This window comes from Mytilus galloprovincialis, chromosome 8, assembly GCF_965363235.1.
Source record: "Mytilus galloprovincialis chromosome 8, xbMytGall1.hap1.1, whole genome shotgun sequence".
Lineage (NCBI taxonomy): Eukaryota > Metazoa > Mollusca > Bivalvia > Mytilida > Mytilidae > Mytilus > Mytilus galloprovincialis.
This window is the reverse complement of record NC_134845.1, coordinates 84,547,682-84,619,770: the sequence shown is the minus strand read 5'-3', so window position 1 is coordinate 84,619,770 and position 72,089 is coordinate 84,547,682. Positions and strand designations below refer to the sequence as shown.

General features: G+C 33.4%; 1 protein-coding gene and 1 long non-coding RNA gene across 5 annotated transcripts; both read left to right on the top strand.

The window, feature by feature from the left end:
* The first annotated feature begins 19,949 nt into the window (after nt 1–19,949).
* On the top strand, nt 19,950–25,652 carry LOC143043609 (uncharacterized). Its single transcript, XR_012968499.1, has 3 exons — nt 19,950–20,077; nt 21,884–22,330; nt 24,066–25,652. It is a non-coding gene; the product is annotated as an uncharacterized LOC143043609 (long non-coding RNA).
* Nucleotides 25,653–41,740: 16,088 nt separating this feature from the next.
* On the top strand, nt 41,741–49,247 carry LOC143043608 (galactosylceramide sulfotransferase-like). Of its 4 annotated transcripts, none has more exons than XM_076215836.1 (3): nt 41,741–41,816; nt 45,625–45,692; nt 47,626–49,247. In XM_076215836.1, exons 1-3 carry the CDS (start codon nt 41,781–41,783, stop codon nt 49,037–49,039), a joined length of 1,518 nt encoding a protein of 505 aa, XP_076071951.1. In that variant the 5' UTR covers nt 41,741–41,780; the 3' UTR covers nt 49,040–49,247. The 4 variants fall into 4 exon arrangements, with proteins under 4 accessions (XP_076071951.1, XP_076071954.1, XP_076071953.1 ...); XM_076215839.1 differs by having other exon boundaries at nt 41,768–41,797; XM_076215838.1 differs by having other exon boundaries at nt 41,812–41,878.
* Nucleotides 49,248–72,089: the final 22,842 nt, after the last annotated feature.

The window sequence follows — 72,089 nt, the reverse complement described above, 5'->3', positions numbered from 1 at the left end:
CTGTATATTGGCAGTGTAAAAGCTCGTATTTATCTCTAACTGTATGACGTCTTACACTAAATCTTATGGATGTTTGTTTGGAACTGATTGGTTTTTAAGTCTTAGATGCTAGATTTTTATTAGTTGTTATTGGCTTTGAACTATTTGTCAGTAGTTGCGAGTAATGTCAGATCTGTACTGAGTGTCGTTTTGATGTGGGGATGTATAATTACCCTGCCACGTCCACTCTGTGTTTTTGTTATTTGGTGTACTATGTGGCCCAAGACCACAATTAATGATCCCGCTTTTCGTTGTCCACGAATATAGTTCCCTTTAATTATAGTGTATTTTGTCTTTATTTTTTTCTTTCCCTTTCACATTCATTTCTTAGCTTTTCTTGGGTGGAAATGAAAGAAGAGAGCTGAAATAAACTTTTGGATGTTTTATTCTAACTGATTTTAATAAGGAAAGAGTGATTAGGCCAGGTGCAAAAAGGTAATATTTACACTTTTCGGAACATCTCTTGACTTGCCTATAGGGGTATGGATGTGTATTGGCAAATTTGTATGATGTAAAGATGCAATTTTTCTGAAAATTGCATATATTTTTGGACTTGTACTGTACATTACACACACAAAAAAATAGACAAAAAGAATAGGCAAAATTTTTTTAATGCGACAAAACGTTATAAAGAAATGATAGAAGAATTAATTGTGGTCTCGGGCCATGTATCTTTTTAATGAGTTAATCCCTTTCAAACTAATTTTATAGTTTGTTTATACATTGTACTGTTAAACCACTGTCAAGGTTATGGGGACGGGTTTGTCACCCGCTAACACTTTGACCCCACCGCATGTTGTATTTGCCTTTCCGAAGTCAGTAGTCTGTAATTCAATGTAAATCGGTTGTTGTTGTACATTATATTTGTTTTCGTTCATTACTTTGTACATAAATCAGGCTGTTAATTTTTTTTTTTTTTTTTTTTTTTTTCATTTGAATTGTTTTACGTTTGTCATTGTGGATCCTTTTATATCGGACTGTAAGGTATGCGTTTTCTCATGGTTAAAGACCGTACGATAACCTATCGTTGTTAATTTCTGTGTCATTTTGGTCTCTCTACAGTTGTTTTTTTTTTTTTTCATTGTCAGTTGGTCTCTTGTGGAGACTTTTCTCATTAGCAATCATACCAAATCTTCCTATTTTCATATTAACAACAAAGGTGAAAATTTACAAAGACGAAAGGAAAGATACAAAAGGACATGTGATAGAAATATGTAGGGATATTTTTTCTTCATTTGTCTCCTTCCCATGTTCAACATGTTTTTTGTTTTGTCAGAGACAGAAAACATTTATTTTAGTTTTTCGACGCATTCAGTCAAATTATTTATTTCTTTCAAAATTTAACACAATTAATATTGGGAAAATCTGGATTTAGAATAATTGTTAAGTTCTTTGCTCGACCACAATATTCCCCCTGTTCTCCGCTTTTTAAAGTTAAATGGTAATTGATGACGATCTTTAAAACACTCCATCCAACTAATTCTTTTTGTGTTCAAAACACATTTAAGGTCACCAGACCTTACACAATCATAAAGTCGTAAGTCATAGTTGCTTGTCAAGATCATAAACAAGCAACAGAAAACGGAATAATATCACACATGTTCTCTGTGAAATAACAAAGCCATGATCAGGATTGAACACATTATTGAATCTGGGATTTGTTTCTTGAATAAATGTACTAAAAAATGTATGTAGGTGACAACAACTGCCATATTAGTGAAATTTACGTACATGTACCTTAATATTACATAACCCATAGAGTTTTAGCTTCCATAGTCATCGCAAAACAGTTAGTTTTTACCTACAGCCATTCTATTTTTAAAAAAGAGTGACAAAAGATACCAAAGGGACAGTCAAACGCAGAAATCTAAATGTCGGCGACTCATTATTATTATTTTTCACATAACAACGTATTGACAACACCTATTGTTGTATGGCGTCAGAAAAGAGAAATAACGTTTTGTGAATACTATCAACAAATTACAACAACATATATTGAATTATTAAGCATCGACGAATTTGCACCCTGATATAGACAAGATAGACAAAAGAAACATTATTTTTATAAATAATTAAAGCCAGGGAGTTTATCAATATACCATTAATCTTGTGTATTTTACGAAAGAGAAAAACACGGGAGAAGGTCAGAATAATGATAGAAAAAAAAGACAACTAAAGTACAAAATAAACGAAACGTGTGCCGAAAAACAAAGTTTTTAATTACACTAAACTCAAATATACTCTTGAAAGTAGCTTTCGCAATTGAAATGTATTTTTATTATTAAAAAAATAATACAAGTGATATCTCAGCTGCTCATACCTACCACAAGTACTGACTGACTAATGTGACCCCTCGCAGTCTCGTTCTCTCACTAACAGTGTCGCCCTCTAACTAACACATATAATCACACAATCTTAGTTTTACTCACACTTCTTCGCTCCCTCCATTGCTTACACATACACACACTGTCTTACGCCATCTACTCCGTCAGGGCTGTTAATGCCACAGTCCATTGGGGAGGACACAGTCCATTAGAGGACACCAGTGTCTACTCTACCAATGTCTTGGAGAGACACATACATTCACTAACCTTCATTAAATATTTAAACAACGTTTAACTAAAAATTAAGTAGTCAATTATATGACTATATCAAGTATTTATATTGAAGTATTTATATATTTTATATTTGGCAAATTAAATTGAAATAAAAAACCATAATTATTGGTTTCCATTTTTCTTCTCTTTGTTTACTACTCTTTTACCTTTTTGTGTAGCTAGCTCTATATGTTTTCTGTATAATTAACAAATATTAATCGCGAGGAAAGGGGTAGCTATCTGCTTTCTTTATATATTTCATTGTGATCAATAACATTACAATATACATGTCTATTAGGTTTATAAACAAGTTTATACTAGTTCTGTTTGAGCAGTCAAAATGCGTTGACCGTATATTTCTATGTCATATACAGTCAATGACCCGATATCACTTTTCCTCATGAATATTTAAATAGAAATTGCCGAAATTGTAATTAATTATTCATACGACCTATTCAACCTGTTCTCGTTTGCAAGGCATACAACGACTCAAACTTATTTCTTTTGGAATTTAAAAAAAAACACAATTCGCTTGTTAATATGTTTTAGTTTGCAAACTATAATAAATCATTACGTTTTATGCTAAAAGTCTTATTGTTGATATTTTAGTCCATTCTCAAACAAATTTGTTCACCATAGATTGCAGATTTCTACATGTAATGCACATTTTTAGATTCCAGTATAAATTAAAAGACAATAATAGTGCATTTGCATTGATGTGCTGGTGGTCTGTACCACAGGATTGTGTATGCGTCTAGTGTGGTTAGGGCCATAGGCTCTCTATCACCACTGGCTAGCCTGCATTGCAGGTGAAAAGAAAGCCGAGTGCGTAAGTCTTTCTGCCATTGCATAGCCTCTACACTATTCAAGACTTCTACAATGCCTCCTCGCGACAGCACATGGTAACTAGGATCTAGCATCCTAGGCATTATTGTAGAGGATCTCGGAGCAGCAAGGGCCCTAGAGATGCAGTGTGTAGGCCCATCGGCGTGTGGACACGCCCTTGCACTCATCAACCTTGTCCCAACTATGGGTAAATAGTACCACTACCTTGTGGTTAGTTTGGGAAAACCAAAGGCTATGGGAGCAGACCCAGAAAGAAAAGCCGGGAAGATTGAACTCGTCAGCCATGGCAGGCAATCGTCTATGGGAAGGAAAACCTAGACAACAAAACTCCATCCTACAGGTAGTAGGTTTCTCGTATGGCTAATCACCAGGCAGAGTAAAAAGAAGCTGATTACGGAAACCCAGGGCCTTAAATGCCGACCGGCATGAAGAGGATAGGTGAGGTGAATAGTGCATTGACTTGACATATCAACGATATAAGGATTCGGCCCGAAACGGTGAAAAAGCTAAACAGAGCCTCGTATTTCCCTGTTTCTAAGCCTCATCCTTATATCGTTGATATGTCAAGTCAATGCATTATTATTGTCTATTTATTGGTTATCAGTGAAGCGTTAAAATATAAACATTACCTTAGATTCTAATATGACGTGCTGCTTTTGCTTTGTGAACAAACCCATGCTCTAATTCCAATAAAATGTGTTTGCACATGCGTATATTGACTTATTCAGAATAATGAATTTATCAAATTATCATGCACTTAATATATTTCCTTAAGTATAAAACACTGACTTTCAAACTCTTGAATAGTGCACATGATGTTACTAATTCATTTCTTACGACTGTAATGTGTTGCATTCCGAAATTGACATTTTTGACCTAGATACGACATGCTTGCTGTTCAAACTCCTCCCTCTGAAAAATCAGTGCCATTTATGCATTTTTGAAAGTTCAAACAGGGTCAGAAACGATGTATTTGTTTCAATTTTTGTAGCGTTTAGAAAACAACAACAAACGCCACACAACGTTTACATTTTTTTTTTTTTTTTTTTTTTTGTTAGAAAGAAATACACTCTTAAATTTTATTAAGTATGATTTCATTTAATTTATTATGATATTTGCATTTTCCTGAATACCACTTCACCATTGATTACACCAGTCTGTATATTTTGAGACAAACTGCCCGGTCGAAGGTATTACACGTCAGATCAGTCTACATAAATGTTAGCGGTTTTAGTGGTTATTGATAAATATGAAAATGTCTTTAATTAATAATCAAATTTCCTTAATATTTCATTCATTATATTTTATTTAGCATCTGAAGGATTCACTTAGATTCTGTTGTACCCTCGATGTTGTATCTATTTCATTCATTTATCGTATTTGGCACTTTGCTTTAAAAAAAAGTCGCAGTATTTCTTATGATACATACAGATAAGATAGGATATATCACAGTGCAATGTATGATACAAATACGCAGGGGTACAGGGGCAGGAGAAAGGGAAGGGGTTCCAATCATATATTTTATCCAAATGGATTGATTGTCTAAAAAAGTGGGATTCCAACCACTAAACCTCCCTCCCCCAGATCTAGATATGAATGATGGAAATGAGTGGGAGGTAGGTTGGAGGGAATGGAGAGTCGGACGGGAACCAGGTGACGAGGGTAGTGAAAAAAGGATAATTTATGCCTAACCAAAAAAACAGGCATGGAGAAGGGAAGTGGGAGTCATCCCATGTTCAAACCCTAAGTTAAAGGGGTCACTGTATAAATTTAAAAAATCTTTTTTTAGATTTCCTGCAATTATTTTACCTCGATCAGACTAACAGTTTCGTTGAAAAGTAGCACTTTATAACTCTTAACTAAACATCAGACAAACTTAAAAAAATAATGGCTCAAGATTTCCGCTTTATCTTTTTATACTACTCTGTTTTAGACGGAACGAATTATGGTATACCGTTGTCTGACCATCTGTCTGTCGTTTTAAATCTCTGATTTCGTTACGATACATAATAACAGATTCAAGCTAGTGAACGATAAGCCAGCGAACAATAAGGTATCAAGCCAGCGAACAATAAGAAATACGCGCCAAACTGAGCATGCCTAAACACTGAAGACTTGCATTAACCTTAAACCTTCTTTGAAATCTATCAATCGACACTCGCTTTCAGGAGGAAGATGAAATGCTATTTATTCTCTCAAATACAAACTTGATTAGTTATTCATTTATCTAAAACATTTTTGTTGACAGCCGGGTATCTCTTATATTATTTTAAAAGTTCCCTTTAGCTAATCCCTTCTCTTTTAAGTGGTATTTTCTTAAAGATGGGTTTGCAGTCTCTATAATAATGAAACAATTAATATACATAGTTCATACTTTATACAATTAAATTATCAAGCTTAATTGATTTGTTTTAAAATAAAATAAAACAGATTGGTCAAGGAACGTCAAATGAATTGTGTTGTCATATAATTTATTAAGTTGAAGTAAAAGCTTATAAAACACGCAACTCACTATTAACTGCTTTTTTATTTTTTTAATTCAAAATTATGTCAAGAAAACCGGTAAATCTTTTAAAATTTTTCGATAGGAATAGGTATTTTTGTAATGGTGACACACAAATAGAACGAGATATGAATTGATTTAAAGCTTTTGGTTAATCTTAAGCCTAAGGTTGCCTGGTCCAACAGGCCCAGGTTGGTCAGGTTACGGAAATTGAAATCCAAAGTTGGGATAGGGTGAACCCAACACCTCCCAACTTTCATTCATAAAAAAGTCCCTACGGCAAAGCCTTTGTCCACACTAGGTACAATTGCTAGGCAGTTATCTAAGTTTGTCTGGACCCAAAGACTCAGGTGGGTAAAGTTACGATTTTTTTTTAATTGAAGCATAAAGTTGAGGTAGAGTGACCCAACCACCTCCAAACTTCAATTCATGAAAAAAATCCCTATGGCAAAGCTTTTGTCCATACTAGGTACAAATGATAGGCAATTGCCTAAGGTTGCCTTGATCCAAGAAACTAGGTGGGTAAAGTTACGATTGTTTTTAGGTCCAAAGTTTGGGTAGAGTGACCAAATCATTACCCTTCTTTAACTCATAAAAAATTCACAACGACCCAGCTTTTAATCACATTAGGTACAAATGATAGGCAACTGGTTAAGATAGCTTGGACCCACAGACCCATGTGGAAAAGGTTAAGGATTTTTTTTAAGTCTAAAGATCGGGTAGGGTTACCCTAACATTCCCTTCTCAAATTCATAAAAATTCCCTTAGGCAAAGCTTTTGTCCACGCTTAGTAAAAATGATAGTCAATTGGTTAAGGTGACCTGGACCCACAGACTCAGGTGGATAAGTTGACGGAATATTTTTGATTGAGGTCCAAAGTTGAGATAGGGTGACCCTAATATCCCCCTTCTATAATTTATCAAAAATTCCCTACTATACGCACGTTTACGGGACGTATTATGGTATACATGTACCATTGACCGTCTGTCCGTTCATCGTCAACATGTGGGACATCAACTCAAAAAACACTTACTTAACCAATATGAATAAAAACTTTGGTGAATTGTTTATATCATTTGAAGTGAGGTCCCTTTCGTTTTTTGGTTTTTTTTTATGAATTTCAGGTTTAAGGTTTCCGAGATTTTGGGTTTTATTTATTCAAAAGATTTTCCAGTTTTACAACAACTACTCAAGAACTTTTTCGCTAATTTGCAAGAAATTTTGTTGAATTGTTTATATCCATTGACACAAGCTCCCTTTCGATATTTATAAATTTTAGATTTTAGGAACGACATCAAAAAATCGATGTAGGATAAAAAAAAAAAAAAAAAAAAACTTAAATCATATAGTTTGGGGGTGGGGGGACAAAATTGCTGCAAGTTTTGTTAATCTAAAATCGATTTTATATATATCCCTATAGGCCAATACATTTTTCCCAAATTAAGTTAAGGGGGGGGGGGGTGTTGGGGTCCGTGAAAAAACTATGTGAATTAAGTTTTTTATCCTTCATTGAACTTTTGATGTCGTCCCTTCCGAGTTACACAGGTTTTTTTCATAATAAAGGGGGGTTTCCCGCTTTTATGACAATAACTAAAAAATGCGTTCAGTAGTTCTCGTGAAACTTTGATGAATTGTTTATATCTGTTGATGTAAGCTCCGTCTGACTTTTGAAAATTATAGATAGTACATTTCTGAGGTCTGGGGTTTTATTCATTAACACAGTTTTTGGACAATAACTCAAAAATGCTTTCAGCAGTTCTCATGAAACTTTGGTGAATTATGTATAGCTATTGATAGTAAATTGCTATGCAAATGCATTCTTTGTGAAATCAAAATTTGACACACAACTCACAATTGCACATGATCTGCTGTAAGCTGGTCACAACTGTCAGCACAATCAATTGTTAAAATAGCATTCATTGGATGTAAGCCTTTAAAGGGAAGATTAAAGCAATTTATTAACACATAAACCAAACATTTTTTTGTACAGAAGCCAAATATCGAAAAGCACAAATTAACCAAACAATGCCTGTGCTACTAGCACTTTAACGTTTTATAAGACTTTAAAATCATAGACAAAATGTGCTGTCTACTATTGAATCCTGAGTTTAAATGATCATTCGCTTATTTATATTTAATTACTGATAATATAAGCAAGTATGTTTTTTCTAAATCCTTTTGTCCGTCAGTCCTTTTCATATCTAAAAGACTTTTTATTAGTTTGTAGGAGTTTTGGGCATATGTATTGGTATCTGACATAATTCGTATATTATTGTTACTTAGAACAATAATAAACATTAATAGAAACAGCTGCGAAAAGCTTATACTAACGATAACATGAAAATTCTTGAGGCCCCTCATGGGGGGGTCCTAGTAATCACATAATCACCATTTTTTTGCCAATATAATCACATAATCATTAAATATTTGCTTATCTTTAGTAATCAAATAATCATAAACTAAAAATACAGTCCTAGGTAATCAAATAATCATGAAATATTTGGCTTAATAATCAAATAATCATTAAAAAAAACGGCCAAGTAATCACATAATCAAAAACCCCATGAGGGCCCTCATTCTTATAAAGTAAACAATTTTCAGTGGACAAACCCAAATAAAGTCAAAGGAACATACATAGAACTACACGAATACTACATGCTTGCAAGTCCTTGGACACCAACTCGCATATTAGAATAAAATCAAGCAGAAAGGGTCCGTGTAACACTTATCAATTCAAAGTTTTAAAAAGTTTTGAAGTTTTGGATTTTTGGAATTTTGATCAAAGTTTTAAAATATCAAAATTTCAAATTGTGTAAAAGTTTTGAAATTTTGAAATTTTAACCAAATTATTAAAACATTAAAATTCTAAATATTGTTTTTAAATTTGATAGTTTAGGATTTTGATCAAACTTCTAAAATATTAAACCTTACGTGCAATTTTGATTATTTCACTTTTTGAAAGTTTGATTTTTTAAATATTTGATTAAAATATCAAAAATAGAAAAGGGCCAAAAAGAGGGGTACCTGTAAAAAGCGAAACGAAATAAAAGAGGGACGAAAGATACCAAAGGGACAGTCAAACTCATAAATCTAAAACAAACTGAAAACGCCCTGGCTAAAAATGAAAAAAGACAAACAAACAACAGCACACACGACACAACGGAACGAAACGAAACAATATGAATTGAAAACATACTGATACTTAAAAGTTAATGTATGAAATAAAACCACAGACAGACATTTGTTTATTTACAAGCGGTGAAAAAATGGATGACAAAATAAATATTTCTCAAAAGAAGAGAATTCATTTTAAAACAAGACGTACTACGGATCTGATATTGACCATTTTACTTGCTGGTTTTTCTAGCACCCATATATAAGAAGAAACAGGAGTAACAGTTAAAACTGAACAACTCGCAGTAGGTCAAATAGTATGTTTAGGTTGAGCATGTATATATATTTTCTACAGAACTCTTTAAAAGCAATAGAAAGACTCAATACACGGTGTATTATACGGAAGCGTATTAGCGCCACACATTTTTTTTTTTTTATTTTTCTTCCTATGTTTGCGTTATAACGCAAACCTTTGCGTTATAACGCAAACCTTTGCTTTATAACGCAAACATTTGCGATATAACGCAAACCTTTGCGTTATAACGCAAACTTTTGCGTTATAACGCAAACCTTTGCGTTATAACGCAAACCTTTGCGATATAACGCAAACCTTTGCGTTATAACGCAAACCTTTGCGTTATAACGCAAACCTTTGCGATATAACGCAAACCTTTGCGTTATAACGCAAACATCTTTATTTCAATTATTCATTAAGTTTTGTATATATGTCCGTCTGTCATTCATTTCGGATGTGATTTACTAGTAGATAAAAAAAGAAACATACATACAAGGCCAAATCATTATAATAAATATGCATAGGAATAATGGAATAATTGAAGTGCAATTATACATAAATTAAGACTGATTTGTGCATCAGAAAAGTATATAATTTAACAAGAAAATAGATATAGTATATAGTCATATTAAAATTGAAAGATCAAAAATAATGTCATACAATTGTGAAACCTCCAAGTCAAATAGACAAAATGATCTTTCTGCTTTAAAATGAATTATTAATAAGGAAACATTTTTTTTAAATTTCAGAATATGATCAAGATTCTTTGATAGAAAGTCATTGAATTTTCATTTCAATATAATGAAGTATTTTTAAGATGCTTGGGTAGCAATTTGAATAGAGAGAACATAATTTTATTAATAAAACATCTTCATTCTATACATTTATTGCCAAAGGGTAGCTTGTTTGAATGTAACCTACTTTACACAGTTCTCAAACGAGAGCTTACTTTGGAAGTATATTTATATTCGGTTATAGCTATATTAGCAGGGTTGATTTTTTTCTTAGGTATAACCTCAATTTACTCAATTTTCTTTGTAATATATGTACTAGTAGTAACTTGGATATCGTTTTTGGGGACCTTTATAGTTTGTTGTTTAGTGTGAGCCAATGCTCCGTGTTGAAGACCGTAATTCGGCCTATGATGGTTTACTTTTACGAATAGTGACTTAGATGGAGAGTTTTCTTATTGGCACTCATACCACATCTTCTTATATTATTCTGCTCATTATTAGTCATTGATATGATCTAATTATTCAAGCAGTTTACTTTGCAATTACTACAAAGGTGATAAATTTTATTATATCCAGCCTCCTCCATTAATAACTACTGTTTCCTTTGAATCTTAAATAAGAAATATGATAAAACAAATGTTTGCGTTATATCGCAAATGTTTGCGTTATAACGCAAATGTTTGCGTTTAACGCAAAGGTTTGCGTTATATCGCAAAGGTTTGCGTTAGAACGCAAAGGTTTGCGTTAGAACGCAAAAGGTTTGCGTTATAACGCAAAGGTTTGCGTTATAACGCAAAGGTTTGCGTTATATCGCAAAGGTTTGCGTTATAACGCAAACATAGGAAGAAAAATAAAAAAAAAAAATGTGTGGCGCTAATACGCTTCCGTAGTATTATCTCTTTTGATTTCAATTTTTTCTGTTTTGCTCTACGACTTCTTATTTTCTGCAATCATGTTGGCTAAAGAATACATCATTCCATGTACAGTATGAACGATCATCTTTAATGTTTTAATCTGTTCTTTGTAAGTTGTTGGCCCTTAATATTCAGCTTTGAGCGTTCCCTAAGAGGTCGATTTAGAAAAGCGCTTCGATCGTAACTTTTAACGTTATGTTTTCATTTTTATCGGTTGTATGACGATCATAATTGCCTTGTATCAATGATTTTAGTTAATTTTTTTTTTTTTTTTGGGTACGGTAGGAATACTTGAATGCATGGTGTCCCAATTAAGGTTGTGCTAGTCTACAATGTTGGAGGTTTTTGATATATTTATATATCTTATTTACGTTGAAATTTAGAGTACTAAGACCAAATATAAGAAGATTGGAGCCGAGATACTGTTACAAGGTATCTACATAAACTCATCATAGATGGATACCGGGATATAAATTTTGCCGGTTTTTGCGCCAGACGCGCGTTTCGTCTACAAGATACTTATCAGTGACGCTCGATTCAAATCAAGTTAAAAAGGCAAATAAAGTCAAATAAAACTAAAAAAGGCCAAATAAATTAAACGTTTATATCAAACTTATAGCTCTGGTTTTGTAAAAGTTAAAACCATTCATATCATATATAAACATTATTTTCAGCATTCATATGTATGTAATAGTTGCCGCTGTACTACATTAAGCGCCCATTTATCTATTTGTAGTTGTCGGCATTTTGACAATTGAAAATTCTTTTCAAATTAAAGTTTATATCAGCGATATACTTAATAAAATTGTTAGCGCTTCGACAAAACAATAACACCCTACTTTTAAAGTTAAATGGTTGCTCCCTTCTAGACTGGTTATCACATACATACATGTAGCTCCATTATGGGTCCTAGATCAACCACTGTTTTTAAATAGTAAATAAAAGGAAAGGGATTTTTTTGTATATATAAAGGGATATTATTGTTCCGTATTTGCATTTTGTAATTTGAACATTTTTAAGTAATCGTACGACAATCGACTTTTAGCAAACTAAAAGAACACAGGTACATCCAGCCAGAATGGGGCGTGTAAAGAGAAGCCACAGTGTCAGCTGCATGATGGATTTTTCCATATTTGGCCATACACCATTGCTCTCGAAAAACCAGTACAATGTAAAACGCTTAATTTTAAGTAAAGAATTCAACTACGGAACGCTGAAAACTGAAATTTGAAAGTCAAGAAAAATAAGAACCGAAAAAAAATGAAGAGGTGTTTGGCCAAAGTGAAGTTAAAACATATCAAAATCTCCTTCCGTGTTATTTCTTGGAACTGAAATAAATCATAAAAGGCAATTTATTATCGTCATGCAATCGATAAAAAAGAAAACAAAACGTTTAAAGTTGCATGCGACCGATGCTCTTTTTTGGGATCTACCTTCATCAGGAACGTCAAAAAGGCGAATAATACTATTTGGTTTACTTCGAGTTGGTCAGTTTTCACTGTTACTTCTAAATGTTGGGCACTGGGAACACCAAATAGCTCTGAATTATTTCGTGCTATTTATTTATAACTAAGAATGATTGTTATCAGAGCCGTGTTTACATCAGTGTTTACAGGTACCCCTCTTTTCGCCCCTTTACTATTTTTGATATTTTAATCAAAAATTTAAAAAATCAAACTTTCAAAAAGTGAAATAATCAAAATTTCACGTTAGGCTTAGTATTTTAAAAGTTTGCTCAAATTCCTAAACTATCAAATTTATAAACGATATTTAGAATTTTAATATTTTAACAATTTGGTTACAATTTCAAAATTTCAAAACCTTTACACAATTTGAAATTTTGATATTTTAAAACTTTGATCAAAATTCCAAAAATCTAAAGTTTTAAAACTTTTTAAAACTTTGAATTGATAAGTGTTACACGGACCAGAAAGGCACCTTATGTGATTCTCCTCTTATTTGAGTTTTTGCTGCTATCCAAACTTAAAATTGTGGAACATATTTTATCGGAATCATTCGGAAATAGTTGCAATCCTCTGCTTCTTCAAGTAATTCTCTCCGGGTTTGGAGCACTATCAGCTAGCTGTGCTTCATTAACGGGTCAGTTTTTAAAATTGTGAATTTATTAAAAAAGAGGTTATTCCAAAGTTAAAATTTAAATTAGTGTCTCCTCTATGACAGTTTTGAACATTGAATAAAAGACGCTGCTATTTTAGTGTTTGGTACAGTATATTACTGTCACGGTGCACCACAGTTAAACATAGAACCCTAAAGGAGGAAACCAAAGACCTCTTTAGGTCAGAAAACACTATCAAATCTATGAACGGTTGTTGTCACTGTGCACCACATGTACAGTTCAACATAGAACCCTATAGGAGAAAACCAGAGACCTATTTATTTCAGAAAAAACTATCAAACATGCAAACATACTATCCACACTGATTTGTGTCCACACTTGTTAATTTTAGAATAAGAAGGTTGCTTTTTTTTATTTTGAACATTAACAAATCTTTAGACTTTTGGTGTTTGATACGGTTCTATATTTGCTATATATACGCTGCCGTCAAAAAAGCTCGATAGTATATTGTATTATAGATCAATGTTTTCTGTTGTACATTTATGTCAATGAGGATACAGCACAAGTTGATAAAAAATAATTCTTCGAGGAATAACATGTATATCGTATACCGTTGTTGTTTGCAAGTGTACTATGTTTTCATTCGCCTGTTTGTACATATTAACAATAGGTTGCAGACATGATTTTTCGTTTTGTGTCTTTCTATTGAATGATTCGGGGTAAAACCAGATATCATATACATTGTAATCTATTAAGGTACCATTCTTGTATTACATCTCCAGTTTCCGGTGAATGTGAAAACATGGAGGGAAACAAAATAGTCCTTTTTTTTAATTTTTTTAATGGACTCATCTTTTTCGGTTTGATTATAGGTTTATGCTGAATTGAAATATATATATATAGCTTGAAAAAAATCTTGCATCTTTTTGGTAAATCAATCCAGGAAAGTGGAAGGATATCATGTTTACTGGAAGTGGTGCGGCCTAGAAAAACAGCAAAAAGAAAGTAAATAAAAAATGTTTTGTCTTCAGGGTTACGTAACTTTTCATTCTTCGTGGCATGACCCACTTTTTTTTTCGATTAAATCACTATTTCACATTAGTACATACATGATATGAACATGATTTATTTTTCTATGTAGCATTTTTTATTTTTTTTATTCTCAAAGATCAGCTGTTTTGCATGTAAGCCTGTGGAGCAGTAAATTACAAGACTGCAACCTTAAAAGCAAGTATGTGTTAATCCCCAAATTAGCTGGAAATGCATGGATACACATTTATTTTCATTTTGGCAATGAATTGGAAAGATCTTATACATCAACTTTTTTTAATGACTTGTTTACCACGGAAACAACACGCACATTTCCATATTCCTCATTTTTGAAAATATAGTAGACATATACGTATTTATACTGCACTCGTTCTATTTGAGCAGTCAAAATGCGTTGATCGTATATTTCTATGTCTTATACAGTCACTGACCTGATATCACTTTTCCTCATGAATATTTAAATAGAAATTGTCGAAATTATGTTTAATTATTCATACGACCTCTTCAACCTGTTCTTGTTTTCAATGTAAACAACGATGCGTTTAACGACTCAAACTTGTTTCTTTTGCAATTTTCGGGAAAACATATTTCACTTTTTAATATTTTTTTGTTTGCAACCTATAAATCATTATGTTTTATGTTTATTGTTGATATTTTAGTCTGCAACGAATTCGTTCACCATTGATTGCGGTAATGATGTACATTTCATCGTGTTTTATATTTCTCAGTCTGTGTGATATGAGGCCTTTTTAAAGGGGAATTTTCCCAATATTTAAATAAAAAAAAAATAACATTAACACAATAAACATCAATTGAAAATGTTTTTTTTTAGATTGCAGTATAAAGACAATAATAGTGCATTGACATGACATATCAACGATATAAGGATTCGGCCCGAGACGGGGAAAATGCTCGGCACAGCCTCGCATTTCCCCGTTTCTAAGCCTCATCCTTATATCGTTGATATGTCAAGTCAATGCACTATTATTGTCTATATCTATTATGCGTTGTTAGCAAAATAGAGCTCCTTTACCTCCCTATACAGCAGGGTACAATCCATATAAAAGTTAAATGAAGTGAAAAAGTGTTCATGTAGACTAGAATGACTTACCTCTACCATCGAACTAAGGGTGCATTTCTTTCTAACACAAACGATGCAAACGGCTAAGCGCGCACATGTTTTAATAATTTCTTTCAAACATACGGTTGCAAAGTTTGCATAAACTTTGACAAACTATGCACACGCTAGAAATGCTTCTGCCGTTTGTAGTTTGTTAGTACGAACGCTACATTTGTTTTTAACTTCAACCTGATTAAACGACGTATTTGTTTCTACGTTTGTAAAAAGTATGTTTACCAACAACATTTGCATGCATTATTGAAAGTTCAAACAGGGTCAGTAAAGGCTTATTAAACGATGTATTTGTTTCTACTTTTGTAGCGTTTAGAAAACAACAACAAACGCGACAAAACGTTACCAAAATTTGGTAAGAAAGAAATGCGACCTAAGTAACATAATTTAAAATCGGTCCAGTTTAATTAAATACCAATCTTAGAACAAAAAAGCACCATTTTGTAGTGATCAGATAAAAATATTAACATCGTGTTCAAATATTATGTTCTGTTAGTGTCTTAAGTTAAATATATTTCAAAATAAATAACAGCTCTCAAAAGAAAAAAATATTGAATCTGCAAAGATAGTATCTGCATTATTATAGTCCCCTATCTCTTTAAGAATTAAAAGCAGGTTTAATATACTCATACGCATTTCTACAGTATGGAATTACATGTATAAAACTAAAACTAGTATGCTTAACTCGCTTGTTAATGCCTTAAACATAATTTTTTTTTGTGTGTGTCTTTTTTATTACATATCTTGTCATCTTAACTTTTTTAGGGGGCAAAGTTTTTTTTTATTCAAAACTGCCTTTTTGTTTTTAAATTTCATCTTTAACTAATACTCTTCTGATTTAAAGTATCAATGTTCAATTCCAGATTTTTGTTATACTTGCAATTGACTTCATCCTCAATGCCCTTAACTTATAAAAAACGTGTTTGTCTTTTTTATAACATAATCTTTTGAGAACCATAAAAAATCATATAAAAAGAAAATGTGAGAGAAATCCTTATATTCTTAATCAAATTAAAGTGATTTCATATTTATAAAAGTTATATAATTAATTAATGGAAAAAGTAGAATAATAAAAATACCGATATTCAAGAAGAATTAAAAATAACCCCCAGAAAATCCTTAATCAAATGGCAAAATCAAAAGCTCAAACACATCAAACGAATGGAAAACAGCTGTCATATTGAATTTTTTTTTTTCTTTTTTTTAATCTAGGCATACAATTTAAGATTATTTGATGATAACATTCAAGTTTTACTATTCAGGTTATGAAAACCAACACTATTCTTAAACAGAAGTATTACAATTACATCGGAAACTTTGCAGAAATTGATTGCGAAGCTTACAGTGATAAAATGTATTTTTAATGCATAATGCATGTACATAGAAAAAGATTAAAGGATTAAAACTAACAATCATAGAGTGACTGATTAAATAATACTGCGTGGCTTGCGTGTCCTTCATTTTTAGAATGAACGTACAATTTGACTTGGTTTTTTATTTGCTCTGTAGCGGTGGTGAGTTTATCTTTATCTAGTTTATTAGTTTTTTAAGATGTAGACCTTGGTTCAGGGAGATAACTCTTTAAATCATGAGTGACACGTTTGTACAAGTCAATTAACATCAATGTATTTAAGGCACATACTTTAAACAGATTAGAAAATAAACTATGTAACCTAAAAGCTTGGTCAGAATCTATTAAGGAAAATGGTTGACACAAACGTACTGCTGATTTCAAGAGTTACTTCCCTTTCCTTAAGTCTACCTCCTTAAATCATAAATTCTGTTTACATTAACTGACTGGTGCGTTGATGAGCATGGTATCGGGCCTAGAGATCGGACCATCACATGTTAACGATACTTTGAATTAAAAACATCGTCGATTGCATTGACATCAACAATCACGACAGTGACGACGAAGACGATGGTGATGTTGTTCTACTGTTTTGCTGATAATATAATCAGAAAAAAAAAAAGAGTTGATATTCCTAAATAAAATGTTTACAACAGAATACCTTAGAATTCATAATAAATAGACAAAGTCAGCGCTGTAAACACAAACATATAACTACAAACATTAATGAAATTCTTGAATGAACTATTTACAATTGTAATAGCTTTACATATAATTGTAAACTGATAGACAGAACACCATCAATAAGCAAAACACAATTGCCCCGTTTAAACCTTTTGTTTGAATTTGAGATGAAAGATCTGCACTGCCTCGGTGGTCTCCTGGAAACATGCGCTGGCCTCGAATTCGTTAAGTTTTGTCCTCGTATTATTTACTGGATGTAATTTTTATAATGTGGTGATTTTCAGGCTTTGTTAAATATTTGACGATCATAATTGATCGCTTATCGCCCAGTGGCAATTTTTCATGCATGTTCAAGACGAGAAAAAGTTAGCAATGAATACAATAGGTAGGTCTTGTAATTATAGAGGCCATCCGGGGACATTTCGAGTGGAAAATGGGAATAAAGTGGATAGTAACAGAAATTTGACCTTGCAACAGGCCACTTACGGACCCTTTAAACAGTTGTTGCAAGAACTCTTAACGTGACTCTCTTTACAAAGGTCATCTCGGATTAACGTCCCCACTCTGACTGAACGTGGCTGCACACTTGATACTCTCGACGAAGAGAATGATCATGTAAGCAGAAACATTTATATAAAATTGTCATCCGAGATGTAATTATTATGCTCACTCCTTTTTTTGGGGGAAGGGGGTGGAGGGGTGCTTTGGATATATTTGTTATCCTCATTTTCAAGATTAATCTTTTACTAACAGTGCAATCTCTAATTTAATGTATAATTTATATCAAGATTTCCTTTCCGAGTTACATAACTTTGAGATGTAGTCCTACAACTAAACAATACAACATGTTTATTAATTTTGCATGTTTTTCAAATCTTTTGGCCATGAACGTTTTGCAAATACGTGCTATATACAGTAATTATATTTTAAAATCATATGTAAACCAATAATAAAATAGTCGGCCAGGATTTCAACAACGCCTTATTCAAAAGTCGTCCGGGTTTTGTTATTCATAACTTTAATCATTTATTTATTCAACCAACATTTTAGATATATACACACAATCTTTCGTGATCATTAGCACATATTGATTTTTAAAGCTAAATTCAGACAATTATGACAATAAGAATCAGTTCCTAAAGAGTTTCAAATTTTGCAATTTCCGTGGTTACGGCAGCCATTTTACAAATTAAAAATTACTCTGCTGTTATGACTTTAACTATATGTTATTTTCTTCTGTTTATAATTAATTTTATGTTCTTCTTCGCTATACTCATACGAACATAAAAATTGTCTTAATAATACATAAATAAAACAAAAAGCAATTTGGGATGAGAAATTGTACTGATCAGTTTAATAAAAAAAAATATTGTGACAACTCTGGTCATATAAATCTGGATCTCCGAAAAATGGTAGGAAATCTACAAATATAAAAATGTTAAATCAGAAAAAGAGATAACTGCAATTACACATCATGAATGCAAAATATACGTGTCGACTGATCAGTAATTTTTTTTCGACAAGAGAAAAAGCGCGAAATCTGGATATATATGTGTGAAAACCGAATTACTGATTTAAGTATATGCGAATATTTATACGCCAAATTAAGAAATGAATATATTTTTCAACTGTTTAAATTCAATGTTTTGATGTTGACATTTGGTTACGATCATACATTAAACAAACAAAAGCTGTTTATTACATTTCAATGATTATTGGTAGTCGATATTTAAATGTTTCGTAAAACTTTTGTAATATATTAAAAAAATAATCGATATTTCAGATTTCAGAAAAGAGGTTTGTTTGTGACATCTTGCAATTTCACTGTCAAGTTTACAAGTTGATAAAACATCCCAAATTAAATCATGACAAAGTCCAAATATTGCAACGCAAATCAAATATTTGACATAATTAATTTGATAAATGCAAAGCAAATCAAATATTTTACATAATTAATTTGATGAATGGAAAGTAACTAAACTGTCGGACAAAAATTTAACTCAATTCTGCAACTTGTGTATAAAATACAATTCCATATTTTTCAATATCTATTACAGATAAAAGGATTTAAATTTTTAGAACATGAAAGACAATAACTAATAAATACTCATGTATATGCCATTGCATCAAAGGAGAATTTCGATACCAGCTTTTCATTATTATTTAGAATTTTTTAAATCTATTTTTTCTCTGTCCTTTTCTTTAGGTCTTCTTTCTAGAATTGTATATTCGTTTTATTTTTACAAGATACGAACAATTCTCAAATATTTATATACCATTTCATAAAAAGAAAACTTAATAATAGTAGCTTTTGGAGTTGCTTTATTTTTCGAAACTTTTATCTTTGTTTAATTTTAGTTCATTTCATAATTTGCTATACATTTTTGTATTCAAGAATTTCAAGGTTTTAGTTCAATATAAGGGTGTTTACATTTGGTTATGTTTGCAAACAGCAAACATGTGTTTGTAAGAGTTCCGATCTTACAGTAATGTTGAAAGCCTGGTTATTGATAAATGATATGCCATGTATTTCTTTAAATCATTATGAATTTTAAAGAATTCGTTATTTCAGTAGCAATGTTAATTATATATATATATATATATCTAGAGAAACTGCATGTTAAACAGTTGGATACCACGAAACGTGAATTGTTAAATAAATGCAGGCCATTACTCTTTAGTTATAATTATGGATTTGAGAAAATTGATACTTTGTGTATTTGAAATTAGTCTTAGCTTAGGTAAGTCTAAAGTTCCTGTAAAGAGAGTGCAAATAAAAGTAGAGATAGTGTTTTCTGTGAAACGGAATGGACGCTGATACCACCAGTTTTCTTTTCTTGGCGAGAATTATACAATTTTATCATTTTCCTTTTGATTACTTCTATTGCTTTTATATAACTATCAATGCAATGTTGCCTTTGGCTGTTGTCTGATCTGTGGTCGGATTGTTGTCGCTTTGACACATTCCCGTTTTCCACTCTCAATTTTATTTTTATATTGTACCTTTTTAGTGACAATCAGGATAGGGAACCGAGGTTGTACGCAACATGCCCTCCACCCACACACCATCTTTATAAATCCAACCGCCACTTTGTTTTCCATATCATGCATTTCACGATTAATATTAATTTTGGCATAAAATAGTCCAAAATATTTTCGGAACAATCCTATCTGTGAGTCAATATTTTTTTTTCGTTTTCGAGAATTACGCCCTCGCCCTCTTTCAGAACTCCAGAATCCGCACCTGATTTATATAAAAGGGTTCAAGACTGACATACTGTAGATTTTTTCAGTTTATTAATTCAGAAATATGTGTACAATCTGATCTAGTATTTATTCATTTTACTTAAACGTGTTATTTATATAAAATAAGAAAGTGTGGTATAATAACTAGTGGGACTCTAACTTTCTACTAGAGACCAAAGGACAGTTTTTTGAAATATCTTGCAGGCCACAACAAATAATCTGATTGATCGCGTCATAAAACTTAATGTTCGCGCGATGATTAATACAAAAAAAAGTACCCCCTTTTTTTAGGTGAAATGGTTGCTCCCTAGATAATGCTTATTTGTGTTGTTTTTACATTTTTTTTATACTGTTTTATAGCATTCTGCTTGTCAAATGAATTTTGCATGTATTAAAAAGTGTTTTTATATGTGGATAATGTTATTCATATTAAAAAAATAATAAGCCAACAGTTTAATTTAATATCCGGTTCATAGTTGAAATACACTTGGAAGTATTTGCTTTAGTTTGTTTATCGACATTGCCATGATCAATATGAAAATGTAAACTCGTTAGAAATACAATACACATGTAGCTCGACATATTACTGATATCACTGGCCGAGCATACTGATACAAGCAGGCGACTGTCCATTTAATTGCATTTTTAAACGTTTACCGTACGACGTTAAAACATAAGCAAATCATTAACCGTATAGGACGAATAAACGCGATCTAATAATTAAAAAAAAATAACAAACCTTATTTATAATACAACAAGAAATAAAAACAATCCAAACATGTCAGACAGCAAATAATAAAAAATAAAAACCCCAATGATCATATATACATTTTTACTTTTGAGTTGGAAAAGATTTCTTTTTACTATTGTGCGCAGCTTTTTATTATACTTGCGCAGCTTTAGGTTTATTGGGAAAGCTGGAAAACACATATATATGAAAATTTAGCGTGGCATCCATTTCACTATACTAAATTAAAAATATACATTATTGTTTAAGCGCCAGCTGAAGTCTGCCTCCAGGTGCAAGATTTTCTCGCTGCGTTGAAAACCTATTGGTAATTTTGGGCTGTGTTCTGCACTTTGGTCGGGTTGTTGTCTCTTTACTTGATACATTCCCCGTTTCTATTCTCAGTTCCAATTGCGAATATCGATGACTGAATAATATTATGTGTCCTTATGTTAAACCATTGTTACTTATTCATGACAGCCATGTTATGCAATTCCCTCTTCCCCTCCTGCATCTTCATACACAATACAGATGCAAACATGCGTTTAATTGTATAATTTTGCATCTATTGCAGCTGTTTCAATACAAATTACCATCGTAGATATATCGTACGACAACATATGGCTAGCAGATAAAGGCGTCTTTTCCTCCACTGAAAGCAACTTGAAGTTTGAGTTGAAAGGCTGCAAAGAGGCACATATAATTTTGTCCTCGCAACTGATAAAACAACCTCCTTTCTATCATATCGGTATTGGCTTGGATACCAACACAAAGACAATACTTGCGAGAGAAAGTGTAGCCTATGGAATAGTAGGTGAACTTTTGGGAAACGATTTGGACTGCAACAATTTTAGACAATTTTGGATCAGTTGGTTTAATGGTAAGATCAGGTTTGGCAAAGGACTAAACGTTGACGTAAACACTATCTTAGCGTATGATGAGGATTGTCCATTTGCTATCCAGAACATTGAAATCAGTTCAGACATAGGGGCAACCTTGGTGTGGAACTTTTATTCTCCAAGTATGTATATGAAAGTAAATTATAATTTTCCATGAGATAACTAAAAATGTATTCACATGCGACCACAAAGACGAAATGTAAAACAATCCAAACGTGAAATATAACGGACTTAAGGTGGTACCTAACACTACAGTGAGATAACTCTGTATAATATCAGCTTAACGTTTTAATTACGTTGGGTTGTGAAGGCAATATAAAGCTTCTCAATGATCAAAATTAGTGTTTGTCAAACCGCTATATAACCAGTGTAATTTTTCTGATAAAACGCTTGGTTCAAATTTTTTGATTTTTTTTATATTTTTGTTAAAGGGTTACAGTAAATACTTTGTCAAAATTTAATGAAAATTAAACGAGCCAAATTAATTTTAGTGAAAGTGTTGGGCACCTTAAATATGTACAAAACAAACAAAAAGAAATATGATCGTTAAACGACAACCACTGAAACAGAGGCTTCTTACTCAATATTAAAAAGGGAGATGTGAAATGCCTGCCAATTTAACACCTATCCATCTGAATTCAATTTGCGTAAATATAAATAATAATAGGTTTATGTACGACCTTCAAACGTGAAACACTTGCCAGCAATAGCAGGCCCCGACATGAAAAATGTGAAACAATTTAAACCAGAATTCCGACGGCCAAATCTATATAACAATACAATTTACGAAAACATAATAAGACATATTACAATGTATGCACGAACTTAACAAAACCATTGATCCTGACTTTTACATGTTGCGAGCACAAATCTTTTAAAATACGTTTATTTAAAGGATCAATTGGCGTATATCAATAAAATCTTTAGGGAGCAACTAATTAACTTCAAAAGTGGTTGGGTGGGTTTGTGGATATGGTGGTTTTCAGTCTGAGTCAGCCCCTTTTAAAGTCAAGTCATTCCCCAAGTACTTATAAGTTTTGTATATTTCTAACCAAACTTTCAAACCACCTCTATGCATTTGAGGAGAAAAAAAGAAAAGCTTTGACATGATTTGTGGTAATGAAATTACTGATATAACCCTTTGCCCGGAATGAATAGTTTAGGTAATTTGAAACCTAGTACGCCACTACAGACATAACTAAGGCGAACATGTTGGTATGTGCATTCAAGAAAAGCAAAGAAAAGAAAAGCTTAAACATGACTTGTGGTAATGCAATCGACGATTTTCCCATTACCCGGTGATGCATAGCTTAGGTAATTTGAAACCTTTTACGCCTCTACACACAACTGACTGTGCGAGGGCTTTTTGGCTAGTTAAGATCGTTAAACACTTCCATCATCAACTACATGCATGGTCAAGGCGAACACATTGGGATACATAAATATCGTAACAAGGGACCATCACAAGCGGAGAATAAACAAAAGAAAACGTTCCTTTTGTCGTAACATTTTATTGAGTGTCCCGGGTAAAACTCATTTCGCGAAAAGTAGATGAAATACAATTTATAACATTTTGATAACTAAATAAGGGAATTCAAAGTTTAAAAAAAAAAAAAAAAAAAAAACAATCCAAACATGATATTATATAAAAATACGAGTATCTGAGATCACAAATACGAGAACAACATGTCTTCAATATAAAAACACAAAGATGAGATATGATTGGCAATGAGACATATATCTACCCGATACCACATGACGTGAAAGTAGGCCTTCAACAGTTATCGAAACCCATACATCATAGCAAGCTCTAAGAAATAAAATAAATGTAAAAAAATCATTTCTGGTTTTTTTAAGCATCTTCTCTTGTGGAACAACCAGCTGCTGCCATTACAAAGGTTTTCAGCGAAATACAGACGTGTCCAAGATTTGAGTCCCTCGCCATCAAGCAAATAGGACGAGAGTTGTTGTGTGGAGGTGTCTGTGCCAAAGAAACATCATGCCACGCATTTATTTTCGACGATAATACAGGAGTTTGCGAATTGTTTTCAAACATTGTAGATTTGAACCTATTTACATATACCTACTACAAGATCCAAGCTTGAGAATCTAAGGGATCAATCATATAACTTCAGATGTATTAGTGTAAGCTATCCATGTTACCCTTTACATTATCAAATCAGTTATTTTTGTTGGTGTACTAAGTTCGTGATGCTCAATCTATACATTGTAACTATAAGTGTAGTGTAGTGTTATGCTGAGTGTTGTTTTTCTTTTTGTTGCTGTGTAATCATCAACGGAAAACAGTCCGTCAAGAAAAAAATACAGAACGGGCAAAATGTTTAAATTGAGAATGGAAACAGGGACTGTGTCAAAAAAACCTCAACCCAACCATAGAGCAGTCCATAGAGCAGACAAGAGCCAGAGGCCACTAATGGGCTTTAACACAGCGAGAAAATCCCTGAAAAAATTACTCTGAATTTTTGTTGAGTCAATATGCTGACGATTAATAAATTTTTATATTTGTTTGATAAATTTTCATAATGTGTTAAACTTTTGTGTAATGATAAAAAAACTAAAGTTATATGAATTGGGTCAAAACAGGGTACAATGTAGTATGGAACAAATATTTCCAGAAACAGTTCTTGTTTTGTACTTTTCTTTATAAGACTCTTTGTAATGTTATGCAGCCACGATAAACAGTATCAGGTCATTGATCAATACTTGGGCTTACAGAGAACTAACATTTAATGGAAGGGTTGTAGTTGATAAAACGTTAGCACTTCCCATATTTGTTCAAGTTTTGACAATCCTTCCTTCTGGGGGGTTTAAAGAAGAAAAATGAAAGGAGTAGTAGAAATGTCCGATCACTGCAATGGTGGTCTTAAAAAGCTTATATTAAAATTTTACTTGGTTTGCTAAAAGTAAGAATTTCTTGGCTGCATAAATTATTAGATCCACTAAAAGACTATCTTTGGAAAGTGTTGCTGCTTAGTTATACTAATATATAACTAACACATAGCTGCGGTTGACAATGTTTTATCGGGGTACCAATCTGCTCTATCACCCTCTCAGCTATGTGTTATTTAATTTATTATACTGAATGTCCTATCATTATTGTCTTTTACTGATGAATTTCATTTAAAAGTATTTTTTATGACGTCACGTTCATAACAATTTTACGGGTATTAGAAAAATCAACAGAAGTGAAGCAAGATGTTTTATCTTTTTTATTTTAACAGTCAAATAATAGAATCTGACCCAAAACGTAAAACTTAAGCATTGTCTTAAATAACTTGATGTAAATTTAATTCATTGTCCTTTAAATTATTGATTTTTGATTGGTTTGGACGAGAGAGTAACATTCAAAACAATTGTCACCCCTCAGCCATGTGTTAGAGTAAATTAACACCCTTGTATGAGCCAATCAAAATATATCATTTTAACGTGAAGTATAATAATTATAACTATTACCTTTACGACTTGGTAGATCTTGACTTACTAAGGTGTAATAGTCATTTAAAAATTTGACTGTCCCTTTGGTATCTTTCGTCCCTCTTTTACATTTTTATGGATTGTGTTTAAAACTCAGTGTAGTATGCAATTTCACATCTTTCATCAAGAAATTTTTTGCAACATATGTCTTTTAACGTTAACATCAAATTTAAAAATTAAAATAACTTTTCAAATAAAACACAAAATATGTCGAAAGTACTGCGTCTTCTTGTCTTCTCTGTATAAGCTTCCTGTAAAAATAACACACAGGATAAAAAGGAGTAAAATATAATTGATCAACAAGCTACACACAGGTCAGTAGTTTTGATTATATATATTAATAAAGGCAAACATGTAGTATTGCATTTTCCTGTCTTTATCTCTGTTTTTCGCGTACCAGTCAATTTAGGCGGAGCGCTGTAATTGGATGTTAGGGTACAATATATTTTTTTTTAATTATCAATCTATAAATGTAGATTGTTTATCTAAAACATAAATATTGAAGCCCACTAAAATGATTTCCAGAGAATTATTCGAAAATATGATGTACAATGACGGTGTGCATAAACAACCTACGTTCTAAGATGTCATGGTAGTATTTGTATTTGACTTCAGTTTCTTAATAGAAGAATATACTAAAGTATTAAAGCACATAACTGCTTTGTCCACGGTTTTTGTTATAAAAGTTGCAAATTTAGAAAATGTTAGTATTGTCGTCTATATAAGAATAAATGCTACCGTTTTCTCTATAATATAAGGTTTACGAACGCTTATCTACATTGTAGGCCCGAGAGTATAAAACAAAAAAGAGTCTAACAAGGAATTGGACTTAGTGATTATCAACTAAAAGATTGAATTCATATGCCCCTAATCGCTAGGCGGAAGGGACTTTAATGAGTTCCCGTGTCCGTCAATACGCTCGAAAGCAGGTCCCGATGTCGATTGCCATTCTATTACATTCGTTTTCCGCAACCTACTGTCAGGACCATATAAAACTATGCTTATTACCATGCACAAAACATAAATTGCAATATGGTGGCGTCACTTTTACCGTTCTCAAGATATGTTTGTTTAGGAAAATAAGCTTGGCGATTCCGCACTCGACCTCAACTTTGCCACAACCAAATGTTTAGAAACTCACACACCTATCGAGATCAACTGTCACTGTGGATGTCATAATTTTCACCGTTCCAGTGGTACGCCCTTTCACTAAGTTTCAAAGAAAAGAAAACGTTAAGAGGTTTGAATTGGCAAATACACTGCATGACTCTAGCTTATTTACAAGTGGGGCCAAATATTGGTCAACATCCCTTATACGGCTCAAATTGAGGAAGTCAATTAGCTATGCGTAAACAAAAAATCTTTGTGCAATGATATTGGACATGTTTCAATCTTTAAGTGACTGACTGTAAGCATGTGTGGATCAGAGAGCCGAAAACCATAGAATGAAGGTATTAAAACTCTGACGTTATCAAGTATATGCTGAGAACTAAACTGAGGGAAACGCATTAAATATAGAACAACGACACAACAGAAACACAACATTAAAATGTAACACACACAGAAACAAACTAAGCATTAGACAAAATCCGATGAGAATAACAAATATAACATCAAAACTATAATAGATACCTGAATTTGGGATGGAAAAGTACCGTGACACGTCTTATAGCAATGCGAATTCACACTCAAATATAAGAGGAAACAAAAACCACAACAGAAACGAACTATAATATAACAATGGCAATTTTCCTGACTTGGTACAGGCAATTTTTAAATGAAAAAATGGTGTGTTGAACCTGGTTTTGTGGCATGCCAAACCTCCCGCTTTATTGACAATATTAAATTTTACATTAAAATGACAACATTACAAAGGAATTGTTTATCCCGAGAAGACTTTTTGGGTGTGCTTAATTTCTGAAAAATACATCTCAATTGGTATCCCGAAAATTGTGTGAAAATGTCTTTGCTTCGACAAGAGTCACCATGTATATCCAAGTTTATGATACATTGTATATGGGCAGAGGAATTGAAAAAGAGGCTACAGTGACAATTTATACCAACTGCATGTACCTGAAATAAATTGTGAAACTTTATCTATCACTTGTGTGTCCCCTGGACATGCATATCCTTCTTTTACTCACTTTGAAAAGTTATAGCATGTATCACTTATCATTTAATGTCGTTTCTTGTTGCGTACTCGATTTCTTCAAATTAAATGTCAATCAGTTTCACACTGACACAAGCAATTGCATTCGTGTTTGCTTCCGACAAAAAGAAAAGAAATTGCAGTTGGTACATATTATGCAATCGAATAAACTAAAGATTTTACCAGAGAAAGCGCTTATAAATATTCCTCGCCGTTTTATTTTCCAGGCAGAAATTAATATATATTAGAATCAAATCAAAAGAAAAGATTGAATTTAAGTGTTTGATACTACCCTTAAAAGACAAGCTATATACGGTATCTAAAGCATTTTTGAATGATTGTTTTTTCTTTCTTCTGTTCATTGGAAGTAATGAGAAAATTGCATAAAATTACACAGAATAAAGTTTAACATTGAACGTCATTATTCTGAAATTTGGTTAGCCCGAGTCACACTGTCACGTTTCAAGAGCTACGTTTTACTACGTTTTTACTACTCGAAACGGGAATATACGTAACGAAGCGTATCGAATCGTAGTGATCCTTTGTTCAAAACGGGACCTGCCCCGTATGTTTTGAAAATTCAACAACAAACGTAGCGAAAATTTAAACAATGTAGAAACCTAGTAAATACGTACCAAAAACTAGCGGAACGTACCAAACGTGCTTACTATGTACCGAAACGTATCAATGCGTGGTGGAAACGTGAGTCTACATGTACTAATACGTAGCAATTCGTGATAAGAACGTAGCACAAACCTAGTAAACCCGGCTAGCTTTCAAAATAACGGGACATTTTTATTCAAAACGTAGTTGAAACGTAGAATTTTGAAACGAAATAAACCGTGACAGTGTGACTAGGGCTTTATGGATAATTTTTAGTCAGCTCTTAGGGTATCTAATAGAGTTGCTGTAAATAATACTTTTTGTGGAACTCTTGCATTAGCAGAAAAATATCCCTTTTAGAAGGTTCATTCTAAAATTTTGTAAAGCAGTATTAGGACTGAAAAAGACAGCCACTAACATAGGTGTTAGATCAGAATTAGATAGATTTACTTACGCTTGCTATAAAAAAAACCTCAAACACTCATGTATTTTTATAGAATAAACTGTAATGATATTAATCCCCTGGTTAAAGATCGATAGAATCTCTACAAACAAATATAAATTAACATTCGGCAGGAATTTATTTTTGGTACTCATTTGCAGATACATTTTTCAAAGAAATTAAAATAAACCCAGAAAATTACTCTAATATAATATTAATGTACCTTTTAAACAATAAAAAAAACGTGTTCAAATGTAATATCAAAAAGTGTGTTACAGAGGAATATAAAAAAACTACTTTTCTTAAATAAGTTTACAAAAATGGATTCCTCATCCAAACTTTGTCTTGATGGGAAATTAAAAAATAATTGTCAGTCTAAGGAATATTTAAATTGCAATAATTTTATACATAGGCTAAGTGATCATTCCTTAGGCATTGGATTAGGAAGGCACAGAAACATTCCAAATGCACAAAGACTATGTAAAAAATGTGGAGTCCTAGATGACAAATTTCATTTCTGTTTGTATTGCGATATTAACATATCATTGCGTTCTAATCTTTTTGATTATTTAAAAGACTAGTATGTTCATTTTTTCATATTTTTTTTATATAAATAAGGCCGTTAGTTTTCTCGTTTGAAATGTTTTACAGTGTTATTTCGGGGCCTTTTATAGCTGACTATGCGGTATGGGCTTTGCTCATTGTTGAAGGTAGTTTTGCAATAAAGATTATATTATTTTCATTTGTGATACAGAAATTAAGGACTGTCAATCAGTCGATACGTTATATATGGACCTGTTGGAATATATTAACACTTCGACTTAAACCTCGGTCAATAAAATCTGAACAGGTCCATATATAACCTATTGACCTCATGAAAAGTCCATAATGGTCATTGTATGTTTCGGGGTTAGTGTGACGTCCACGTTTACTGATCTTCACTGTAGTACATACCTTGTTTAAGGGGTTAGCTGGAGCCCGCCTCCCGGTGCGGGATTTTCTTACTGTGTGGAAGACCCATTGGTGGCCTTTGGCTGCGTTTGTTCTTTGGTAGGGTTGTTGCCGCCTTGACACTTTATTCATTAATTTTCCATTCTCAACGTTATATAATGCAGATACATACAGAACATGCATATAATGCAGATACATGCACAAAATGCATATACAGCATATATATAGAATAACATTTTACAAAACAGTTTATCAATTAAAGTTTAAAGTCATCATTCATTTATTTGTTACAATAATGGAATAAGAAATCTTTAGAACAAATTAAAATTAATCATGTGTTATATAATCTGTATGGACTACGATCAAGGTGTCACGTTTAATTATATAAGGGAGCTATCATTTAATTTTCAGAGGGGTGGGTGAGGGGACTAGGATGAAAAGTGAGTCCTGCATTTTCTTTTAGTTGTATTTTTATTTTTCGATCTATTCGGTTCTGCCTTTTTTATTAGTTTATCCTGACTTTCTTTAACACAAACTATCATCTTGCCATTGTTTTGGAAAGTTGCTCATCCTGCCTTTTTTTTACTCAAAACTTCCGGTCCTGCATTTTTTTCAAATTTCATCCTAGCCACTCCCGTAAAAATCAAATGGTACAAAAATGTAGCTCCATAAAGACCTGCCATTTTGTTCTTTCACGCTCCGTCTACGTGGTGGGTGGGACCCATACAACAGATCTCTGACGATCTCGTTAGTTTTTGTCAGACATAAACCCCAATCAAACCATGCATTGTCTTCCAGTTGCATGTAAAAGTTAAGTAAGCATCAACCAACCAATCAATATCATAGAAAAGAAAAGATATCCATATACATATTTTTTTTTATTTTCAAAACATACATGTACGTTATGACAAACACAAACATTAAAGTTTTCATATTGCTGCTCTTCATGTCAAAGTCACAGTGAGATATTCAACATTCGGCAAATATTCTCATCTCACTGTGAGACGTTCCCTTCCATTGGTATGTTGTTTTTACATAAACTTTAAGTAACTCTGTATACATGCATGTTGAATAACTTGGTAAAGTACTGTATATCAATGATGCGTTCACTTATGAAAGTAAAATTGTCAAGCTAAGTACAAGAAAGGCTGCTGTAAATTAAAGCCATTATTTACTTAAAATTGCAAAAAAAATGTAAATTTATTGAAGCATTTAAAAACTATACAATGCCATGCATGTCAATTGTATTAACATATTAACAGACTGATAACTTTTATTGATAACTTTAATGCAAAAGGGTCTATAGTGATGTCGTATGGTACGACCATTTAACTTCAAAAAGGGAAGGAAGGGGGAGTATGGGTTTTCCTAAAATCATATTCTGATCCCCAGATTTCCCAATTTAAATTTCCGGTTTTTTTACTCAGACAAAACCAATAATCTCCCCCCTTTTTTTAGATGTGTGTGTGTGTGGGGGGGGGGGGGGGGTAAATGGTTGCCCCCTTAACACAAATTTGGAAACAGAAAGGTAACCGGGGTCTCATGAGACAAAGCGTAGACCTGCGTCTCGACGAAGGTTAAAAGGCGCATGCGCGTTTTGGCAGAATACCGAACATTTCACTATACATATAGACAAGTATGTGACACTTAAAATAATTAACATAAATTATTATTATTATCACATATCATAATGTTAATTTTGATTTAAATTAAAATGTGATTGTTTGTCCATATACGGAAACTTAACAATTTCCATACTATGTACGAAGCAGCCGATTTTTAGAAACCAGTAAAGTATGCAATACTGTTACACCCAAATAGGACAATTCGCGTCAAGTAGCATACATGTAACTAACATTCAATGGTTCGACATTGGAGAGCAGTCGTACGGACGGACGGTCTGTCTGATTTATATATTTCTTCAGCGTGGCCCTTACAAATATTGCATAGTACACTCTCAAATATCATCAGGATGTTAACAAGTCTGAGAATATAAAATCATGAAAACACGGGAATTAATTTCTTGGAATTCTTGTGCGTAGATTACTTCTTTCAAGCCAGGTGTCTTATCTTGTATAAGAAATTACTTTTTCGATTTTCTTATTGAAATTAATTGTACATGTAATTTAAATTACGCCGTGTAAAATTAGTAACTGATTATATTGTTTGTCATGACAAATGTGTATGGTTAAATCCATCATTTTATGATAAAGTAGAATAACAATAAAAATGTATGAACAATGTTGGTTAGTGATTCTTGTATACACAAAAAGACTGCTAATTATTATTTTTTTATTGTTCAAAGACTATCCATTTTCCGAGCACTGCCCGATGAATTTTAATTAATTAATTGACGAGATATAATGACACATCTACATGCATACATCATTGCATAAAAAAGGGGGACGATACTAAGGGAGGTAATCAAATACCACTTATAAGTTAAAAAAACCCAACTCTGCTTAAAAAAGCATGAAAAGAAAGACATAACCATAACACAGAGGTCTAAAGATCGAACGAAATAAAAGCTTCGATCTGTTAGAATGGTTAATATAAAAAAGAAGATGTGGTATGATTGCCAATGAGATAATTCCCCACAAGAGAACAAATGACACAGAAATTAACAACTACAGGTCACCGTACTATTTACATCTATTAGATGTTAAATTATTAATCCTGTGTGCAGTGTATCAGGAAAGAATTTGGGATTTGAGGCTAGCGGAGGCTCAACTGAAATGAAGATGAAGATTTTTGCGTTTGATTCTGCAAACAAAAAATACCTCACCTACCTTACAATCCTATTTTGAAGTTACCGAGGCCTCATTCTAAGTTAAAAAATGATTGGTCTTTCGTTTCGGACCAACGATTTTCAACAGAACCATTTGCCTGACTAGTATTATATATGCAAACTGATGGAGAATTCTATAAGGTAAAAATTGTAGACCATATGAACCGTTATAATATTTTTTTGTGATAGACAATTTGGTTTCATAGAATGATCCTAAGATCAACCTCATTACAATTACTTAAAGTCCTAGATCACTGGACTATTATTCTAGACAATGGTGGATCAAATTAACGCAGTTTATACTGTTGTTATGAAGGCATTAGACAAAGTCCCACATAGACGACTTATTAAGTTAAAAAACTTAGATCATAAGGCATGACCTTACACATTGGATTAAGAACTATCCGAGTGACCACCAACAAAGAGTACAAATCAAAATGGCATGATGTTACTACATGTAGTAGTATTCCACAAGGATCAGTTTTTGGACCATTCCTGTTTGTTATCTTTATTAACGACTTGCCGTCTTGTGCAGACTCTGATAGATAGAGCTATAATATACAAAGTCAGGGCCGTAACTACCTATGAGGCAGGGGAGGCAGTTGACTGCCTCCCCTGAATTTTCTACACCAAAATTTTTCTTTTGAAGTAATAAAATGAAATATTGACAATATGTACACGAAGAACTTGAATTTATATTATAAACAATACAAGTTTACAGTTTTAACACTGTTATCATGATACGTGATATATCTGTCATTTTCAGGATTTTTGATCGAAAGTGAACCGTTTCAGTATATTTTTTTTTTTCGTGTGGCCGTCCGTCTGTTATTCAGTATTCGTACGAGAACACATATGAAACTTTGCTTTCGACAATTTTGAATAAACTTAACTATTCACATTTATTTAGGGGCTCCATTAAGCAGAGGAAGTTCCCTTTGTATTGTGAATCTTTTATGATATCGGAAATTCGTTACCGGTTGAATCAGCTGTTCGGTCATTTTTTAACGTCTCCCGGCCGATCGTACGAGAACATTATGGTCAATGCCTTAGTAGTTAAACACTCCAATTCGTTGAAGCAGAGACTTTCTAAACTAAGTATATACTAGTTTAGAAAGTCCCTGGTTGTAGTTATATACATGTCTGTTTCAGCTTTCAACAATATTGAAATTCAAGGTCCTCGACAAAAAAATATCTTGCTTTCTATGATCTTGCTTTATGTTTTTTTAACTGACCAGTTTGATTTCTACAAAAATATCTTTAAATACAGATACTAATTGCAGAGCCATGTGTATATATATGTCTCTGCTAATTGTTTGCATAAAAATTGCTTCCAGGATCCAGCAATACTGATGTTTCTTAAACATGTTAAAGTAAGTAAATCGAAGGAAAACGGGTCATTTTTAGCCATTTTACTGCGAGAAAAATCTCTTGGGGGCCTCAATCGGCGGCCCCAAACCCCTGCCTCCCCTGAAGTCGAACCCTAGTTACGGCCCTGAAAGTAATTGACAATACCATAATGCGAAATGACATATATTAAATATAGTATCTTCACGTGCTTCAAATGGAGTGAAAGATGGCTATTACGTTTCCATCCTGACAAATTCAATGCAAAGCACTACTAATTATGGACCTGAGAGCAATTATAAAATGTCGACATACGATGGATCGAAATCACACTTGAAACAGATCAATCAGAGAAAGATAAAGGAGTAACTATAGATTCAAACTGAAATTCGTTAAACATATACAGACACAAATCAACAAACCAAGCAGTTGAAATTATTAGAAGAACTTATAATAATCTAGATTATAAAATGTTGACACAAAACTATATAGATTTGTTGAGATATACAAGTACTTGGCCACGTCCACTCTGTGTAGTATTTGTATTTGTATCCATCTGATGAGTTACGCCTTTTTCAACTGATTTTTATAGTTCGTTCTAAGGTGGTACTGTTACACAACTGTCCAAGGTTAAGGAATGGTTGGGATCCCGCTAACATGTTTAACCTCGCCACATTCTGTATGAATGTGCCTGTCCCAAGTCCTGAGCCTGTATACGTAATTCAGAGGTTGTCGTTGTGTTATATATTTGATTTTGGTTCATTTTTGGTATAAAAATTAGGCCGTTAGTTTTCTCTTTGAATTATTTTCTATTGTCATTTCGGGGCTTTTTAAAGCTGACTATGCGGTATGGGCTTTGCTCATTTTTGGAGGCCGTACGGTGACCTATAGTTGTTAATGTATGTGTCATTTGGTCTCTTTTGGAGAATTGTCTCATTGACAGTCATATCACATCTTCTTTTTTATAATTTAAATTATAAGAAGAACTTTAAATAATCTAGATTATAAAAGTTTCTGTCTACTATTTAAGGTATTAGCCCGTCCTCATCTGAAATATGCTAGCAGTGTATAGAACCCGCACAAAAAAAAGATATCGAGACAATTGAAAGTCTAGTGTAGAGCAACAAAAATGTATCCAACCTCAAAGATCTTTCATACGAAAAAATTTTAAAAATTAAAAATTCTGAAAATACCTACTTTAAAATTTAGACGGCTAAGAGGCAACATGATAGAAGCTTTAGCCTACAAGATAACAACAGGGGTATATGACTCTTGAGTAACAGATGGTTAAACCTTTTTCAATCGTAACATAAGCTGTAAAGATTGTAAAGATTTGATAAACCGTCTAGCCAAGCATTGGAAAGAACACCCAATGGTTTATAACTTTGACACTGAATACACATATAACACCGGAAGTAGCACAAGTGTAGTTAGTGACGACAAAACAGAGCCAAATATAGAGGAGCAAACTGATCTCCTGCGTTTAGTGTGCGGAGATTTAATGGAAATTAGATTGGACGATCTTAGTACTCCTAATTAGCAAATTTTGATAATGGAACAGAAAGTACTAGAAGTCGAGTTCGTTTTTTGTAATGCCCGCGTCACACTGTCCCGATTTTTACGCCAATGGCAACACGATTATGGAAATTTACAAAATCGGGACTGATCGTATCCAGATCGGGCTATTCGTAGTGCCATCTTTAACCATCGTAGAACCATCGGCCACTTTTTCTAGCCTTCGGGGACAACTTCGGGAAGGGTTCTAAATTTTTTAACATGTTAAAAAATCCCCGAAGGTGCGTCCGATGTTGAGGGTTCGTATTGAGTTCGTATCACCATCCTCACCATCGTAATGTCACCGGGAATGCATCTTTGAACATCGTATTGCATTCGTATTTCCATCGTTTCCATCGGGCAGTTTTGACATTACGATGTCTACACGAATGAATCACGAAGCTACCCGAAGGTCTAACGATGGCAACACGACTTCGTAAAGACCTCGTAATCCCGTCGTGTTGCCATCGAATAAAAGTACGAAGGCGACAAGATGGAACTACGACGACAATAAATCCAGCTAAATGTATTAAGTTAATTTTCGCGGTAAAATACATTTAAAGTGCCATGCGCGATATGCACTGGTCAGTCTAATACGACAGTTAAGAAAGGCGTTCACAAAACATGGAGCTCATATCATATAATTCTATGAGAACAAGAAAGGCGACAGCGTTGTTTCTATTAATCCAAATGGAACAAGAAGAGCATCTATTACAGGCTCAGGATTTACTTTTACAAGTAAAATTTTTTTTTTGTCAATTTTTCATATCAAGTAACATAATGAAAATCATAAACGCGCCTCGTACACCAACACTGCATGTACACGTATATAGGGAAACCAACTTTTTCTTCATTATTCTGATTTTTTATGTATCGTCTGAGTTGTTGTCACACGAATGTTTACTCCATAACCATTTTGTTTTCTATATGTCATATTTTGCCGCATTTATTGCTTTCCCCACATCCTTCCTTTTGTCTATATTATTATGATATTCTCCTGGAAAGAACTCTTTTTGAATAAAAAGGATCAACGAACCCATTACCTTAAGATCAGTCAACATGGGAATAATTATTGGTGATTATTCAGACTAGTGCACCTATTTTACAGTTCAAACAAGGCAATGCCGAGCGTGGCATCCCCTCGTTTGTAAAATATTGGGGACAAATATGGACACTATATTTGTATATGACACATGCAGAAAATGGTAAATTAAATATGCATATTTGATACATAAACTATTTTTTTAGAAATCAACCAAAACATTCAGTAACTGGAAATACCTTTAATATTGTCTTTAGAACCAGCAGGTAAAAAAATGAGCAACCAATTTCCTGTGTATTATGCTATTTCAAGGAGAAAAAAACAAGTCCATCTGCATGACCTTGACCTTTTGCCTTGAACGTAAAAAATGCCAGATCATTACAAGGAGGAACAATAAATATACCAAATGTGGTTAAAATCTTTTGAAGCATATTGGTTTTAGAGTGTCCACAAGGGTGATATTGCCTTGTATTACAACTGCCACTGTGACCTTGACCTTTGAACTTTAAATTCAATAGCGCTTAAGATATTCGTAACAAGTAACACCATACCAAATTAAATGTACAATATAATATATATTCAATATTGATCAAACAATTTAAAACGCGTGAGGCCTTCGGCATATAATTTAAATGCATCGTAAGCTGTACACGACGTCTTTTAGACATCGTATGGCCATCGTGCCATCATCGTAATCCATCGTGTAGCCTTCGTAATCTATCGTGTAGCCTTCGTGATCCATCGTGTAGGCTTCGGCTGAGATATGAAGCTTAAATACCCGTCTTCGGTTAAACTTCGTATGTCCATCTTTTGCTATCGTATATAATTTCGGCACCATCGTATAGACTTCGTTATTCATCGTACTTGCTTCGGTCACTTTTTGGTATTTTAACGAGATCGGGACCAACTTCGTACGAACTTACAATTTTCGCATTCGGGTGTCCATCGTATATAAAAATCGGGACAGTGTGACACGGGCATAAAATACTTCAACATGTATGACTTTTCAATCGAATCTGCTAAAGAGACCACCTGTATCAAGCTAAACTCTTTTTTATATGTATAAGACTATTATGAAGTTTTGATCCTTAATACATTAAGCATAAATTTAGACTGTATCAAAACACTACCTATATTATTTTTCGAATATACATGTATCAGAATTCTGCACTTTTATTAAAAAATTAAATCATATTTGTTAATCTTCTTTTTTCTATGTTTTAAATCGGTTTTTTAAATATTTCGTCTAGTAATTTGTTAATTAGTGTCCTGTAATCAGCGTAATGATTGTCTCCCCCTAGAGAGCCTGGTTACCATGCGATTCGAGCATAAGCCGCGTAGAACCAATGGCAAACTTGTTTGTTTTGGCAAAATAGAACTGAATTAACAAAATTGAAAGAAGAAACAAATATATCTAGGGACAATTAAGTAAATGTACAATTTCCCAGCTCTGTCTTCTTATGCTATATCATATTTCATGTATTTCCGGTTTTACTGAAAAGTTATTAATGACAGGGTTTGAACAATACTGAATCTATAACATTTTGTACTGTGTACTAATTTGATTGAAAACAGTTTGCTTAACGTCCAGTGGCATACATTTCGTGTAAATTCAGGAGTTGAATGTTTTACAATATGGTTTTGACGGAGTTTTGTAGTTTTTTCTTTTCTAAACGAGTATCTTACTGAACATTTTACATTTAGCAGATATCAAACTGTGAGCCATGAGGATCGAAATGCGAATCTGTGATATATATGGATTATATCAGGTAAGCTGTGTTCAGGAATAACGATTTCCTTCAAAAAGGGGGGGGGGGATGTTTTTTATTTAGTTTTTCAACACATTCAATCAATTATATTTTTTTTTCAAAGTTGAACACTATAAAGTTTGAAGGAAATCTGGATTCATAATATGTATTTTTATATATCATCTGCTTGAACAGAATATTTGTTTCCCCATCAAATTAGAGATCAGAATATTTTTTAGGTAAAAACCCTATCCCCTCTCCCGTTTTTGAAGTTAAATTATCTTTCCCTTATGACAAAAAATAAATTATTTCGTCGGTGTGTGATAGGCCAACCTATAGTCTGAAAGTCTCTAAAGGAGCTGCTTTGAAACAAAAAAGGTTTGGTTTAGTTTGAATCAAGGACAGTCATGTTATCTTGATTCGTGAATGTGATGCCATGCTCCAAGTAATTTGAAACTCTTGTCATACCAGCTTATATCCCGACATTAAACAGTTTACCTTTAAGTGCCAATTTACTTAAGAATCAGGCAGTGGTGAAAACATGTCTTGTATTACTTTTAATTTTAGTTTCTTGTGTACAATTTGGAGTTTAGTATGCCGTAATTATCACTGAACTAGTATCTATATTAATTTTGTTTAGGGGTCAGCTGAAGGACGCCTCCGGGTGCGAGAATGTCTCGCAGCATTGAAGACCTGTTGGTGACCTTCTGCTGTTGTCTGTTCTATGGTCGGGTTGTTGTCTCTTTGACACATTCGCCATTTCCATTCTCAATGTTATGACATACAAAAACCAACTCGTGTTGACATTAATTCATATTGTATAACTATATATAGATATAGGAAGATGTGGTATTAGTGTCAATGAGTCAAAACTCCATCCAAGTCACCATTTATTTAAGTAAACCATTATAGGTCAAGGTGCGGTCTTCAACACGGATCCGAGGCTCAAACCGAACAGCAAGCTATAATGGGCCCCACAATAGTAGTGTAAAACCATTCAAACGGGAAAAACAACGGTCTAATATATATAAAAAACGAGAAACACTTATGAACCACATAAATAGACTTTCTTCTTCTTTTCATTTTCTGGAAATTAAAGATACAATCGGTTGAAATACACTGAAAATTGGAATCAAGGTGGAGCTTATACTCTGTAATTTAATATCATTCTAACCAAAATTTTAAATTATCTAGAGATTTCTCGAATTAACAAACAAGCAGAAAGGAAAGACCTACCAATAGGGCTCTTCACGGTTAGTTCGGCCATATTGGATAGGGGTCAGATTTTTTGGAAGGAGGTGGAAATGGTATGATTCAAGATTCAAAGTTGTTCCAAGCAACAGCTCTGTTTTAATGATGTTTTCCCGTATTTTTCACACCATTTTTACCTCTATTATGAAAATCTGCCCCCTATCCAATATGGCCGAACTAACCGTGAAGAGCCCTATTCTAACTTTGGATGAAGGTATATTCAAAATAGGATGGTTAGGTCAATGTTTTTTTCGGGCACATTCCATTATTTCTTCTAAATTACCTAATGGTCACAAAGACCGACACTTTAAAAAAATCCCGTTTAATGTTTATAAAGTCCATATGCAGGGTCTAAAAAGTTTGTCAGATAGGGACAAACACTTTGATTTGCAAAATTCCGTCTAATGATCCATAAAGGATCCGAATTGATACAAGACATAAGAGAACGACCATTGACCATTGAACTTAAAAAAGTCCCCCCACCCCAAAAAAAAAAAAAAAATTAATATTAAGATCCTAATTTTAATGGAAAAAATATAATGGTCAAACAGATTACAAAACAAGCATTCTGAATCTAGCTTTTCCCAATGCCTTATAATGTTAATGTTTTGGGAAAAAAATGACTGTTAGCGTCGAAAAACTAAAATAAAATGTTCCCGGTTTGCGCGAATAATATTTTCTGACTCCGACACAAGCCCCCCTCCCATCCCTTCACACTCACACACAAACCCTATAAGTTTAAATCGTTTCTCCCTTAGTGTATTACACGGATTAAAGTGTCATCTTCTTGGACGAAGTACTCAATTACATTTAGTCTATTCAGTTAATTATCTATTCCCTGTGACAATTTAGACAATAATTTACAAACAAGTAGGACACTATTCACCCTTTTGATCTATAATTGTTATTTCTATTGAGGAACAAATTACTGTTAATCTGCATAATCCTTTAATTGCTTGTGCTTTAAATATTTTGTTTTTGTTATTATGTAACATTACATTTAGTTTGAAGTTTGTTCCTCGGTCTTGCGGGATTGCTGAAATAAAAGTTTAAGGAGTAAAATATTCCATCTTGATTTCATATATTCGGAACACCATTTTACCCGGCTACACAACCCTCATTAGCATTGACTTTATTGATCCTAAGAAGCTATATATCCATATCTCTATATAGAGAGAGGTTAGGGGGCGTTTAAAGTGTACAGGAAAGGGTTCATTGTGCATGGTGTCAAATATGGCTTTATGTTGGTGCAAATTATGTTTCATATATATTAGATAATGGAATGAACTAGACTAGTGATTTATATGGACTTTTCCTTTAGGAAACAGTGTAGATCAGCATGCGAGAAGATTTTTTCTCCTCCTCCGTATCAAGCTTTTAGTGAAACTTTCGTTGCGAAACTGATAATAAAGAATGAAACAATTAATTAATTAAGGAGAAACAATATGCATCTTTTTTACGCTTACATATGCGGAATGGTCGGTGCATGAATAGATACAAAACAAAAGACTTAAATGAAACAACCATTTAACTTCAAAAATGGAAAAGGGGGGGGGTATTAAAAAAAAATCGGCGCTATCAACTTCCTTTTTTTCTTCTTTAATAGTAAACACTATAAGATATGGGGAAAATCGGAATTCAAAATATTTAGTTTGTCATCTGCTCGACCACAAAAAAAACATACCCACTTATGAAGTTATAAATGGTCATTGCGAAACGACCGTTAAACAGAGATTGAGAAAAAGATGTTACTTTACACTGTTAATAACGGCTTTAACCTTTTAAAGTATGGCTAAAATAAATGTCCTCTGAGACTTTTATAGTATTGGTGATTTGACAAGTTTTCATAAAAGTGTCTAAAGTGCAATAATATACTGACGACTTTACATTAAATGTGCGTCATAATTTTTTTTAACTTTTATTTCTTTTTTTCTCTGTCATGTTCATAAGTATAAGATGAACATTAGTTTTACACAACTTCTCAGTTGTACAGATAGCATATATCTATATTAAACATAATCAAAAGACGGAAATAGACATGTAACTTAATAAAGGTTAGCAAAACGAATCTAACGTTAGTGTCATGTAAAAACAATAAAAGGTATAAGATGTCAGATTTAATGTCTTTATGGGTCTAAGTCAACCATCCATAATAGTACGAAGACAGTGATAAATCGTTGATTAACTAAATGACAATACAGTATGTATAGGCGGCGCTGGTATGTTTTTAGGATTATTGTAAGTTGTGTTATATAGGCAAATGTTAAAAGGAAAGCCTGCATGGATATATGGGCAATTATGTATGTTATTTCATAAAAGTGGATATCAGAAAATTTAAAATTATTGAGAATGACAGTTTTTAATCATGAGGTATTTATTTTTAATATTTTATCGTGGAGCTTTCCTGGTTGTCTTCCCTGAATCTGCAAATAAGTTATTGTATTTTCATATAGGTTTGATAATTGATTGGTTCATGCGGCAAATTCAAACAGAAGAACTTAGATAAACAAAAGGGGAAGGGTTAGCTTACACTAATTCAGTTCTTGTATTTTCATATTATTTTGTTTTTTTGTTGTTTTTTTTTGTCGTTGCAACCGAGCAACTTTACTTGCGGTGCACGCGGCAAATTCAAACAGAAGAACTGACATCATGATAAAAAAGGGAAAGGGTGAGCAAACACCAGTTTATAATGCAATATTTACAATATTTGAGAACCTTGAATAAGTATGCACAATAATTTCGATGTTTCATGATTTGGGCTTAAACATTTGAAATTCAATAAAAAAAATTCTTCAGATTATAAATTTGAATTATTAATTTCAAAACTAGAAAAAAAATGTCATACTGTTATTTTGGAATGGATTAAATCGTATTATAAAAACAAATACTGCTTTATAAAATGTTATTCTTAAAAGAAGAGTACAAAATCATTTAAAAATCATCGTGCTGCAGAGAAGGAGTAAAAGGGAGTGTATGGGTCCTGCCCCCCCCCCCCCCTTTTGGGGAAAAATTGGTTGATTGTATAAGGAATCACTGAAATATGACTGGAGCGGCCCCTCTCAGGAGCATTCAGTGAGACCCACTTATGAACATTTTTGGATCCGTTCGTGTACAATGTACATGTATCTACGAACATAATTGAAATATTCACTTTTCAAGTACTTATTAACATTCTATATGTGCCCACCCAGAGGTCGCCGCTTGTAATTCAGTGGTTGTCTGACATATTTGTTTTTTTGTTTATTGTTTTGTCGTATGTCATTCCGTTTTTTCTCTCTCGTTACATTAGTTCACATATTGCCACGTGCATATCTTTTGTAGCAAACTATAATAGCTGTATGGGTTTTTGCACATTGTTGAAGGCCGTTCAGGGATCCACATTTGCTTAGATATGTTTCATGTTGGAGTTGGTGCTTCATCGGCAATGACAACAAGTGCTTTAGTAAGAGGGGAGAGTGGGATTAAACCATTTAACAGTAAAAAACAAACAAATACAGATTGTTTCTTGCATTACTTATCACAATAAACAAGTTAAAATTCTTTATCACATAAACAAGGCCTTGTTTTTTTTATTTGTTTATCTGTATAATTATGTACAAGACAATTATAATTAATCAGGTTAAATATAAACTTGTCAAATAACATTTGTAACACAATTGTATTGTTAAAGGTGACATACTTTCCCTGGAGGTGGACGTCGAGGACAGATCTTTCTTATGTTGATATATGATGTGAATGACGTATACATGTATGAATACGAGGCCCCTCATGGGGTGTTCAAGTAATCACATAATCACAAATATTTTGCCAATACAATCAAATAATTATGAATTATTTTTTTAAACAAGATAATCAAATAATCAAAAATACAGTCCTAGAGACTAAGAAAGAAGATCTGGTATAATTGCCAATTCTATAACTCTCCACAAGAGACCAAATCACAAAGAAATTAACAACTATATGTCACCGTACGGTCTTCAACAATGAGCAAAGTCCATACACCTTATTCAGCTAAATGTATATGCGGCTCCGAAATGACATTTGTAAAACAATTCAAAAGGGACAACTAACTTATTCATGTACACAATATGTACGTAACGTGAAACAAATATATAACACATCAACAAACGACAACCACGTGAACTAAAATGATTGTTGGTTTGCTGTTTTCATTGTATTGTAGTTACCAAATATACAGCAAAATGAATGAAAACGTTTCATGCATATAAATCTTTATTTCAAATGCTTTTAAACACATGTCCATAAATTAATCCTAATTCAATTTAAAAATCAGCATAATGAAAACGAGAACAATATACATTCATCTATCATGTCATTAAACATGACACCTATCTGTAACATATCTTGTGAATCAATGCACGGTTAGTGTTATTAGCAACGACAAATGGAGAACTAAAAAACGGATCTTATTTTATTTTCTATAACTTATATCTAATAATATAAAAAATAAGATGTGGTATGAATGTCAATGATGAAATTCTCAACAATAGACCAAACAAATTGAATATGTAGACAGAAATGGTCACTTCTCATGCATGGGTTTTTATTTTTAACTTTTTGTCATGTATTCAGAAACCTCGTCTTTTATCCATACATGTATAGTCTTTTATCCACACATGTATAGTCTTTTATCCACACATATATAGTCTTTTATCCACACATGTATAGTCTTTTATCCAATGTATAGTCTTTTATCATCATTGACTTTAAGTTCACTATTATATAATATATTCTTCTACAAATGAAGCCACAGGCGAATGCGGGAGGCCTCTTTTTCTTCTTTGATAGTTTTAAGTAAATATTATAGATTGATGCTTTCAATTCCAATTTTCCCCTGTGAATTTACCTGATCATTCCACCCGTACATGTACAATCTACATGTCAACTTAGTACATTGATATATCCATCATGGATCATAATAATACAGATTCGTTTCCTTGTTCAGTTAATACCAGTTCTGATGGAAAAAAAATAATACAAATGGTTTGGATTAAATATGGTAATAAACACATATAATATATAAAAAGAAGATGTGGTATGATTGCCAATGAGATAACTCTCCACAAGAGACAAATTGACACAGACATTAACATTAGGTCATCGTACGGCCTTCAACAATGAACTGAAAGCCCATACCGCATAGTCAGCTATAAAAGGCCCCGAAATGACGAAACAAAAAATCAAACGAGAAAACTAACGGCCTAATTTATGTACCAAAAAATGAACGAAAAACGAATATTCTCCAAATGCAAAATTAGATAGTTTTTAACGATTTGAAAAATCAAAAATTATTTTTTAGTTTGCAAACTGTTGTTTTGCTCATTTTTTAAAATATATTATAACCCGTTATGAAAACGCCTGCAAGCATCAAAAGGACGTTTTAAAATTTGAAATCAATTGAGAACTGGTTGATAGTATTCCTTTTTTGCATATAAGTCCGGATACAATTTCCAATTTCCGTTGTTACATAGGAAAATGACGAGATGTAAATCTACTGTCAACAAGCCAGGCAGTTTGTTAGCAGCAATGAGATTACCCATGGTCCTTCACATTCGGAAAGTAATGGCTATCACTAATTTCAAATCATTTGTTATTTTAACTATTTGACATCAAATTGCAATCTTGTTCAGTTCTTTGTACATACATGTATTTTAGGATATCACACGAGATATCTATGATCGTAGCAAACGAGTAGGCTATACCTTTACCAAATATAAAATATCATCATCATGCAAATATTTGTTTACAATAATTAATTGCATTAAAAAAAAAATCTTGCTACTAATTGAATAAGTTGAACAGATGTACAAACACATATGTTGCATATACATGTTTGTTTTGGGGCTTTCCCTTTCTCTCGTCGTTGAAAGGAGACAACATACAACGTAAACATGTATCTCAATCAATCGAACGTTTTAATTTCAAAGTGAAATCCACAACGCCCTTATCGATAAAAGTGTAGCTATTTCTAGTAAATCTATTATATAAAGTACGAATTTCTTAATTCAATTGGTTTTATTTACAGTGTATCCCTAAAAGATATTGTGCTAATATGCCAAAATTACAGTTTTCAATGAGCAAATGCATATCAAGGTAGGTTATATTTTGCTACGAAAATGATATATATATATATATTAAAGATTGTGTGCCGGGTTGCATAAAAACCTTCATTTATCTTGCAAGTATTGTCAAATAACATGTATTTATTATAGTAAATATATATAAATATATACAAATGTTTATGTAAATTCTTCTTTCTACTATGACGTAAATCACGAAAAAAGAGATATGGATATTTCCCCGGTCGCATGTGGTTCCTTCAAAGCATTAAAGTAAGATTTAACGATGTCGATTTGAAGTATCAAAGAGCCTGATAACATGCTATTTCATTTTGGTGATCTCAGACAATTCTTTTCGCTAGTACTTTAATACATACATTAAATAATTCCAGGGGCGGATGCAGGAATTTTCGAAAGGGGGGGGGTGTGCTAACCCAGGGCAAAGGGGGGGTGCAGGGGGGGGGGTGCAAAACATATGTCCCGATACAAATGCATTGATCGGCAAAAATAAAGGGGGGTGCGCACCCCCGGAACCCCCCCCCCTTCCTGGATCCGCCACTGAATTCAATAAAACCCAACATGGATTTTCTTTGAGCTGATACAGAAGGTAACTGTTCTCTAGCTTACATGTTATCAATTTCATTTTCGTTTTTGGATTTTTTTCAATAGCTTTTTATATAGTCTTGGCACTCAAATATTTGGGTTTTCTTGTTATTGATGAATGCGATTTAGATGCAAGAAACTTTTGTTTCTATCACATTTCAATGTTTCAAAGCTGATTGCATGCAGTATTTGCTATTTTTGAACATCGGAAAGGTTGCTAATGTTATTTTTCTAAGGCATGCGCAGGACTAATAACTTTAGTGCGAATACAAAATCAAGAAAAAAGAAAAAACACGCAATGTTTTTATAATATGAAATATTTATTCATTTGTGTAAAGCCTTATAAAACGCAAGAAGTTTACCTGGCTTGTCAACACTGATGTTGTGAGCTTGAACTCTACTCGCGGCACCAATCTTTATTAATAAAGATTACAAGTTTTCCTGCCGAAGGTCGGTGGTACGCTCTGGGCAATACGGCTACTCGTAAAAGAAACTTAACGCCGCGGAATAGCAAATGGTCACTGTGCTAAACACCAACATCATTGACATTCCATTCTATTTTAACATATAAAACAATAAGAGTCGTTGCATTACATTCACGCCTTTATTGGATCTAAACAATAAGATACGTTTTTTTAGTTAATGTATAGAATTAAAACAATACTTTCTAGCTACATTTTTGTACATGTACTAATGTGTAAAATTGAGAATGGAAATGGGGAATGTGTCAAAGAGACAACAACCCGACCATAGAGCAGACAACAGCCGAAACATTGAACTAATATATACAGAATGATTTTAAGATACCTTAAGCACCCAAATTCCGAAAGGTTTAAGGTGTCAGACCACCAATTACTCCATCCAATTTAGAACGTAAAAGTAGCCCTACTCTGACACAAAATAGTGCTTTTGGTGTCCTTGTTTACTTAAACTAACAAACAAATTTGCAGAAATGAAACTTTTGGTGAAAGAGAAATATATCTAGATCATTTTGAGCCAAAATTTACTTGTCTATGAGTTTGCATTAAAAATTGAGGATTAATGCTCTCCATAGTATACTAATTTTAGATTTCCAGAAAACCAGGTGTTTTTTTTTTTTGGAGTACCTCTGTTTGAAGGTCAGTTATTTTGTTAGAAGGCTTTAAAGGTATGGTGAAAATTGGCATGTAGAAAGCTGATACATATACAATTAAGGATATACCTGGTTTCTATGAAGTTAAACTTAAGGCAACATATTTAGAAAGCTGTGAAAATTGCAAAATTTGGTTAAACAGATAGGGATTTTTAATTGGTGGTCTGACACCTTAAATGATATGTTATTTTGTTTATTCATAATTTTTTTATTATATATTTATATATTTCAGATTTTTCTTGCTTACTCTCCTAGTAGTCTGTGTGATTTTTATAAGCTTGCCATTTATAGGAAAACACTCAACTGTGATATTTTATGAAGCTGCATTTTATAATGTTTCCGTTGAAAAAAATACTCATCGTTATTCTAGTCTAGGTTATCCAGAAGATTTAAATATAAAAACATCCAAAAACCAAATAAAATTTCGGTCTGTGGACATAGAGACTACAACAACACAGATTACAACAACGAAACAAATAGATGTGTCTACTGAAAAATTACAAACTGTAAGACATGTTAATAAAAGTTCAAATATAAAAGTGTCACAATCGATAAAAGTACCGAAGTGTTATAATCCAATAAACCACGTGGCGTTTTTAAAAGTGCATAAAGCCAGTAGCACGACTGTTATGAATATTTTCCTCCGATATGGAGATTCGCACAGACTAAATATAGTTCTTCCAAGATCCGTAAAACAAGGTGCCTTTAACTATTTAGGTTATGGTGTAACAGTTCAGAAAAAAAGAATAAATAAAATTCCAAGCAATGAGACATATAATATTTTATGTAATCATGCTGTATATAACAAGGAAGCGTTTTCAGAACTTCTAGGACCGTATTCAATTAACATAGGAATTGTTCGTGATCCATTTACACAGTTTCCTTCCGCTGCATATTACTACGGTTTACTGAGTCGTATTAAAAAACGTTTTGGTAACATAAAAAAAGCGGAAGAGCTACTTTCAAGGTTCTTAAAATCACCTGATGCGTTTGGCTCCATTTTGCACATTCACAACGGAATGTTTTCAGATTTTGGACTTCCAAAGAAGGACTTTCATAATGAAGAAGCAATCAATAAACGCATCACCGACTTGGATAAGGAGTTCGCGTTAGTCATGGTCACAGAACTGTTTGATGAATCGCTTATATTAATGAGAAGAATTTTGTGCTGGGGAATTAAGGACATTCTGTATGTTCCTCTGAATATCAATAAGAATAAGAAACAACATCCAATAGTTCTCAGTGAGGATACAAAGCAGAATTTATTCAAATATAATTATGCTGATTTCAAATTATACATACACTTTCGCGATAAAATGATAGAACAAATCAAAGATCAAGGCCAGGATTTCTATTCAGAAGTTAGATATTTCAAAAAAGTTCATGTGATAGTTACGAAATTTTGTCACGAGAGTTCGTTAAAGAAATTTCCAAGTTCTGCATCTGTCCTTATAAAAGCTTCAAGCTGGAATACAGATTTTACAATTAATTCAGCAGAATGTAAATTTATGATGTCTTCCGAACTCCCTTTACTTAAAGGATTGATGAGTAAGGCTGAAACCCGGTATAATATCTGGCTCGAAGCAATGCTCGAAAGTTTTTCAGGCACCAATACTGCATTTATAAAGAGAAATGTGATATCATGAGTAAGCTAATTCCACCGGAACAATTCTTAAGAATTATTGTGCAGAATCAGGACGCGCAATGTTCGAAAACGAGGATAAATTTACTGATCATTTTGCAGAAATAGGAAACGCAATGTTTGAAAACGAGGGTATACAATAAATTTCTGTCTCATCATAATCACAGGTACTTGTGGACAGGATACCCTTTGGGTGCCCCTGAGTGGAAATATCCCGAATGACCCCCCATATAGTTTAATTTTGATTTATTTTTTATTAAACGTTTATTTAAATTGTTTTCACTGGGAATATATGTCGAAGTTGTCAGTAACTTCGACATATATTCCCAGTGAAAACAATTTAAATAAACGTTTAATAAAAAAATAAATCAAAATTAAACTGCATGGGGGGTCATTCGGAATATTCCCACTCAGGGGCACCCAAAGGGTATCCTGTCCACAAGTACCTGTGATCTTAATACGATTTTGTTAACTATATTGACTATTTTCATTTTTTATGAGAAATTCGTGTCCTACATGTTTGTTATGTTAAATTTTGTTATTGAAATCGTCAAATAATATCATTTCATATATTTTTTGTTGTTGAATAAAACAATAACTATATATATATATATATATATGTAGTATCAATGAAAAAACCTTATTCGATCATTTTTTTTTCAGAATATTGAATACATTTAAGTATTTCAAAATCTTTGAATACACACATTTAAAAGGGGATGATAACAAAACAAGTTAAATGATCAGAAATAAACTAAACATATTATGTTAGTTGGATGATTCTCGGTGGCCATATAATTTCTTCTGTACATTTGATCATAACTGTCCAATTATTCGTTTTTAGCTCGGCATACATGTATATTCGGCGAATCCGAACTGTTATGAATTTTCAAATGTTGCCATTGCGATGATTATCAATATTTGAGTAAGAGACTAGCAAGGTAAGTTAAGAAATTGGTTCAAATATGGAAAGACGTATACAAACAGAGAACAATGAAAACCTAAACTTTGGGCATACGAAATTTCACAATTATAACTTAAACTGGTATCTTGTAGGACCATGCAGAATAGTAAATGTGCTACTAGGTTCAAAATATAAGTCTTCGTTTATTCATAAGAGCTGATCATTTGTCATACTTGATATATGATTATAATTCGATAACGCGTTAAAAGGGAAGTAATCCACTTCAAATTTCATAAACTTGATATAGCTGCAATTACTGATCAAGGATCAACGTCATCATATCTGTCATATTTTTGTGAGAATATCTAAGATTACGAATCACATTTTAAGTGGGGTTTTAATACCCTATATGATATAATTTTTGATCACATAACCAGGACAATGTATGTGGCAATAAATAATCTCTAAAATCTTCGAGTGTAATACTAATTATCATGTTAAAAAGTTAATGTGTGCCTGATGCTGAGCAAACTTTATGTATACTTCTATTTGATGGCTGGATTAATGCGTTGTAGATTATCTTGAAATATATCAATTTATATAAATTAGTACAATGTATTCACCTACCAGAAGTTGTCAAAGACTTAGTCTAGCTTAACATTTTTCGTATACTCGGCCCTCCGACAAAAGAGGATGATTAATGACATACATGTTGGTCTATCTGTATGTCACATATACGATTTCTAGATGAACGTAAGTTACTGCTTTACCAAATCTTTTGAAACTTAAATACTATGTAATGAATATTAAAAAAAACTGGTCAAGTAAGATTGCCATGGCTCTGACATTTACTGATTTAAGATTAATATGTCTTTGCACTTTTCTTAAACATTTGGATGCTGTTGGTCTCCATATGATGAGTTAGACTTCGATAGATTAGCGTTAGTTTTCTCGTTTGAATTGTTTTACATTTGTCATTTCGGGGGCCTTTTAAAGCTGACTAAGCTGTATGTGCTTGGCTCATTGTTGAAGGCCATACGGCGACCGATAGTTGTTAATTTCTGTATAATTTTGTCTTTTGTGAAGCGTTCATACAACATCGTCTTTTTTATATATATTGTACCACTTAGTAAAATCTCTTCAGATTCTAACATTCTTCTAAGAACAATATAATAAAGGTTAATATCACGTTTGACAAAACTCGCATAAAACATATTTATAGTCAAAGAGCTTTGAAACTTTAAAAATCTGAAAAAAATCCTGATGTTAACAGAAATACACATTGACAGATGCATTCTGAAATCTAACATAGTGTAACTTTTTGAGAAATACATGTATTATATATAAACGAATGGCCTACGCTCATCACACATGTTGAAAGTCTTAGATCTATCTTATATACTTTACTAACATTGACCTTCATATGATATACAACATTATTATGCAAGCGATTGTACTTTAACGACGATTTAACTGTTATATTTGACATGTATCGCTCGGTGATTAAACATTAAAGGATCGAATAATGATGATTAAATAGACATAAATGTGTCAGTGGCGGATATGACAAGGCTTTTAACTTAACATCTTCAATTAATATGGTGTTTCCCAACTACTTAAAAGATGATGTCTCGTTTACAATTTACTAACATCTGTGTCGAGTATTTTTAGTGTTGTTAATGCAGAAATGTGGATTATTATTGATATTTTCATAGTCAATGCATGTAAATGTTAGTTAGGGGAAGTCTTCTTAAATCATATCATGACCTTAGTCTTATATGACCCTATTGGTTGTAGTCTTTTTCAGTTCGTTGCAGTTTGATGAGTTTCCCTAGATGATACACATTTAGGTGCCAGTTTCTGTAAGAATCAGGCAATTCAGAAAAAAAAAAAAAAAAACATGGCCGAAAAAAAACACCGACCTAACCACCCTATATTTGATGTATTTTCACCCTGAGTTAGAAATGGAAGGTCTTTCGTATCTTCGTGTCTGGTAATTCGAGAAACATTTAGATACTGTTTGTTTAGAATGGTAGAAAATTGCGCAGTTATCTCCCCTTAAATGTTATTTTCAAGTGCATTTCAACAAATTATATCATGAATTACCAGATCATGGAAATGAAACGAATTTTATATGCATGCACTATTGTACATTCTGAACTTAAATTCGTGTAAAGTTGGGCTGGTATTTGTATGTCAGGTTTTCTCAACTGCCTGATTCTTAGGCAGACAGACTGGTACAAATAAAATTATAAATCGTCGTTATTACAGTCCAGTTCCCTGTTTAACGAATGTGACATCAAAAATCAACTACACGTAGTATGTACTTACACAGAAACACGACGGTCGTCACTTTGTTTTAGTTTTAATTATTGTTCTCTTTTTTAATTTTTACATTTTTTTTATGCGTATAACAGACATCCTTTGTCACAAAAAACGTATTAGAAAATCAATTTCAAAGTTTACATTCGGTCAAGTTTCATGGTTAAAATATCAAAATGACCAATGGTTTACTAATTTGGATTCATCGATTATGTATTTTGGTAAGATAAGAGTCAATTGGAAATCCGATATTATAAGTTACATAGTATGCTAGTGGCCTAATACTAATGAAATTGAGAATGGAAATTGGGAATGTGTCAAAGAGACAACAACCCGACCATAGAACAGACAGCAACAGAAGGTTACCAATAGGTCTTCAATGCAGCAAGAAATTCCCGCACCCGGAGGCGTCCTTCAGCTGGCCTTCATAATTTATATATATATGGGGTCAGTTAACTCGGAGCTAAGCTCCAGTGCTTGGTGTCTGGTCACCTGATATAACGTATACCAACATTGTATAGGAGTAACACGACTGGTGTCACATGAAGAGCAGGATCTGCTACTACTGCGGGGTAGCTTTGATCAATGTTTGTTTTGTAACTATTTGTTGATCACATTCAGGCGAGTTTTTTTTTATATGTTTATACTTTTAAGGACTAGACTAAGTTATACACTTTGCTGTCGCGTCCTCAAAAATAAGGACCAGATCAATCAGACGTTTTAAGGTTTATGACCCCTTCTGTAGCCCTTTTTGTACGAATTTTTAAAATTTCAATTGTATCCAAACTACAGATATAATGAATAATAGAGATAGGCCATTTAGTACATATACCAAGGGGAAACTTGATGGAAAGCATAATTATTTACTGTTTCATTGCATTTACTAGAAAAAGAGTACTTTGTGACGAATAAACCAAGATTTTTATAGAAAATCCACAGCCTTTAATACAGAGATTTTCGTTATTTGCAAATATATTCTGACGTCAGGAAAGCTAGAGTTCTCGACTTGTTAAAAGCCAATACCAATTAATGATGTATCATGCTCTCCCACATGAAAGTTTTAATCAGTACACACCCAAAGGATTAAGTGTAAAGATGTCAAAACAGTCCAAAATATAAGACTGCTTACATTATAAGAATATTGGTCAAATATCCACCCGTAGCACGTAATCAATGTAAGGTCGGAAATGTGATCCATACTATAAACGGGTGGATATTGGATCGATATACCTATTATAATTTTGTAAACATTATCGAATTACCCGCAATTACGTTCTTTAAAATGCGATATTCTAAATCAAAATTAAATTGATGCAATATTACAGTGCTGTTCTTTAATAGCAAAACAGTTTCCAATATTTAATGATTGTATCTATGAAGGAATGTTGTAAAGGTTTTAAATATTCGTAATAAAGAAATCCCTGACCTAATAATATTATGTTTTCTCAGTACTATGGAAAGAGTTATGGCTGGAATTCTATGTATAGATACAACTTAATCAACATACTATATATTGTATAAAGTGTTGAAAATGGTCAATGATGAATACAAAAAACATGTTCTTTTCATTTATTCACAGATCAGGCCATTGTTTTACATTTTGTAATTTCGTAGCCTTTTAAATCTGTCTGTGTGGTGTGTATGGTTTTGTTCATTGTTAAAGACCTTACTGATGAGTTAAGCCCCTTTCAACTGATTTTGATAGTTCGTTCTTATGTTGTACTGTTATACCAGGTTAGGGGAGGGTTAGGATCCCGCTAACATGTTTAATCCCGCCACATTATGTATGTATTTGCCTGTCCCAAGTCAGGAGCCTGCAATTCAGTGGTTGTCGTTTGTTTATGTGTTACATATTTGTTTTTTCGTTCATTTTTTTTTAATAAATAAGGCCGTTGGTGTTCTCGTTTGAATTGTTTTACATTGTCATTTCGGGGCCTTTTATAGCTGACTATGCGGTATGGGCTTTGCTCATTGTTGAAGGCCGTACAGTGACCTATAGTTGTTAATTTCTGTGTCATTTTGGTCTCTTGTGGAGAGTTGTCTTATTGGCATTCATACCACATCTTCTTTTTTATTCAGGCTTTCGGTGACCTATAGATGTTCACTCCTATGTCATTGGGTCTGTGGTCGAGAGCTGTCTCATTAGTTACTGTATGATACAACAAATGGAAGTTTTTAACGACCTTGACTGGCCATACAGTCCTTGAACGGTCGGGTACTACTCTATGATATCTTCTTATTTCTATTTTTATATAAATATGTATTATCTCTCTTAAGTAACCACATACGTAAACTGAACTAGACACGAACTTTTTTCTTTGGCATATATTTATTGTCCTGTCCTTGAAGAGTGACATAGTACAATGTCAAGGTAAACATAAACTTGTAAAAAAGCAATTTATAAATACATAAAAAGGTAAGAGTTGAAATGAGAGGAATGCATATTATAGCTATGTTAATTTTGTAGACAGGAACTTTTCTTTTTATTTACATGTTTGATTGTTTCCGGATTCCGGAGTGTGACCGAGACAGTGCAATTTAGGGCGGGCATTTACAAATGATAGGTATTTATAAAAACATAAAAAAATGTTCGCATTTATAATGATAATAATGCATACAAACGTGGAAATTGTATTTCATAATGTCAACTCATGAATATCACTAATAATTTGACATATACAATGTAAACATACATTACGTTTTAAACGGAAAACTCCACACTAAAATTTACGACAAAAGGGAAGATTTTTCGTTCCCTATTGTTAATTTTCCATTTTGAGATGGTGATGTTCCTTTGGCACAATTTTACGGTGTTTATGTTTCACAGCTCGTTCGCTACGCCCATGTCTGTTGCGACGTTTTTCTTATTTTAACGAACGTACTAATCTAGGTATAACTGGTAAATTATAAAACCAGGGAGGGATATAGTTACCATAATTTTTTTTTTTTAATTATGTATTTTACATTATCAATATGCGAGTTTCGAGTTTCCAATTATCTACCGGCACACTACATACAGTGTGTCCACTCTGCAGCAGCGATTGCAGCTTTTACCATAGCGGTGACGGTAAAAAAATAAGTGTTCCGAATACAAATAAAAATAAAAATATTGAAACAAATCTTAATGTCGTTACAAAACTGATTGAAGACGGGTTCTTCAAAGAGAAAAAAAAGATGAAAAAGGTAACTCATGAGTCTTATCACCCCCTATAAGTATGCTGGCTTATTATTTTCCTTGGTTTATTTTTGAATCGATAACGCTATAGCTACCAATGTTTACAATATCAACTCACTGAACAACAAATGCTAATCGGTAAAATAATTCATTGACCAAAAATAAAATAAAATATTCATAATTAATTTAAACAAATCATGAAGCGCCTTTTCTATGGAAGTCTTTGGTGTATAAGGCAATTCATGATTTTTATTTATCTTTAATAAAAAAAGTATGAAATATATTTTTGGTATTGTTTGAAAATATTTATAAAATGTTCTCGTCTTCAAGAAGCTTATAACTTGCTACTGGACATAAATATATATTCATGTATATACATAAGAACGTATGTTGAAGCTTTTCGATAGTACACTGGTCACACACAGGAAAATTGGAATGTTGTTTGACCAACAGAGATTATTTTAATATTTACTTATAGGCTAGCTAATAAAAATAACGGCCGCATTTCTGTTATATTTTTTTGTTTTTTATTACAAATAGTAATGCTGAAATAAGCTAGCTTCTCCTGTTTCAGGCACCCGAACCCCCCATAAAAAAGGCTAAAAAAAATTCGACTCGCTCCGCTCGGCGATTTGCCTCACTTTAAATGAACATGCGCTACGGCCTTGTCTTTATAGTTGTTAATGTCTGTGTCATTTTGGTCTTTTGTGGATAGTTGTCTCTTTGGCAATCATACTACATCTTCTTTTTTATACTTTAATAAAATTAGGTGCGTCCGAAAAGCCCTTTTTCGCCGTCATTAATTGCAAGAACGTTTCATCAGGAACATCAGATGTCATCCTAGACCCAAATATGTACATGTTTATAAGTACACGTACTTTTTTACTTTGCGAGCTTGTCTCCGATTGGGAAAGAGAAACTAGAAATTATCAATTTCTAAATGTACATACATGAATACACACAAAACGGTACATAGCTTTGTCTATGTTACAATAGTGTGTTTTTTGTTTGTTTTTTTTTTGGGGGAGGGGGGTCAGTGTTCAAGTGATCTGCGTAGTTCAACAACTATTTCACTAGCCTGTCAACACTGTGATTGTGAGTTTAAGTCCCATGGGGAAGTGCGCTTGGCTACAATCTTAATAGTCAATTTGCCAATTACACACTTTTTAAACAAATTACTTCCCTTTGTTAATCGTAGAATGGTTCCATACCGGACAAAATTGGATTTTTCCAATGTATAGCATGATAAGTTAAAAGTGATGTTTCGGCGGTTTAACTAATTTTTCATAAAAAATAACTTCTGGTGACAAAAGTATTTAGCTAAACAGTAAATTATTGTAATTAAAAGATTTGAAAAACTTAAAGGTTACTCACATTACGCACAGGTAAATTTGCTTTTTTCCCTAGCTCTTCATTGTCAATAAAAATGTGTGTCCCTCATGAGAAAGGGATCTCTAATAACAGGGTCAATTACAGGAATTGGCAAAATGGACTAATGACAAGGATTGTCAGTTTTCTGGCCAAATGTCGGCACTCGAGCTTCCTTTAGGGATGAAAAGGAGATACACATCAACATTAATCAATCAATAAAATATGAGTGTGCTGCTTTGCTCGTATCCTTTATTGAATTTATCGTTGTGTTAGCTTTTTAATATTTATTGGAACGTTTTTAGCCATACAAGTTACCCAAACAAGTTTATCACCATATTGCTTTTATTTATTAAAATAAATATACACATTTTTATACTAATACTTTTCATGATAAGTCATCATAACAATTATAACAATTATAATAGTAATTGATTGAAATTGAAGCCTGTCATTCGTATAGTCTCAATGGTAAAATAGTTTACTGAAATAGAAACTGGAATGTTGAAATTTGTTAAAACTTCTTTCTAGTGAAATCGGATATAATGCAATTTGTTAACAATCTCAACTGCATGTTTCATATTACTTCCATCCATGCATTCACACACAGTGAAATAGTAGGTGGTACAATAGTTTTACGAAGTATTGAATGACAGGACTATGCTTTGTTGTTACACCGGAGAAAATTACAATTATATCATATGCATGTATTGATTATATTTGCAGCCTACATAATATACTTAGTGTAGAATGATGCTATTGAGATTGATTATCAAAGGGAACAACCATTCAACTTCAAAAGGGGGAGAGAGAGGTAGGTTTTTTAAAAATATATGAGTCAGAATTTCTTTTAATTTTTCGACGCTATATTATTCAAATTATTATTTTCTTTAAAAAATTAACACTATAATGTGTGTGGAGAAACCTCGCTTCAGGCTTCTGCTTGACCACAATAGTTTTTCAACATCTAATTGGGGATCTGAATATTCTTTAAGCCTCGGTCACACCTTACCGGATAGCTCGAACGGACGCCTAACGGATAAAAAAAAAGTTATCCGTTGACAAAATTTGTATCCGTTGGGAGTCCGTTGGTGTACTAACGGACATGTAACGAATGCCTAACGGACACACAACGGACATTGAACGTACGTGAAACGGATACGTACCGGACAGAACGGACGTCGAACGTACATCCAACGGACGAGTACCGGATAAAACGGACACCTAACGGAAGCGTAACGGATAAAACGGGTGAACAAAATAATCTGAAAATTAAAGGCAATAAACCATCTAAAAATTAAAGGCAATAAACCATCTTAAAATTAAAGGCAATAAACCATCTGAAAATTAAAAGCAATAAACCATCTGAAAATTAAAGGCGCGTCAGATGGACATGGTATATATGTTATAATATTTGCTTCTGAGAAAGTGTGGTCAGTAGGACAGGTATCAAGGTCACATGTACCAAACAAATTGAACAATTTATCCGATTTTTTTTTACGTGTTTACACACGAGGGTCACTTTAGTTAACTGGTTTAGTTGATTTTATTTTGTATTGCGTGATGTATAGCATGATATATGTGCAAATATAGAGCTCCTCTGATTAAAAAAGTCAAGGTAGAAGCAGTGTGGTAATTCATTTTTATAGAGTTTAAGTTGATTTTCTGAATTTGTTTATATTATGTAACTCTGGTATGAAAACGGATATGGTGTTATGCGGAACTCTCCATCCGTTCTGCATGCTACGATATTTTGCTCCAGAAGCGAGATGTCTAAGTGTAATTGCTAACTTGAGTCCTGGTTCCAGCGGATTTCTGTAAAAGGTATACTGCTTGGCTATGCGAGGTCCAACCCGCTGCAATACCTCGTCGAACATCTCTGTGGGCATTCGAAGGAAGTGTACGCCGATCCTCCCGCCTAAGTTCGGTCATGAGTTGGTCATATAGACCAAAACTGCGTCGTCTTTCAGGACTAAGCCATGGTCGTGTCCACCATCTCCTTTGTCTTCTCCTTCTCCTTTCGACAGCTATAAGGTTTATATTTGCTACATTTAAGTTAAGTATGGCCTGAATAAGGGCTGCTTGGAAGCGAAGACGTGCTGTTACTCCAAGATCCATCACGAATAATAAATATTCATGACACTTACGAAAATCTAGCATACCAATTATTGGCATTTCTGACGCGAAATTTCAATAGGCATTTGTCCGTTTTACATCTGGTAGGCATCCGTTTTATCCGTTATCCTTCCGTTAATGTCCGTTTCACATCCGTTTTATCCGTTAGGCGTTCGTTAGGCGTCCGGTAGACGTCCGTTGGTGAATTGGTCTACCGGATCTCCAACGGATGCATAACGGACACGTAACGGATACAAAACGGACGAGTACCGTACAAAACGGACGCCTAACGGACGCCTAACGGACTTTCAACGGACATTTTATCCGTTGGACGTCCGTTCAAAGTTTTGAACATGCTCAAAATTTTCCACCGGACAGAACGGACGTCAACGGATAAAACGGACGCTTAACGGACATGCAACGGATATGGACGGACGCCTAACGGATAAAAACGGACGTCTAACGGACATCAACGGATTGAAAATAAGTTATCCGTTAGGCGTCCGTTCGAGCTATCCGGTAAGGTGTGACCGAGGCTTAAAGACATTAAGGAAAAAAACATAACCCACCCTTTTTGAAGTTAAATGGTAGTTCTCTAATCCAATGATTGAATCATAGCACTAGTTTCATTAAACAATAACTGGTCCGTCGCCTATATACTTTTGTCTTCTACCACATGACAGGAAGTATTTAAAATTTGACCGGAACCTGTTACAGTTATAAGCATATAAAAATGGATTAATTGCCGATTTAAACCATAAAAGCCACGTACATGTTTCAAAAACCGGCACACTTACACATGTTCTACAAAATGAATATATGACTATAGCAATAGCATAAGGAAGCCACGCACACACATACACAACAGTCAATATTGCGAGAGATTTAGCCGCCTTTTTACCGTGACGTGTGTGGAATATTTCTTTGGAACGTAGGCTGTTTCTTCGATGCAAGTGTACAAAATTTACGTTCCCTGCGTGAACGTCATTTATTGACGCAGATCTAGACAAAGTCGAGTCCCGGCTGTTGGAAAGTGAAGATAAATTACTTAGCTCTTCTCTTCTTGAAAGTAATTTTCTTATTTCCCAAAATATAATTGTATTCAATATAGTCAATATCACAAATGGAATTGGAAATGCTACTATAGCAACCACTACTGTGTAGGCGTAATTATTTCGATACTGTACTTCACAGTCATCTAAAGGTACAGAATTCTCTCCTGTCCAAATGTCCCAAAACAGGGTCGCTGGACCATTTAAAACTAATGCAATAATCCAAGCGGCACCACTTCGTATATAAGCATTCCTTCTAGTCTGATCTTTATAATTCCTTGACCAGTGTTTTAGGAAAATATAACGATCAAAGCTAATTAAAATCATCACTTCTAAAGACACGGAGGTAAATATTAAATCCAGTAACAAATACGCCTTGCAGAACTGATATCCGAATATCCAAACGCTATCATCTAAAGTATACGCTAGGTATATCGGCATGCTAATAGTCCCGATCAGGAAATCGGCAATGGCGAGATTTAGAATATAAATATTGATTGATTCATGTAATTTTCGGTCTCGTATAAACGAGATTATCGTAAGTATATTCCCAATTAATGTAATCACTATAACAGGAACAATCACTATTCCTGCTATTACTAGAAGTTCCCGTGATGCTGTGTATCTATTGTCTAGTACTTCATTAGAAGTATTATATGTTGTAATGTTGGCATACATTGTCTCTTCCAGTGAAAAAGTAGTAACACCTTGTTTACTTGAATAATCTGTTATATGCATCATTTTTTATAAAATCCGGAAGAAGTTTCACTCATCCCTTTTTCTCTGAAAAAGACAATTGAATCAAATATCCCTTTTTCTCTGAATAAAAACAATTGAATCAAATATGCATGTAGTACATATGCATGCAGGTGATAGTTTGAGAATAATGCTAGGATGTTGATGGTGAATGTTTTCTTAAAAATGCGTATCACCTACAAAAGACACCTGTTAACTGCATATTGTGTATTCACCCAAACAGAAGTCGAGATAAGATTTAATTACCTTTGACCTGTTTTAGTATTTAACTTTAAAAATGTTTTAAATTTTGACATGTATTCAATAATACGACGAGGTTACATCGACTTTTATTTACATTTCTCATTGTAAATATCTAAATTTATCATTTTATTCACATATTGTTTTTCAAATCCTTTAAGGAGTCTCGTGTTAAGACTTTATTATCCGTGATTTTAAAAAGAAAGACATGATTTATATTAATTTGTTCTTGTCTTTTAAGGTAAATAATACGAATTAATCAGACTTTAAAGAAGATAAATACATTCGATGTCTCTGTTATCCTAAGTATTTTAAAATATTTAGAACGTTAGGACATAAAAAGTTCTCAAAATTAATTAGGTTTCTTGCCTGTTTTCAAATAGTTCCGTCATAGCACTGACGTATAATTGTGTTTCATAGCTACTATCATTCAGTGACGAACAAATACGAAACTGATCAATATAATTGTGAACCTTTCAAGGTTTTAGTTGCGCTAAAATATCTTTCAAGGTCAGACGTCGGGAAATGCAGTCATGCGTGGTCGGGTATATCGTACGTCTGGGTTCAAATTTAAATATTTACAAGAATATCGTGTCAATGCATACATGTTTAATTTAGGTGTAGTTTTGGAGACTATTGACAAAATAAAGAATGCTTTATTTGGAGTGTTCCGTATAAAGTATAAAAAAGAAGATGTGGTACAAAAATGTACGATTGCCAATTAGACAACTCTCCACGAGTCTTAGACCCCGTTTACACTAGCAAAAAAAGATCGATAATTACTGGGATCGATCCTTTTAAGATCTATATTTGGTCTAATATTAACGGGAAAGATCGATCGATCTTCAATCGGACTTGAAAAGTCTTAGAGACCAAATGACACAGAAATGAACAACTATAGGTCAGAGTACGGCTTTAAAAAATGAACAAAACCCATACCGCATAGTCAGCTATAAAAGGTCTCGAAATGACAATGTAAAACAAGTTAAACGAGAAAACTAGGGTGACGGATTAATATAAGGGAAACATTGTTTCCGAATCCCTTAGTATTATTGTATCACTGTATTTATATGTGTATGTCATGTACATGATTTTTTGAAATAAAATATGTTTAAAGTAAACGAGAAAACTAACGGCCTAATATGCAAGACAAAAAAACAAATGACAACCACTGAATTACAGACTCCGGACTAGCGACAGGCACATACATACAGAACGTGGCGGGGTTAAACAAACCTCTCCTAACCTGAGACAGTGGTATAACAGTACAACATAAGAACGTACTATACAACTCAGTTGAAAAAGGCTTAACTCATCAGATGGATACACATAGAAATACTAAACAGAGTTATTTTACATCGATTCTTGTGTAAAGAGCACACATTTGTTCAAATGTATAATGTTAACATCAACGCTCCCATAAAATTAAACGAAATATGTTAACACTGTACGATGGGACTGTTAGGTCGTATTTTACTGCAGACATGGGAGATTAACAATTGGAAAATTCAAATCATCAAGATTGGTATAGATTATACATTGGTAGTCGATCGGAGAAAATATCAATATATAGACGACAGCAGGGGCCTCCAGTATACTTATCCCATATATTCATTATTCTAAAGATGTTGACACGTAATATTGTCACAAGAATGGGTAAAATACATATTACATAATTAGTTTTATTTTTTCTTGGCTAAGAGCTTGCAATAATTGACGCAAAGTCAAATAAAAAACAACTGCTATTGCATTTGGTATTAAATTTTCCAGATTCTACTAAGAAGCAAATACAACGTCAGCTTACCTGCCTGACCTCTTTATGTTATCCTCTAGAAAATATATTCATGCGGAAACATTTGATAAGATTTCAACTTTTAAAAATTTCTTCAGATAAAAATTGAATTATTTCCCTCGTGCATGATGATAACACGTAATGTTATTACACGACCGATAAAGGTGCGCATACATAATATGATTCTATGTACGTTAACATACCGTTACTGTACTTAAATTGTACTTATAGAAAAAAATTGTGTTAACAAGATTAAGAGGTTCCAGATCTTTATAATAGAAGAGCAGAAGATTGGAGCACGTCTATTTAATATTTTACAGTTTACATTTACAAGTGACATAACGTCTGTAACTAAAAATAATTTAGCAATTGAGCCTCCAAACTTCATACTTGCCAACTGAAGGGTTTTCCCCCCATTGAGGCTCCCAATCCTAAAGTTTGAAAGAGCAATTTTGTCCATAATTTAAAACAAAACAATCAAATGAACCATGGGTATGGGATTGTATGAAAAAGCAAATAAATATCATAAAAATAAATTTGAAGGCCCCTTTTAAAAGTTTTGTAGAACTGTGAGAGCCATCTTGCATGTAAAAACCCCATGGACATTTTGAAATGATTGATGGCAGGTATAAAACTTTCATATACATTTCATAACGTGACAACCCGTCGAAAAGTGAAGGCTTTGTGGCGCTTTCAATACACCGAGTATTTCAATATCCCCTGCAACCCGTCGCACAGAGGACAAATAAGAAATCTCATACTAAATTTTGTTTACGTCTACAGAAACCTGCATATTCATTCAGTAAGAAAGTTCATGTTAGTTAAAAGCGCAACGTCTTTACATTAAAAAAAATAAAAGCAAGAAACAGTCTTTAAAATTTAATTTTAACCAATATGTGTCTTAAATTAGTCTTGGAAGCCTGCTTTTTAGTGGTGCGGGTCGGCAACTTCAAACAATCTATCTGATTTTTATAGTTCGTTCTTTTGTTGTACTGTTATACCACTGTCCCAGGTTAGGGGTGGGTAGGAATCACGCTAACGCGTTTAACCCCGCCATATTATTTAAGTATGTGCCTGTCACAAGGCAGGAGCCTGGAATTCAGTGGTTGTTTGTTTTTATGTTACATATTTGTTTTTCGTTCATTTTTTTTATATGAATAAGGCCGTTACTTTTCTCGTTTGAATTGTTTTACATAATCATTTCGGGGCCATTTATAGCTGACTATGCGGTATAAGTTTTGCTCATTGTTGAAGGCCGTACGGTGACCTATAGTTGGTAATTTCTGTGTCATTTTGGTTTCTTGTGGAGAGTTGTCTCATTGGCAATCATACCACATCTTCTTTTTTATGAATATAATCTTTGGCATAGCAGACTTGAAGTTTAACGTTGCAAATCTTTAAATATTTTGATATAAATAAAATACATTGACAACCTAAATAAATATGTGCTCCATTACAGCTGCTAATCTACACTTTTATAACCTATACACAAGTATCCTCCATTACAATAAAAAAAAAATCTCGACATAATTGGCCCGATAATTTTAGCACATCTTATTTTGTAATACCATGTAATATGCGTTGACGGACAAGGGGTACACATGCATCTACCGTCATGTCACCAATACATGTATATCATTTACATTCTCGTTCGTATATGCAAGAAATATTTACCACTGGACGTTTAACAGAAATCCATCAGCCCCATCACACAAAACATAATCAATACAGTATAACGACAAAAGTCATGAAATGTCATCCATATTATTGAATTAAACATCAATTATACGATAGTGGACATTTGGATGAATGGTAGGGCATATATATAGTATTACATTTATGGGTAGGGTTAGTACGTATTTACTAGATATACTACACGTGTGTCAATAATGTAAACATAGAATAGTAAAAACACAAAATTTTACCTTAAATTGCAAAAAGGGAATCACGCTAGTCCAAAATCATCCATGTAACTTATATTTCACAATACGTTAAAAGCTGATGATAAAATTAAAGGAAGTACATTCAGTGCACAAATACGTGACCTCGTGCTGACCCCGCAACATAATTAACAAATTAGAAAATGGTAATCCAATCATGCACTGGTAATTAGTTAAATTTCTCTAATCGTGAAAACAGGAAAGCAGGTTAACTCATTTAATTCATCAAAAGCGCTGTTTTTCTTTTTTGTGTGTTTTTTGTTGTTGTTGCTGTGCATGTACTAGTTTTGTTTCATTGAAGAATATTCCTATACTTTGTAACAGATGTTAACTTAGTAATACAATTGGTTTTATTAAATGCGAAAATAAAATCATGTTTTATAAAGTTGATACAAATAACCCGTATACTAGACTCAAATGCACATAAAGTAGAATTATCCTTTAAACACTTTTGTATTTGGAAACTATGGATGATACAGTAATACAACATTGTATATAGAACCAGGCTCAAGCTAGCAGCCACTCGCCAGCAGCCACTTCGCTAGCAGCCAGTTTTCAGATATGTCTATAAACCCAAAAGTTGCAAAAGATTCAAACGTACTTTAAATGTTTTTATCAATCATATAATCACAAAATAATCTGTTTTTATATATGAGTAAATATAAGCAGCCGAAGACACTATTTAATGTTTTTTTTCTTTCAAATTAACATGTAATTTCCTGATCATTACTTTATTCGCTTTTCATATACCAAACAGCGTGCTGCGCGCAATTTTAAATAGTGTATGAAGAATAGTAAATAGCTATGCACTTATTTAAATGCTGACAAAATTGGTGTTACATGACATCGACGTTTCTATAAGAAATCAATTTTGTGATATTGTAAGAAATAGCTTTCCATAGTCTCGGCATCCTGTCAAATAGTTCCTAAAAAGTATCAATAGTTTTGCATTACAAGAATAGAAAATTGCACTCGTGCTTTGCTATTTTTTTGTCAGACAAAAGATTCTACTTCTGAACAAGCGGAATGCGCTCACATTTGATTATACGAAAGGTTTATTTGTTGTACTTAATGTATGGTGTGCACGGAAAATATAAATTAGCAATTTATTAAAGAAACCTACCTTTGGACCTATGGTGAATTTTCCCACCTGGGCCATTTTGGCCATTGGTGAATTTTCCCACCTGGACCTTTTGGACCATTGGACCCTAGCCCATTACCTACCATTTCCACCTAGTGGCTAAAAAAGTATTGCCGTAGGGAATTTTTTACACTCCTTTAAAAATTGGGGTAAGGCATTTTTTTTAAATCTAACTTTGGACCCATGGTGAGGACAAACCATGAGTTGTCCCACCTGGACCTTTTGACCCATTGGACCTGAGACCCTTACCTATCATTTCCACCTAGTGACTAAAAAAGTATTGCCGTAGGGAATTTTTTACACTCTTTTAAAAATTGGGGAAAGGCATTTTTTTAAATCTAACTTTGGACCCATGGTGAGGACAAACCATTAGTTGTCCCACCTAATCCTTTTGGCCCATTTGACCCTAGCCCATTACCTACTATTTCCACCTAGTGCCTAAGAAAGTTTTGCCGTAGGGAATTTTTTACACTCTTTTAAAAATTGAGGGTAAGCATTTTTAAAATCTAACTTTGGACATATGGTGAAGACAAACCATGAGTTGTTCCAACTGGGCCTTTTGATCCATTGGACCCTAGACCGTTATCTACCATTTCCAACTAGTGGCTAAACAAGTTTTGCCGTAGGGAATTTTTTACTCTCTTTTAAAAATTGAGATTAGGCCTTTTTTTTTATCTGACTTTGGACCTATGTTGAAGACAAACCGTGAGTTGTCACACCTGGGCATTTGGCCAATTTGACCTTAAATCATTACCTACCAATGTGCCTTTGTGGAAGAAAAAAAAAGCCACATAATAAACACACGTTAGTTTACAAATATGTCTGATTAGAGAAAGAATAAGGCTCAGGATGTAGAAATCTCTAGTTTGCCGGTACCCAGAATCTAAATCATCCATTTATTTATAGGAGCGTACCGAGGAGGGGGTGTCTTTGAAGGTGCTGGTAGCACCTAAGATCAGACCGGCTCCGTCGTTGAATTGCTGACCACGTGCACGCCTCAAGTAAAGTCCATCACCATAGGTGATCCGGGCGTTTGAGGGTTAGAGGTAGAGATCGTTACCACTGAGATTCACTGTGCAAATAAACTCACCATAGATACCAGAATTAAAATATCTTAAAATTTCAAACGCATCCACCACGTTTCAGGTACAATCCAGAAATGGTAGGTAATGGGCTAGGGTCCAATGGTCCAAAAGGTCCAGGTGGGACAACTCATAGTTTGTCTTCACCACCATAGGTCGGAACTTAGGTCTTAAGAGTCTAACATGCCTACCCCAAATTTTCAAAAGTCTGTCAAAAATTCCCTACGGCAATACTTTTTTACCCACTAGTTGCAAATGATAGGTAATGGACTAAGGTCCAATGGGCCAAAATGATTAGGTGGGACAACTCATGGTTTGTCTTCACCATGGGTCCAAAGTTAGATTTAAAAAAAATGCCTTTCCCCAATTTTTAAAGGAGTGTAAAAAATTCCCTACGGCAATACTTTTTTAGTCACTAGGTGGAAATGGTAGGTAATGGGCTAGGGTCCAATGGGCCAAAAGGTCCAGGTGGGACAACTCATAGTTTGTCTTCACCATAGGTCAGAACTTAGGTCAAAAGGGTCTAACATGCCTACCCCAAATTTTCAAAAGTCTGTCAAAAATTCCCTACGGCAATACTTTTTTACCCACTAGGTTCAAATGATAGGTAATGGTCTAAGGTCCAAATGGCCAAAAGGATTAGGTTGGAAAACTCATGGTTTGTCCTCACCATGGGTCCAAAGTTAGATTTAAAAAAAAATGCCTTTCCCTAATTTTTAAAAGAGTGTAAAAAAATTCCCTACGGCAATACTTTATTAGTCACTAGGTGGAAATTGTAGGTAATGGGCTAGGGTCCAATGGGCCAAAAGGTTCAGGTGGGACAACTCATAGTTTGTCTTCACCATAGGTCCGAACTTAGGTCAAAAGGGTCTAACATGCCTACCCCAAATTTTCAAAAGTCTGTCAAAAATTCCCTACGGCCATACTTTTTTACCCACTAGATGCAAATGATAGGTAATGGTCTAAGGTCCAATGGGCCAAAAGGATTAGATGGGACAACTCATGATTTGTCCTCACCATGGGTCCAAAGTTAGATTTAAAAAAAATGCCTTTCCCCAATTTTTAAGAGTGTAAAAAATTCCCTACGGCAATACCTTTTTTAGTCACTAGGTGGAAATGGTAGGTAATGGGCTAGGGTCCAATGGGCCAAAAGGTCCAGGTGGGACAACTCATAGTTTGTCTTCACCATAGGTCCGAACTTAGGTCAAAAGGGTCTAACATGCCTACCCCAAATTTTCAAAAGTCTGTCAAAAATTCCCTACGGCAATACTTTTTTACCCACTAGGTGCAAATGATAGGTAATGGTCTAAGGTCCAATGGGCCAAAAGGATTAGGTGGGCAACTCATGGTTTGTCCTCACCATGGGTCCAAAGTTAGATTTAAAAAAAATGCCTTTCCCCAAATTTTTAAAAGAGTGTAAAAAATTCCCTACGGCAATACTTTTTTAGCTACTAGGTGCAAATGGTAGGTAATGGTCGAAGGTCCAATGGGCCAAATGACCCAGGTGGGACAACTCATAGTTTGTCTTCACCATAGGTCCGAACTTAGGTCTTAAGGGTCAAATATGCCTACCCCAAATTTTCAAAAGTCTGTAAAAAATTCCCTACGGCAATACTTTTTTAGCCACTAGGTGGAAATGGTAGGTAATGGTCTAAGGTCCAGTGGGCCAAATGGCCCAGGTGGGACAACTCATGGTTTGTCCTCACCATGGGTTCAAAGTTTGATTTAAAAAAAATGACTTACCCCAATTTTTAAAAGAGTGTAAAAATTCCCTACGGCAATACTTTTTTAGCCACTAGGTGGAAATGGTAGTTAATGGGCTAGGGTTCAATGGGCCAAAAGGTCCAGGTGGGACAACTCATAGTTTGTCTTCACCATAGGTCCGAACTTAGGTCATAAGGGTCAAACATGCCTACCCCAAATTTTTCAAAAGTCTGTCAAAAATTCCCTACGGCAATACTTTTTTACCCACTAGGTGCAAATGATAAGTAATGGTCTAAGGTCCAATGGGCCAAATGGCCCAGGTGGGACAACTCATGGTTTGTCCTCACCATGGGTTCAAAGTTAGATTTAAAAAAATGGTTTACCCCAATTTTTAAAAGAGTGTAAAAAATTACGTACGGCAATCCTTTTTTCGCCACTAGGTGCAATGGGAAGGTGAATACCCAAAGTCTACTTTAGAAAAAAAAACCCATGGTGTGGTTCGGCTTAGTTTTTTTTTAAATTTGGTCCAAAGTTGGGGTCGGACACCCTAACCTACCCTTACGGAAATGTTAATAAAAAATGTTCTACGGCAATACTTTTCCGCCACTAGGTGCAATGGGAAGTTGGGGTTTACGGTAATACTTTTACTCATACTAGGTTGACCAAGATTTCACGTCTGTGTATAACACGGATATTTTTGATTTTTTTTTTAAATAGAAAATAAATCATTTCCTTACCCACCATACTGTGTGTACAAAATATAAACCTTTCGTCTAATCAAAAGTAAGCGATATCCACTGCTTCAGAAATAGATTTTTTTGTTAAAACAGAGTTTAGTCATTTTAAAAATATTAATGCACGAGTGCATCTTCCTTTTCTTGTCATGCAGAGCAATAATAACTTTTCAGGAACTATTTGACAGGATGCCGAGAATATGGAAAGCTATTTGACAAAATTAATTTATGATTTCAATGCCAATTCCCTGTTACAAGCAATTTTGTAAGCATTTAACAGTCTCCGGGACAAGTTTGCAATTCCGCTGAGTGCAAAAGTTGTCACCTTAATTTTTGGAGTTAAGTCAAAACAAAGTTGATAACTTGGTTGGTATTGGTTCCCTGATATTTGTCCTAAAATTTTTTGGATCTAGCACCACTGTTGAAAAAGTTATGCCCCTTTTTTCAACAATTTCCTCAGAGGAAAAGTACTTTTCCTCAAGGGAAATCAAATTTCCCTGAAGGAAAAAGATTTTTCCTCAAGGGAAATTGTTTTTTCCTCAAGGGAAAAAGATTTCCCTTAGGGAATTTGCTGCATAATTATTTCCTTTGAGGAAATTCTATTTCCTTTGAGGAAATTCTATTTCCTTTGAGGAAATTCTTTTTCCTTTGAGGAAATTTGCAGCTTCAAATTTTCCTTGGAGGAAATACTTTTTCCTGTGAGGAAATTTGTAGCTTCAAATTTTCCTTGGAGGAAATACTTTTTCCTGTGAGGAAATTTTTGACAAACACTTTTCCTTGGAGGAAAATTCAAGACAACAAATTTCCTCTAGGGAAATCATTGATCTTCAAATTTCCTCTAGGGAAATTTCTGAACATCAAATTTCCCTTAAGGAAATGTTTTTCCTCTATGGAAATTTCATAACAGTACAAACAGTATTAATATATTTTCTCCTAGACTGAATTATTGATACAAAAGATAATTAAAACTTTAATACTGTAATACAAATTTTCATGGTGAGTATTAAACATACAAAAACAAAAGGCTGACTGTTTAGCATGTTTAAGACAATACAATAATAAGCAAAATGCTATGAATATCATACCATTTGTGATGTTATTAATATTGTGCTCATATTTGCATATTAAATAAAATAAACACTTTTCACATGTTTCATGTCAAATTAACCATGTTAACTTGTCTTCTGTTTCAGCTGCTGTGTATTCGACCCCCTACATAACAGTTCAGTGCATAAATAATTCAATCCACAAGACATCTTCCTTCAATTGGTTGAATAAATTTTGGCAACGTATGTTCTTCAAACATCTTCTTTGTATATTTGATATGATGGAGCCATGTACATGAATTGATAAAGCAGGTGTTTATTTCGACAACAAACATGACAAAGATACTATTTTTTTTTCTTAATTTCTCCATAATCCATCAGTTAATATGAATGTAGGTTGTTACATTTTACACAATTGTGTTCTTTGATAGTACTCCATTTTGTTTATAGCAATTTTGTAGGATTTTTTCTATTTCTTTTTCCAGAAAAACACACAGTTGAGTTCATTTCACATTAATAATCCAATTAGCACATTATGTAGAAAAGTATTAACAATTAAGTTTCCTCTTCAGTATAGACCTGCAGGACCTGTTGATGATCATAAAAACCAAGATATCTAACCTATAAATACACAAAATAAAAAAAAAATGTTATAAATGGAGAAAAAAACAGCAATATAAATAAGCTTATTTTATCATGTTTTAATGAACATTTTGAGAAACTTTCATTTGATATTCTTACTTGTCATGCTTATGAGTTCTCTTATTTCAGTGCTTTGTGTCCAAGATTTAATATTCGTTGTTTAGTGCCTTGCAGTGATATTTAAAGTTGAGCCACTTGCAATAGTTGTTATAGAATGTTCATATGTTGTGTTAATATTTGAACCACTGTCCTATATTATGGTCAGGTTGAGTGCTCACAGACACAAGGCCTAAATTAATATATTGTTTGTTTCCCTTATCCCTATTCTGACAAGCCAGGTGTGGGTAGGTAGGTAGGTAAATAATTTTATTTTTCCCAAAAGCCTGAATATTATCGGATGATCCGGCAAGCCCGAAAATCAGAAATGAATAAAATAATATTTGGCTTAGTTTTGACAATAAAATTTTATGAGTAGGGCCATTTTTGCAGGGTCGGTCAGGATTGAAGAAACAAACAATATTTTATATTAGGCATGATTTTTTTTTATTAATTGTTATTGACTTTGAACATGTTGAACTAAATTGGATTGTTTAAATCTTTATATGTTGAGATCTTTAATGGATGACCTATAAAGGAAGTGTTTTCTCATTATTGAAGGCAGGCCCATGATTGGCCTTTAATTTCTTGCATCCGCTTCATTGAACTCTGGTGGATAAGTCACTCATTTACCATACCACATTTTCTTATTTTTATATGAGTCATCATTCAAAGGCAATTTCTTTTATTACTGTAATTCAGAAATTATCGAAACTTTTTAGTAATGCGAATAATGTGACTGGGTGAGTATCGCAAAAATAAGAAATCATATTTTGATAACAGAAACATATATATATATATATATCATGTAACTATATAGATCTTTATGCAGATTTTTTTTGTAATCACAATAAGTTGTCCCTTCCCTGAAAAATCTGAATTTACAGTATATAGAAGTGGTCTTACCATTTAGGCCTTGTTGTATTCTGTTTATCTTGTTTTGCG

Bases quoted from the DNA above. Each gene is read 5' to 3' on its own strand.
- LOC143043608 (XM_076215836.1), top strand. From the start codon at position 41,781: ATGTATAGGCGGCGCTGGTATGTTTTTAGGATTATT. The intron at 41,817-45,624 runs GTAAGTTGTGTT...TTTTATTTACAG, and splicing joins GGTATGTTTTTAGGATTATT to TGTATCCCTAAAAGATATTG. The intron at 45,693-47,625 runs GTAGGTTATATT...TATATATTTCAG, and splicing joins ATGAGCAAATGCATATCAAG to ATTTTTCTTGCTTACTCTCC.